We start from the raw sequence: 72089 nt of genomic DNA on the forward strand, positions 1-72089 counted from the left end.
TCCTACCTAAATGATGAACTTTACATTTAATGCTTTTGAAATTCATTTTAGCCCAATTTTCTAGCCTGTCAAGTTCATCTTGTATTCTGATTCTGGCTTCTGGTGTGTTTGCTACCCCTCCTAGTTTAGTGTTATCTGCAAATTTAATAAGGACCCCCTCTATTCCTTCATCCAAATGATTTATATTTCTTCATCCAAATGATTTATAAATACGTTGAACAACACAGGGACCAGGATATATCTTTGAGGCACTCTACTCTTCATTTCTCACCAAGAAGATGACAAACTCATTGGGTGTGATCTGTCAACCAGTTCTTGATCCACCTAACAAAAATAGGATCCATACCACATTTTACCAGCTTGTTAATAAGAATATCATGTGGAATTTTATCAAAAGCCTTACTGAAATCAAGGTAAAGTATGTCTACAGCATTCCCCTTATCTAGAAAGGTAGTAACTTTCTTTTAAAAAGAGAGGTTAGTCTGACATGATTTGTTCTTGATAAAGCCCTGCTGACTCTTAGTAATTACAGCCATTTACTATAGTTGTTCAAGGACCGACTGATTATTTGTTCTAAAATTTTGCCAGCTATAGATGTCAAGCTGATAGGTCCAATCTTCTGGCACTTCATCTTTCTCCAAGAATTATCAAAAATAATGCATAGAGGCTCAGAAATTATATCTGCAAGTTCTTTTAGTACATTTGGATGGATACAATTCCTCTGTCCTAGAGAGTCTGGTTCATTTAAATAAACTATGTGTTTATGGACTACCCCTACAATGATCCTAGGTCACAACTCTCATCCCTCATCACTTGAAATATTATTACATAGTAAAGTCAGGTGGTTTATTGTATTGCATTTTATTAAGAAAATTCCAGTATAATCAGCTGTGAGCTCCCCTAATGATGCTTACAGATGCCCACTGTGTATGCATATCAAGGATTATAGCCCCATTTTGGGGTTTTGCATCCTGCTGGGCATAGACTGCTTAGGTACCCACAAACTGGGTATAGACTGGGACGAAAAAATGTTATCTTTTGTACATAAAGCATGTGCCCCCCCCCATTTTTGGTTCTTCGAACCAGGGGTGGAGGTACAAACCACGGTGACAGTGATGACAGTGGGAGAGGGGAACCACAGTTAATTTCCTGGTTGTGGGCGATGGGACTACACATGGACAAGGAAACAGAGATCCCCTCCCCCTACCAGGGCTTGGCCGAAGCCTTTTAGGAGGAACAGTGCAACTACCCTCCCCCCCCCTGCCCAACGTGCCGTGGACTGTGCCATAGAATTGGTTCCAAGGGCATCCCTTCCCAAAGCTAAGCTGTATAACATGAGCTGTTTAGAGTTTGAGGAATTCTGGAATTTCCTAGATAAGAACCTGACCCACAGCTTCATCCTCCCTGCCACCTCATCAAAGACTTGCTGGGGAAGTGGGGAGGGGGTAGATTTTTACCAATCTCTACCTGTGTGACGCAGAACTGCAGAGGGAGATGAGTGGAAGACAAAGTTTAATACCACCACCACCACCACCACCCCCCCCCCGGGGACAGTTTGAATATCTCGTGATGCCGGAATATTCATGAATGTTATTAATGAAGTGTTGCATGACTCGTACTGGGGGGTTAACTTGATGACGTGTTGATTTACACTGCAAATAAGGAGCATATCCCCTTAGTCTGTGAGGTCCTAAAGAGACAGGGACCACAAACTATGCAATATCAAGTGTGGATTTCATCCAAGTATTGATTGCTTGGGGTATAGGGTTTCCAGATGGACCCAGCCAAGGTCAAGGATGTGTTGACGTGGCCTGCCGCTCGCAGACGGTGATAGTTAACAGTCATTCTTAGGATTTGCAAACTTCTGTAGAGATTTCTTACTTATGTACTCCTAGGTAGCCCTTTCCCTGACGGACCTGAAAACTAAGGGGAGAGGGGGAAACATTTAAAAAAACAGGCTCTGCCCTTCCCTGGAATGAGCATTGCACCCAAGCTTTCAATGAACTCAAGCAGTTGTTTACCACTGAGCCAGTACTTGCCCACGCAGACATGAAATTTATTGTGCAAGTAGATGCCTTGAACTCAGTGGTGGGCAGAGGGGAGAAAGACAGGAGTGGGGAAAACTGTGCCCATGTGCTTATCTATCCCGCAAGTTCACCCCAGGTGAGAGGAATTGGGTGATCTGGGAGAAAGAGGTGGCTACAGTGAAAACCACCCTCCTTGTTTGGCAGCGTTTCCTTGAGCAGGCCAAGGAACCCTTCCAGGTGTGGACTGATCACAAGAACCTGGAGATACTCCGAAAGCCCCACAAGCTAAACACGAAATAGATCCATTGGGTGGAATTCTTCCCATTCAATTTCACTCTCAGCCACATTCCAGGTTGCTCTAACTTTTTGGCAGACACGCTCTATAGACCAGTGATCCCCAACCTTTCTGAGGTTGGGGACCGGCAGGGCATCGGGGCACGGCCCGCGCAGGCCACGCCCACGCATCGGGCCGCACCCGCGGGCCACGCCCACGCATCAGCCGTGCCCACGCATTGGGCCGCGGGCCGCGCATCGGGCTGCGGGCCGCGCCCACGTATCGGTCGCGCCCACGGGCCGCGCCCACACAGGCGCGGCTCGGCCCTGATTCCCTCTCCCCCCCTCCCGCAGTAAGAAGCTTCCCGGGCCGCAAGCTTGCGGCCTGGGAAGTTTTTTACTGCGGGGGGGGCGGGGAGAGGGATCCGCGGCCCGGCGCCATGGCTTTCGTGGCCCGGCGCCGGGCTGTGGCCCGCAGGTTGGGGACCACTGCTATAGACTGCTGTGTGAAAAGGAGGAGAAAGTGGGTACAGTTTTTAACTCTTTACAACTAGGGCTTCTGGTACAGACCCAGAGCAAAACCAAGGCAGGGGGACAACCCCCCCCCTGCAGACCTGATGGGTATGACCCCCAATGATTTTTGTCAGGTGCTAGCCACTGGACCCCCAACTGGATTCTTTGAAGGGATTTTTGGAAGAGGCTATGTTACAAGAATGGCAAAGTGTGTGTGCCAGTCTCTATGTGGAGGGATGCTTGAGGCCTGCCATGATAGTAAAATCGCTGGGCATTTTGGTTTTACCAAGACCTATCTATTGGTGAAGCGGCAGTTCTGGTGGCTCAACCTCTGCTGGGACGTGGAGGAGTATGTGAAAGGGTACCCCATGACCAAGCGTGTGGTGAGCAAACACCCAGGTCTCCTGAAGCCCTTAGAAACACCTAGCTGACTCTAGGAAGTAATTTCGTTGGACTTCATCATTGACCTCCCACCCAGTAATGGTAAAACAGTGATCTAGGTGGTGGTGGACCTTTTTTCCAAACAACTGCATTTTGTGCCTTGCGACTTGCTACCCCGTGCACAGAAATTGCGAAGAGGATCTGATCCATATAAAGGTATCAGTTGCCTGGTTCGCCATACACCAAGCACCTCAATTTGCTTTTTAAGGTTTGGTTGAGCCTTTGTGGGTGGTATACCGTTGTGAAGAGCTGGCGTATGCCTAGAGTACGATACAACTGTCTCACACTGGGATGCAAAAGGGGAACCTTGGTCCGATAGAATCTCCTTTGGGATCCCCACCTGGGCGAAGAACGCATAAGCGTTCAGGCTATTCCTTCACTCCTCATGGACGTTAGGGGAGGGCCTTGGGATACCTTATGGCGTAGGCCACAATGACCATGAGGTACCATGCCCCTTGGGGAGTTATTGTCAGGGGGCCTATGAATTCCATAGCTATCTGGTCAGAAGGGAGGTCTATGATTGGGAGAGGTTGTAGAGGAGCCTGAGCTGAGGTGTGCCCTTCAGTTCGCTGATAGATCTCGCGTGACCGGCAGTGATCTATCACTTGCACCACCCTTGGCCAAAAGAACTGACATAAAATTCTCCCCAATGTAGCCTTGCTCCCCAAATGTCCCGCCCACTGGTGTTTGTGGGCAGTCTCTAAAACCTCCTTCCTATACCCTTGTGGTATCAAGAGCTGCCTTATGGGTTGGCTTTTATCTAACTGCACCCTGAACCATAGCCCTCCTTCTTTTATTACATGTGGCCACCTCCGACTCCTCCAGACATTTTCCATGTCTCCTGCACTAATTGCCAGCCTTCGATGAAGATCGTCCAGACTCTTATTGCTGGGCCAGGTCCGGGTCATTTTGCAAGTTGTTGTGTAATGTTTCATCTCCTGGGTTCTGGACTCCGACCCCTGCGGTGTTCTTGGAAGGGCACCCTTGCCCCATGCTGTAGAGCCTTGAAAGTGCCTTAGAAAGAGAGGGCGCCTCTCCTCAGTAGCACTGTATATGGTAATTTTGGGAGACAGGCTATTTCTAGCACTACCGCTTGACCCAGGTAAGTCACAGGGATGGCGAAGACTGGGAAGTGCTCTTGGTGCCCATGGCAGCAAGTGATGTACACCCATTGTCTGGTTTGATATTCTTTGTCCAACTGGTCTCGGCTAATCATGGACATGGAGCTTCCGCTGTCTATCAATGCCCTGAGCTCTTTGCCCTGGATCATCACTGGCAACAAGGGATCTGTCTGGGATCTCCCTCAGCAGTTCCTGTGAGAGTGACATCCCACCATATGCACTCCATTAAGAGGCATTCTCTCTTGAGGGGGCCCCCCTGACCATAGGTGAAGCAAGGACTTCAGTCTCCAGGGTCCTTCTTTCATGGTTCCCCTCTCCCTCCTGGAGCCATACTGGGACCGGCTGGGTCGGCTTCGGAGGAGGATTAATCGGACGTCTTACTGGTCCGCCATGACTTGAGCAGCCATGATGGACAGGGATCAATGGGGCAAATGGTTGCTCCCACTGACACCAACAGAAGAACCCTCTTCCTGGGACGGGGCAAGGTATACTGGGTCATCCGGGTTTTTGTCCTCCAAGCGTGTTTACAGGATGACGAGACTGGGACCCACTTCCTCTGGCCCCCGATGCCAGGGTTCTTGGCCATCCTTCCATTGGGGCATCCCAATGTGCCGCAGCCAAGTAGGCCTCAAAAAAATCTGTGGATTGTATCAGAGTTGACGTTTTCTGATAAGGCTCCCAATGCCTTACGCAACTTGGTAAGATTTGGAGTAGTTGTTCTAACACCACTTTTTCTACAATTTGCCTCTCTTCATCTGTGATAGGATTCAACCAGCAGTTGGCTGTGTCCTTTAGCCGATTTATCACCGACTGCAGTCGGCTTCCTGGCAGGAAAGTCACCGCTCTAAACTTTTGTTGATGTGCCTTTGGGGAGGCTTCATATCGGTCCAGGACAGTTTTTTAAGGCTTTGTAATTGGCTGATTCTTCCTTGGCCATATCCTTCAATGCAGCCTGAGCTTCCCCTGTCAAGTAAGGGCTGCTAATAAGACCTACTGGGTCTTAGGCCGTCCTGCTGCCTCTGCAGTATGCCCCAAGGCCTCTAGGAAAGCCTCCACATCATGTTCCGAGTTTTTTCAACAAGAACCAGAGTACCCGCCCCAAATGGGCTGTAGCTGGGGGGGTACTGCAGGTCAAGCAATGGTTTCATCAGAAGAGGACGCACCACTGCCAACTTTAGCCATTGAGGGAACTCTCCCAAAGGGAGAGGTTGACAATTTCCCTCAATCGTTCACCTATCCTCTGGCCATGACTTGAGCAGCCATGATGGACAGGGATCAATGGGGCAAATGGTTGCTCTCACTGACACCAGCAATTTGTTCACTTCAGATAGAGAGCCACTTGAAGCCATCAACCCCACGATTGCCACAGAGCTTCTAGTTCCTATTCTTTATCAGGGGTAGTCAACTTCTGGTTCTCAAGATGTCCATGGAATACAATTCCCATGAGCCCTGGTGGCTTTTGCTGGCAGGGGCACATGGGAATTGTAGTGCTGTTACCAGCCGGCTGGGCAGCGTGGGAGCCGGCTCTCTGAGTTGCCCGGCTGCCTGGGAATGTAAGCTGCCCAGGGGGGACAGGAGAAAGCAGTGCCCACCCGGCTGGGGACGGCTGGGAACAGCTGCAGCCCAGGGGAGAGTAGGAGAAAGCGCTGGGAACAGCTACAGCCCGGGGGGGGGGGGGCTGGCACCCGCTGTATTCTTTTTACAGCAAGCTTAATTTCTAGTGTGTAAACCGCTCCGTAGAGCGGTAAGAATAAAGCCCTAAGGCCTGTGTGGGTGGAGAAAGGGGCGGGGCCTGTCCGTGATAAAAACTCGGAGGGGCCAATCAGGAGCCGCAAAGCGGCTCCTGATTGGCTCCTCCGAGTGCAACTTGGGGGCCACTTGGCCCGCCCTGGACTGCCCGCACAGATTGGACTGCCCGCCACCGGGAAAGGAGCAGGGCTACAGCGTCTTCGATGCGCCGGCCCTGCTCCTTTCCCGGTGGCAAAGCAGGGACGTGCCTGGGGAGTGGGATACCAGGAAAGGATCAGGGCCCTGCTCCTTTCCGGCCACCGAGACAGGAGCCTCCCAAGGCCTCCCCACCAGCCTTCCCCCCAGGCTGCGATTGCGCCCTGGCCGCTGCTACCGCAGCCAGCCACCAGCCTCCTGGAGGCGCCAGGCCGTGGCGCTACCGCCTGGGGAGGGGCACCTTGCACCCCTGCCCAGCTCCCAAGTTGATGCCCAGAGTGTGAATTTTATGTTGGATATGCCGGTACCATTTAGAAACAAAGGGATCGCTTAGCACAGTGATTCCCAAAGTGGGCGCTACCGCCCCCTGGTGGGAGCAGCAGTGATCCAGGGGGTGGCGATGGGCCACAGGTGCATTTGGGGGCGATGAATAACTATTAAAATAAATTAAAAAAATTTCCAGGGCACTGAGTAATATTTTTTCTGGAAAGGGGGCGGTAGGCCAGATAAGTTTGGGAACCACTGGCTTAGCAGATCATACAAGAGACTATTAGGGGTGGAGTGATAATGCAATTTTATCCAAAATTTGATAGTGGATAACCATGCTTTAGATGATAACAGACCAAGACCCAGCTCATTACAGAGGGTGGCAAGACTAATCATATTTGGAAGACCCAAAATACGACGGAAGAAAATTGCAGCTATATGATCCACTTCATCATTCAAAGACTCAATTTAGATTGGTACCCGTATAAGAGTTGGTTAACAACCTTTGCCTGAAAAATCTGGATCGCTGCTGGCACAAACTGGTTCTCACTACGTTAGTGAAAACATAAGACTGCACTTAACTTTAATTTTAATTTTAACGTGGGTTTAATTTTAACGTGGTTTTAAAGATTTGCTGTCATTTTCAGAATTGTTTCCATTTCTTGTCCATTGAAATGGTCAGTCTGTAAGTCTTCAGACTTGTGACACCTGCAATATTTTTGCCGTTCACTGATCGTTCAGAGACAGAGACAGGATACAACAGAAAGTAAAGCTTTTTTATTCTATTGGGTAAAACCATTTATTGTCCTATTGGGGTAAAATTATTAAATGGCAGCATTTCACATGGTCAGTGAAAGAAGTTTTCCCAACCATTCACTCAGGAACATCTGTTGCAAGGAAAAATGTTCCTCCATTGGGTGCCCACCAAAGACATCAGGCACTAGTTTAATTGTTTTGGTCATGTGACAAGCAGGCATTTGCTGAATGAGGAAAACATCTTCCTACTAGCAGAAAACCCCTCGGTGAACTTGTTTCCCCCCTAACAGTGAGAATTGAAATCTGTTGCTTGTAATTTTGTGTTTTTCGTTTCACAAATTAGCATTATAAAGTGATCCATAATCTGACTCATGATCCCTGAATTGTAGTTATGTGTGTGTCCTAAATTCATTTGAGAATTGTGATGGCATTCCACAATTCAAGCCCCACAAAGTTTTTTGGTTGACTACAATGTCCTCTCTACTATTGTGGGATCATGTGTTGGGTTCCCGTTTTCTCATTTATCCCCATTTCCACAAAACACTGGCTTCAAATACTTGCAGAGTGACAATACATTTTGGTTCAACAATACAAAATGTATTCACCTGTTTCCAATAGAAGTCAAATCTTGGACTTTACCATGTTTTCCTGTCGAGCATGTTGGGTAGGGGCCCACAATTTCACCTCTAGGGTGGTCAACGTGTAATGACTTCATGACCTAGAAACAATAGGCATTTAGGCACTCATGACTGGCAATCCTTAAGGTCAATGTCTGGCCTGGGGTCCCGCCCCTTTTACTTCCTGCTCCTTCTGCTGTTGTGCTAAGGCGCGCTGGAATCCATTAGAGTCCAATGAATTGAAAGGTCAAAGTCCAGCGTCTTTGCAACCTCCGCTTATTTCGTGCTCCTCCACCACGTACAATTTCCTTGCCTTCCCCACCAATCGTTCGATGGTAGAATATCTGATTTCTGCCTGATTTAGCTTCCTGCTCAGAAACCAAATAGGTTGTTCAACACCGTCAATTTCCTAGGCCAACACAGCCCCTATCCCCGACCGAGGCGCATCTGTTTGAATGACGAAGGGTTTATCAAAATCTGGATTGTGGAGCACTATCCCATGTGATAAACTCCTTCGTAGGTCCTCAAAATTGCAATTCTTTTTCTCATCCCATTGAAGTTTGGTAGGTTGGGTTTTCACTAAGGTGTCAGTTAATGTGTTGGGGGATGAACCTTTGGTAATATCCAACAAATTTGAGGAATTGTCTTAATTGTTTTTTTGTATGTGGTTTCTGATACTCTTCCAATTTCACTGCCTTATCCGGGACTGGAGCGAACTGACCATGTCGTACTACGAAACCTAAATACTGTAACTTGCGAAAACCTAGTCTACTTTTCTTGGGATTAACTACCAATCTTGCTTCTTTCAGGGCCTGAAAAACTTTCTACAAATCAGGGCTGCATATGAAGATGTCATCAATATAGGCAAACGTGAACTCGGCGCAACTCTGGAGGGCTTTGTCAACTAGATGTTGGAATTTGGCAGCGGCCAGATGTAACCCGAAAGGCATGACCTTGAACTGATACAGTCCTCTAGGGGTGGCAAAAGTGGTCTTTTCCCGGTCTTCTTGCCGAAGGGGAATTTGTCAATACACTTTTGTTAGGTCTAACGCAGATATGAATTGAGCCTTGCCTAGCTGATTCACCAAATATTTGGCCCAAGGCATAGGGCCCAAGCATCAAACTTAGGTTTTTGGTTCACAGCCCTAAAATCAACGCAAAAACGTACCGACCCATCTGGCTTTGGCACCATGACAATGGGGCTTCACGAGCCATTGACAGACAGCTCAGTTAATCCTAACGAGATCATGTCCTTGACTCCTTTTTGAACTAGGGGCCACTTTTTGAATGGTAGCAGACTCTAGGTGACTTACCACCACCCCTGGTTCTGTCTGAACAGTATGCTGAATTAAATGAGTTTTCACTGGTATCTTTGAGAATAAGCCCAGAAATTTCTGAATCAACTGTTGGACATTGTCCTTCTGATCTTCCATTAAGTCCTCATCCAAAGGTGGTCCTTTGAGTGGGGCCATCTCATCTCTCCGCCAAGGAGGGCTGCCATCAGGTCAGTCGTCATTTCTAAGGCACATGCTGCATTTTATCTCTCGTGCCAAGGCTTACGCAAGTTGATATGGATTTGCTTGACCCGGTTCCACTCACAGGAGTAATTTCATATGTCACCGGACCTAGCACCCTTTTTATTCGGAAAGGTCCCCTCCACAGGTCTCCCTCTGTCTACATCCAGCCCGGTGCAGCAGTACCCGGTCATCTACTTTAAAAGTTCGACTCATAGCACCCCTATCATATCTCCTTTTCTGGTATTGCTGTGCTACTGCTAGCCATGGAGTGTGCAGTGCTGCCAAACCTTCCTTGTCAGTGGCCGTTGAAGTTGGCCGGGCAAGGCGGCGTGTGCAGGTGCAGCGTGTGGCAGTGGTGGCTCGTGGGGGCATTTTTCTCCATGGCTTCTCATGTGTCTGCTAAGTAACAGGAGTGCAGCTGCTCCATGAGCAACCATCACACAGTGAAATCATGACTGTGATTCTACTCACCCCACAAGTCTGCACAGGTTTTCCATGGTTGCCTGTCTGTCTCCTCCCACATCCTCGTTAGTAGCAGACAGTGTAGGGGGGATCCATGAGGCTACCATCCTCTCTTGCACGCATGTAATGAAGGTACGTTACATTTAATGCTAGAAACTTCTATCTACATTAATAGGCAGAAGTGCTCTCAGCATCCTCACAGCGTCAATGTTGGTAGTCTTACCGTTGTGCAACGCTATTTATTTATTGTTATGCACAATGTCGTACACAATTCGCAGCACTCCTGCAACACTGTCGCCAAAAGCGGTTCAATATAGCGATTTTCGGGTAATCGACAAAAGTGGATTCACCCTTGAAAAACCGCTTGACTGCTGCAAACAACCTGCAACACATCCGAAAAAGTAATGTGCATTCTCAATGTTGCGTTAGGAAGAAGGTTTTTCTCTCGCTCCACCCCCAAGCTTCCGGGAGACGGGGAAGGGTTTTTAAAAATTTAAACCTCCAGGAGTATTATTATTATTATTATTATTATTATTATTATTATTATTATTATTATTATTATTATTATTATTATTATCATCTTTCGATTTATTGCCCGCCACTCCCTTACGGCTCGTGGCGGGTTACAACATTTTAAAACCCCCAATAAAATCCATTAAAAACCCTCAGCAACAATTACAATATAACATTATCGGTTAGCAAGCTAACCTGGCAAGATAGGCTAATCAACCTCCCCCTCCTACTACAAGCAGGTGGAGAGGGGATACTGATGGTTCTAATCCCCAATCTCAATCCCAGGTCCCGGGTCCCCGGGGGGGGCATAGATGTTAGCCTCGTCCTCAACCATAAACCTGACGGAAGAGCTCCGTCTTGCAGGCCCTGCGGAATGATGGAAGATCTCGCAGGGCCCGCAGCTCTCCCGGGAGCTCATTCTACCAGGTAGGGGCCAGGACCGAAAAGGCCCTGGCCCTGGTCGAGGCCAGGCATGCTTCCCTGGGGCCGGGAACGACCAGCAGATTTTCTCCCGCAGAACGTAAGGCTCTGCGGGGGTCATAGGGCGATAGGCGGTCCCTCAGGTATGTGGGTCCCAACTCGCGTAAAGCCTTGAAGGTTAAAACCAAAACCTTGAACCGGATCCGGGCAGCAATTGGCAACCAGTGCAGCTGCCTCAGCACTGGCTGAATGTGGGCCCTCCAAGGTGTACCAGTGAGGACCCTGGCAGCTGCGTTTTGCACTAGCTGGTGTTTCCGGACCAAGGACAAGGGAAGGCCCGCGTAGAGCGAGTTACAGAAATCAATTCTGGAGGTGACTGTTGCATGGATTGCTGTGGCTAGGTGTTCGGGGGACAGGTAGGGCGCTAGTAGTCGGGCCTGGCGAAGCTGGAAAAATGCCTGGCCCGCTACTCTTTTGACCTGCGCCTCCAAGGTCAGGGAGGCGTCAATGATCATACCCAAATTCCTGGCCTGGGACGCGATGGTAAGGTGCGTCCCTCCCAGGGTGGGTAAACGCGCTTCCTGTTCCCACCCCCTATGTCCCAACCACAGGACCTCCGTCTTGGAGGGGTTGAGTTTCAGGCGACTCTGCTTGAACCATTCTGTCACCGCTTCCAAACATCTGGCAAATGGTTCCGGGGGAGAGTCCGGGCAGCCGTCCATGAGGAGATAGAGCTGGGTGTCATCAGTGTACTGGTGGCAACCCAGCCCAAAACTCCGCACCAGCTGGGCCAGAGGGCGCATAAAGACGTTGAACAATGTGGAAGAGAGGACCGCGCCCTGTGGGACTCCACAAGGAAGTCTGTAGGGCCCGAGAGCTCATCTCCCAGTGCTACCCTCTGAGTCCGGTCCTGGAGAAAGGAGCGTATCCAGCGTAAAGCTGTGCCCCGTATCCCCGTTTCGGCGAGGCGGTGGACCAGTAGTTCGTGGTCCACGGTGTCAAAAGCGGCCGACAGGTCCAGAAGAACCAGCACTGCCGACCCGCCTCTATCCAGCTGGCGACGGAGGTCATCCAACAGGGCGACCAACACCGTCTCCACCCCGTGGCCAGGTCGGAAGCCAGACTGGTATGGATCGAGTGCCGAAGTTTCTTCCAAGAATGCCAGGAGCTGGTCTGCCACGGCCCTTTCAACTACCTTGCCCAGGAATGCCAAATGCGACACCGGGCGGTAGCTGTCTGGGTCCCGCGGGTCCAGCGTGGATCTTTTCAGGAGAGGGTGAACCACTGCCCCCTTCAGCTGCCCAGGGAACTCCCCGGAATCCAGGGAGAAATTGATGATATCCCTGAGCTGGCCTCCTATCCTCTGGCCACCTCCCTTGAGGAGCCAGGATGGACAGGGATCAGGGGGGCAAGTGGTCGCCCTAACCGAACCTAGCAACTTGTCCACTTTGGGTAAAGAGAGCCGTCTGAAGCCATCGAACGTCACCTCCAAAGGCGGCCAATGGGTCTCCAGTTCATTTACTGTATTAACTGTGGCGGGAAGAGCGCAGCGGAGTAACGAGACTTTGTCCGCAAAATGGCTCGCTAAAGCCTCGCAGCCTAGTTCTAATTTACTACTATTTTGGCGCCCCTCAAGGGCGGTAAGAGATCTAACTGTCCTAAATAGTTGGGCCGGGCGAGAGCTTGCGGACGTGATTTCCGCAGCAAAATACTCCCGTTTTGCCACTTTCACCGCCATCTCATACGCCCTCATAAGCGTGCGATGAGATGTTCTTGTAGCTTCGTCGCGAGTCTTCCGCCACACTCGCTCCAGTCGTCTCACTTCCCTTTTCCTCTCCCGGAGCTCCCTGGTATACCAGGGAGCCCGTTTGAGTCGAGGGCAGAGAGGACGTTTAGGGGCAATCTTATCTATAGCAGCCGATAGGCGTGACTGCCAGTCTGCCACCAAGGCCGCTAGTGAGTCGCCAGGAGGCATCGGGTCCCGCAGAGCATTCTGGAATCCAATTGGATCCATGAGTCTCCGCGGGCGGGCTAAAATACGCCCACCGCCCAACTGGGGAGGGGGTGGCATCTTGAGCCGGGCCCGCAGGGTCTGACCACGGCACAGCTAATGCTGTATCCAGCTCCACTTCTATCCCAGCGCCGAAAATCAAGTCGAGTGTGTGGCTGGCGTGATGGGTGGGCCCAGCAACAAATTGCGAGAGTCCTAGTGTCGCCATGGATGTCACCAGGTCTCCGCCATGGACTGGAGAGGGCGCGTCCGCGTGAACGTTGAAGTCACCCAGGATCAGAAGCCCGGGGTACTGCAACGCCCAGGTGGCCGCCGCCTCCAGCAGGCGGGGCAGGACATCTGGCGGCGCGTTGGGCGGACGGTATACCAACCAGATAGCCACACTCTCGACCGAGTCCCAACCAATACCGACAAACTCCACCCCCTCGATTTCCGGCGCCGGGAAAGCCCTGTGGGTGAGGACCTCCCGGACCACAATAGCCACCCCCCCTCCCCTCTTGTGGGTCCGAGATTGGTGAAGGACCTGGTGGGGCCAGTTCTTTCAAGGCCGCTGTCTCGCCTTCCCTCACCCAGGTCTTGGTCACGCAAGCAAGGTCCGCCTTCGACTCTGCGATTAAATGTTGCAGAGTCGAGGCCTTGTTCTTAATCGACCTTGCATTGCACAAGACCAATGTTGGACCCTGTACCCTAGCCTCCACCCTCACATTCCTGGGGATCGGCCGGAGGTTAGAAGGGGATTGAGCACACCCAGGACGCCGGCCGTGTCTCCACGGCCGGGCCCTATACGGGGCACTAGTGCTCCCACCCCTTCTCTTGTCCAACCTCCTCCCCCGACCATAACGCCCCTGGCCCATGATCGTTTGAATCCCGGCCCCAGCACAAGCCCCCCCCCTGTTTGGGCCTCCCTCTCCATAGTCCTGCTCCCCAGAGAGAATAACCACTAATATCCTATCTACTCCCCCACCTGGCTGCACTAACCCACCCTAACCCTCCCTACCCTATTTAACTATCACCACCCAACCCTCCCTCCCCCCACCCTACTCTAACTCGCAGCTAGTGGGTACAGGCTATGCTGCAAGGGTGAGATCCCGCCTGTAAGGGGTTCTCCCAACCCTTACAGTTCGCTCCCCAGCACCGCTGAGTTTTTCCCTACTGTCTACTCCTCTCTGGGTATAATCCCTATCCCTATCTACTAGCCAATCCTGATACCAAGGAGGGCTAAGTCACAGAAAGAAAGAAAAGAAAAAGGAAGAATTGGTCAATATTCTCCACTTGGCCACCAGATGGAGCTAAGAGCGATTTTTCAAGCAAGTCCTTGTAGTTCGTCCGATCGCCACTGGGTGGTGTCCAAGGTCAGTTCTTCATTCAGAGCCCCGATCTTAAAGAGGAAGCACCGATGTCCTCGCTCTCCCGCCGCGGCTGGGAGTGCGGCGCCTGCCAGACGCTCCCTCGGCGTGCGTCCCGAGCGCGACTCCGCGCAGCCTTTAGTATTGTCCTTTCGTCTTGCATGCTGCTCTGTCAGTGGATGAGGCCTGTTTGGTCTGTAGTCTGCAGTTTTAAGCATAAACTTGCAGCCCAAGGTAGCAAATACTGGCAGCAGGAACAGAAAGAAGAAGCAATGACTCCTCCACAAATGGCCAAAGTAGGCTCAAATAAAACAGCGTCCTGTTGTTTTAACAAGCAGAGAAAGTCTTCTGTGTCGCAGACCGCAAAACGATAAGGCCGTAGCAGTTCGGTGATATAACCAGCAGCTGCAGATAACTGCAATTAGCAAAATTCACAGTGTGGCAACTGTCAAGGTCAAAAAGATATTTTGCTGCTTTCAAACGGCTGCAAAAAGGTTTTTTAGAGGCTTTGTAGAGACTTATCGGAGGAGCGTTAATTAGTTGCTCTCACTCCGCCGCCATCTTCTTCTCTCTCTGAGTAATTGAGTAACGAAGTAACTGAGTAACGAAGACGCGAGCACGCGGCTTCTTTAACAAAGGTTCCCAAACAAGTAATGGAGTGGCGGCAAACGATAAGCACCCACTTGGAAATTTATTAATGTATCCAATGTCACAAACCTTGTTTCAAAATGTATTATATACTGGCATGGTCCCGGGAGACGGGGAAGGTTTTTTTTTTTTTAATTTAAACCTCCAGGAGTAACGAAGACGCGAGCACGCAGCTTCTTTAACTAAGGTTACTGAACAAATAAAGGAGTTTAATCCACTTGCTGACAATGGCGTTGGAATGGGGATTATTGCTTCGTGCAACCAAGTCTCTTCATGGGTCTGTGTGAAAGACCTGTTACTGTTGACTACACCGCGCGTTCAGACACTACTGTTAGATGCATGTACACAGCCATTTTGTAGATGCGTGTTGCTTCGGCTTCGCAGTTTCCCCCACGTGGGATTTTCGAACAAATCATGTGACAAGAGAGGCTCCAATCAAGGCATCCCAGAGGGGCTACAAACCAATTAGGAGCCCACAATCCCGCCTTCTTTCCTTGGGCGGGAAGAAAAGATCTAGGCTTGGACACTCCTTTGCACCTCCATTTCTCTCCAGCAGCAGCCAAATCAAGATGGATTCTGCATTGCGATCCTCATACGTTCAGGGCAGCAGCAGAGGACCCACTTGGAGGGAGTCTGAGATCTGGGATCTCATGGCAGTTTTTTCGGAGGAAAGAATTCAGGACTCATTCAGATCTTCCCATCGGAACAGGGAAGTATTTGAGCAGGTGGCAATGAAGATGAGAGAACTTGGCTACCAGAGGACTGGTGCTGGTCAAAAACCCACAACAAGGAATCCATGGTGGGAAAAGTCACCTGCCCGTTTTATGAAGTGCAGCATGCACTGTACGGGGAGGGAGAGGGCGGGAGGCCGAAGCATGTATGGAGAAGCCTGCAGATGCTCAGGAAGCCTGCCCCCACATGAATCGAGCTTTCTCAGGAGGACGATCCAGAAGAGGCACCATCCACTGGGAGGATCCAGCAGCCAGCTCAGCAACAGCGAGGGGGAACAGAACTGGCAACGCTAGACGAGCTTGCAATCATCCAGGGAGAGGAGGAGAGTGTTTTTCCCTAGACGGCCCTTGGGTAAGCTTGCTTCTTTTGCTGCCGGGTTTCTCCCTTTCTTCAATATATATTGGCAGTTTAATAACAGTAATTGATTGCAACGATATCTCTAGTTATGTTTACCTTCGTCCTCAGCTTGTTCGGGATCATGCTTCCCCACGCACAGAGAAATGAGCCATGTATTCAAGGGTATGTGCTGGGATGAGGGGGGGGGTTCCCTTTCTGATTTTCCTTCCCCCCCCCCCTGTAATAAAAACACAGCTCAATGGCACACAGACTGTTTCCCCAGTGGAATCCAGCGACCTGGATCAGGACCCAGATAGTGACTCTGGGGCCTCCACACAATTAGGTGGGTATTGCCATTTATTTTCTTGGAAGGAAAACAATCTGGCTACTGTGATTTTCCTTTGTGCACTCACTGGAGGGTGGATGATCTTCATTAATGAGGAATTCAGTCTACTTTTCTTTTATTAAGAAACATCCTTCAAACCAACAGATTGTGTTCCTGGGACTCAGCCAACACAGTCAGGAGACTGCTTGCACAATTGGCAAGGGAGAGACCAGCAGGTAAGCGTGCCAGAAAAGCCTTTTGTCTGTTGATTAATATGGTATTCATACATCTTTTCATATTAAAAAAGGTTACACTGACTCATAGGTGTGCATGATGTCTGGGGTCTTAAAGGGGGCTGGTTGTTTTAATCGCTGATTTGCACTGTCTCTAGTTTTTTCAGAGCCACACTCTGAGGAGGACCCAGAAGAGGAGGGGGGGGGGTGGCCAGCCAAGAGACATGGTGCCAGACCCAAGGCACATAAGGGGGACTCTTCCAGCAGAAGAGAGACTGCAAAGAGAACGCAGGAGACAGCGGCACGTTTCCCTGCTGACAAATGTGGGCCAGAGGCTGCTGGAGCAAGGAGAATTGGACATGAGACACTCTCGTGCCTTTGAGCAGGCCGTGCTCCGCTTTGAGGAAGACCACTGCCAGATGGGAAGGGAGGAGGCCAGGCTGAGGAGGGAGGAGGAAGGCTACTTAGGGAGGTGTTTGTGACATGCAGCGATCCCCTCAGGGGTTCAGTTGATGCAATGAACAGACTTGCGGATATTGCGAAGAGAGTGGCTACAGTAACGGAGGCAAGAGAGGCGAGGGAGAGTGCTAATCCACCTCAGATTAATGTAAGCCTAACACCCCCCCCCCCACCACCACCACAAACCCCGCCTACCCCACCCACAGCATGGGAACCCAAACCAGGCGAAGACCAGCCCTGGGCAAGGGAAGAGTTAAGCCAAGGGAACCATATTCACCATCTTAGTTCCCTACACATGGACATGTCCACCCACAATGTTTTAACAAATACAGTCTGGTTTTGTTTTGGATGTTACCGCTTGTGTTCATCTTTTCAATCTTGTTTATGCGGCTGGGGGCATGGATTTTCTGTGTTGTCCAGTCTAAGTTTAATGGTGATGCCTGGAGTTATGGGTGGGGGGTTGGGACAAGGTCCAATGCAGTGGTGATCACATCTGTAACATTGTAGATCAATGCGGGGGGATTGATAGGGGAACCAAACAGATAGCAAGGAGATATTTGTGTGTAAAGAACATCAATTTGTGTTTATTCGAAGATAACAGGAACATCATTAGAGCACCCAAACTCCCATCCCACCCACAAACAACTTCCCTCCCATCCCCAACAAACCCCATCCCCTTCCATCCCCAACAGTATAACTCCCAAACAGCAACGAACAAACATTACAGTTAGTACAGTCATAGAGTACAGGTCCCCTCACTAGCATCTCCCTCCCCTTCAAGCCTTTTAACTTTGCCCCCCTTCCCCTTCCCCTTCCCAGCCTTTCTTTTGACAGGCTTCGCTTTAGGCTCTCCTTTGGCCACCTCCACCCCGTCAGGACTTTGAGCCGCCTGCTCATACGGTTTATCATTCCCACAGCCTTCTGCAGCCACGATGCCCTGGCCTCTTCCTTCTTTTTGTTTTCTTTTGCTGATGAAATAAAAAATAAAAAAGATCATAAAGTGCAGAGGAACAAGGACCAATCATTTAGGTTAGATAACTGTGGTTTATTGGCACATAGCAATGGTTGCAACCAGCTTACCTTCCCTGTCCAACCTCTCCCCTAGCTTTCCCAGGGCGGCATCCTGATCACTGGCCCTAGACTGCAGCATGTGTACTGGAGGGGGGAGGACAGAAAATAGAGGCTAGATCAGTTCAGGATTGTTTCTAGACAAAGCATACATGTCTTAAATGCTTCAAATCATTACAACAAGCTCACTTAAAGTTTCGCACAACTCCTTGTGCCCCTCACTCAAGCTCCTGGATCCACGACTGAAGAGTGTTAACTGGAAAGGGGGTAAACAGACGGGAATTAATTCAATTTTGGGGGTTTAGATTTTTCCATCACAATTTCCTATTCACAGCCCTCGTGGCTGAATGCTCACCCATGGTCTCCGACTGCTCCTTGTGTCTCTCCAGCTCCTGGATCCTGGCTTGTAGGGTTTCGTCTGTTGGTGGGGAGGGGTAAAAAAATCAAGAAACAGCATAGGATGTCCAGTATGCATGTTTGTTAACACTGATCTTAATTTAGACTCTCACATGTAGCATGGGCAGAGGTGGATGGCTGCCCTCTCTCACGGTTGGCCCAGCCACCATCTTCACTGGGGACATTGTTGCTGTGGAGGGGAACGGAAGGGGGTCAACGCTGGGAGTTATTAAAATGACAGTTCCCTCTATTTGGTCTCCAAAAATGCTAGGATGAGCACATGTTAAGTTGTGAGATGTTAAGCGGCTATCCCCTCACATTTTGAAAGTACTGTCACGTAGCAAATTTAGACTTTTCTTTAGTGTTATAACATTGCTTATTAACTTATGTGTTCTGGCCAAGGCAACAGGATGCCATCACAAAACCACAGCTAGTGCTATACACTGCCTTGGAAGCATACCAGTTATAACAGTAAGCCTCCAGTACTGATCAATGATTAGTGTACCTTAGTGGCATTGTTAAAGTTCCTTGATGTAGCCCTAACTTACAGCACACAAGCACTTACCCATGTGTCTTCTTATTTCAAGAGGGGGCTTGCCTGCTTTCTCCCAGATCCTCATCATCTGGGAGTGGAAGACAGTCCTGCTGCTCTTCCTAGGCTCCCCCCCCCCCACTGCTCTAAACTATTTAAAAAGTCAAGCTTTATTCTTTTACATTTTGTCCTCATTTGCTCCCAGGACCTGCTATACCCCCCGGCCTGCATTTTTCTTGAAATGGCTATGTAGGCCTCCTTGGTGTGGCCATGAGTGCTGGCTCTTAGATTCAAGAATTTCCACGCTCTTAGATTCAAGAACAATCTTGAGCATTGCCTCCGCCTCTGCCCGCTGCCCAAAGGCACCCTTCCTCCGTGGAGCCATGGCGCGGAGTGACGTTGGGCTAGTGAAGATGCATTAATGCTCCGCCCCTATCAAATTTTCAAAAGTGTGAAAACAGTGGTCCAATGGGATGAGGCCACGTAGTTGCATGCGACGTTGGGTGGTTAATATAGAGTGCAACACGGGGGAGCCATGCTATCCCGTGGACCAGGAGGTCAATCGACTTCCCAGCCCCACATTGTTTGCTTCTAAGGGAGTCTGTTAGCAGTGTGCGGTGAGAATAATTCCCCTGCCAAAATCCCCCCGCCTTAGAATTGTTGTCTCGAGATGCAAGAAGGAGGAGACGAGTCATTGGAAACAATAATAAAACTTTATTCAACAGTAACAAACGTTAGTCAACAGACTCAAAAGTGTTGCCTATGCCTGTAGAGATAGGTGGCAGCAGCATCCCTAACTCTGCAACCCTCTTTGCAAATGCTCTTTCTCCTTGGCTTGGAGAGAGAGACATCCTCCTGAAGCACAACAGGTTCAGGCCCCTCCAAGGGGAATGGAACTCGTTGACCCTTCTGCTCACAGATATTGTGGAGCATCATACAGGTTATGATCGGGGGTGACGTTATCAATGTGGACATGCAGCCTATTCATCAAACAACGGAACCTTCTCTTCATGTGCCCAAAGGCCACGACATTTCTTGCACTTGAGAGCCTCAAGTTGTTATAACTTTGAACATTCGTCCTGCGTCTTTTGAAAGGCGACATCAACCATTTACGCAGCGGGTACGCGCCATCCTCGAGGATCAGAGCAGGGACCTGTACACCCTCGATTGTCACTTTCATCCATAGGATGCCTGAGGTTGGACTCATGAAAGACAGGGGCATCATGCCTCCTTCCACTCCACCCAACCTCGGCATCAATAAACCTCCCTGTGTAGTCAGCTGTCCCCTGAAGGAGAACGGAGCAGAAGTCCTTTCTGTTCCTGTATTCCTTAATGCTGCCCTCCGGTGCTCTGATGGGGATGTGGGTGCCATCCACTGTGGCAAAACTGTGAGGGAATCCAAGCCTCCCAAATACATCCATGCTCTACAGGGAAAGATGGAAGAGGAAATTAATATGAAGAAGAGGGGACGTGGCGAATAAATATTGCTGCACTGTTAAACAAGGAAAAAACTATTTTACAGCCCAATTGACTTCCCGCAACCAAAAGGTTAGCTTTCTAAGGTACTAAATGCAGTGCTGGAAGAAAACATCACCCCCCTTAAAAATCTCAGAGCGACCTACCTCTCCAAGCCGGTCGCCAAGGCACACCACCTTGCTGTAGAGCTCTGCCTCCATGGCAAAGCAGAACTCCTTGCCGGTCTCGCCCACTGTTGAAATGCCCAAGCCAAACTGTTGGGCAACAGTCCTGAAGTAGTTCGGGGTGGCAAGGTACCACAGGGCAGCTGCAACATGCTTCTGTACAGAAACGGGGATCCTCATGCCGGTACGCTGACCCTCCATGCGGCCCCTGAGAACCTCCATGATTTCCGTAAAGGTAGACCTGGACATCCGAAAGTTCATCATTGGCCATCACTCCAGTGGCAAAAAACAAAATTGTCCCACCAGTCCGTTGATCTATCTACGACCCAGAACTGTTTTGGAAAACGCAGTTCTGAAAGAGCTTGCCACCTCATCCTGGCTGCCACGTGAGCTCACTGAGATTTCTTGTGCATTAAAGCCTTTCTGAATCTTGCAGTTCTCCTGATGGAGATCTCCTTTTGCTGCATACCAAGGTATGAGCCATCATCCTCAAAACAGTGGCACGAACACGTCCCACAAGGATGACCATACATACCAACAAGGAAATAGTCAAGTTTTCCATTGCAACGTTGCTCTGGCCACAAAAGGCAAAAAAAAAAAAAAAAAATTAAACAGGCAAAGGTTAACACAGCAGGAGGCGATCGCTAACAAAAAGAAATGGTGCTCAGGTGTGCGCGTGTCCGCCTATAAGCAGGTAATGTGTGGCTGTGTCCAGTGGGAGTCTGTGCTTTGGTCTGGTTTACCAAGGAAAATATTATTTTTCAAAGAAGCAACGATATACGGCTCTCTTTGGAGCAATGAGTAAGCACATATTCGTTACAACGTATATTTTTGTGTTTAAAAAAAATTAAAGGGAAAAGGGGTTGCACTTGCAGTTCAGTTTCATTGGCTGTTCTGCTTGACTGATGGCCGGGGGCGGGACGAAGCGCGGAAAAATATCGCCTCCTTTGTGGCGATTCCGGCGAGACCGGAAACTTGTACGTTGCAAAAATAGTGGTAATGGTAAAGGTAAAGGAGAACTTTTTAACACTAGAGACGGATGTGTGTGTAATCAAACTATGCCGTTTTTTCTCGTAGGGTTAATAAGTTTTGCTAACATTTGGCTACATTTGTAGCGTGTGCGAAATGGCCCTTAGAATTCCTGTCAGTCACAACTGCGTTAAATCCCTAACCTGCCATTTTCACAGATATAAGGTGATGATCTGCATGCTTTTAATTGGAAAAAGTAAACCCACCAAATTCAAAAACCTTTAATGGCATATAAAACATCATAAGAACAAGGGTAATTCATAATTATAATTAATTGATAAAAATTACATAGTCTAGATAAACAATAAAAGAAAAGAAAATAAGCAGTAACCAACAGTAGCTTCCTCCAGAATGCCCAGCAATCAGTAATTTCCACCAACTGTAGGTGCCCCTGGTCTAGGCCTGATTCTTGCCTAGCCGACTGTCCTTTTGTATCACAGTAGCCAAGAATTCGGCCACCAGTTCCGTTATTTCTGGGGACCTATCAGCTAACAAGTGTCTGGTTATTCTGTCCATAGGGCCAGAAAGGTCCATCGTGATAGCTCCCGCCCACTCTCCTCCCACTTAGCCCTTAGCCTTTTATTTAATACCGTGGAGCGGTTTACAGATAGTGATCTTCTGATTTAGTACTTTTTGGTGTTCAGCTGTGAAGTTATTCAGCGAGATCTGAATACAATGGAAAAATGGGCAAATGAGAACAAGATGCAATTTAATAAAGATAAGTGTAAAGTTCTGCATCTGGGTCAGAAAAATGAAAAGCATGCCTACTGGATGGGGGATATGCTTCTAGGTAACACTGTGTGTGAACGAGACCTTGGGGTACTTGTGGATTGTAAACTAATTCAGTTTGGTGTAGTGGTTAGGAGTGAGGACTTCTAATCTGGCATGCCGGGTTCAATTCTGCACTCCCCCACATGCAACCAGCTGGGTGACCTTGGGCTCGCCACGGCACTGATAAAACTTCTGACCGAGCAGTGATATCAGGGCTCTCTCAGCCTCACCCACCCCACAGGGTGTCTGTTGTGGGGAGAGGAATGGGAAGGCGACTGTAAGCCGCTTTGAGCCTCCTTCGGGTAGGGAAAAGCGGCATATAAGAACCAACTCTTCTTATTCTTATTCTTCTAAACATGAACAGGCAGTGTGATGCAGCGGTAAAAAAGGCAAATGCCATTTGGGGCTGTATCAACAGGGGCATCACATCAAAATCACAAGATGTCATAGTCCCATTGTATACGGCACTGGTCAGTCCACACCTGGAGTACTGTGTGCAGTTCTGGAGGCCTCACTTCAAGAAGGACGTCGATAAAATTGAAAGGGTACTTAGGAGAGCGACGAAGATGATCTGGGGCCAAGGGACCAAGCCCTATGAAGATAGGTTGAGGGACTTGGGAATGTTCAGCCTGGAGAAAAGGAGGTTGAGAGGGGACATGATAGCCCTCTTTAAGTATTTGAAAGGTTGTCACTTGGAGGAGGGCAGGATGCTGTTTCTGCTGGCTGCAGAGGAAAGGACACGCAGTAATGGGTTTAAACTTCAAGTACAACGATATAGGCTAGATATCAGGAAATAATTTTTCACAGAGCAGTTCAGCAGTGGAATAGGCTGCCTAAGGAGGTGGTGAGCTCCCCCTCACTGGCAGTCTTCAAGCAAAGGCTGGATACACACATTTCTTGGATGCTTTAGGATGCTCTGGGCTGATCCTGCGTTGAGCAGGGGGTTGGACTAGATGGCCTGTATAGCCCCTTCCAACTCTATGATTCTATGAATGTATTGATTGGTACATCTTGTAGGAATTTATCTAGATTCACATTTTTTTGTTCTAAAAATAGCCTTAGGGGTCATAATAATTAAGAGAGGAGCTCATAGAGAGATGACTGTTTTTTTGCAGCGCCGAAAGCGGATGCAATTCAGTATGGATTATTGCAGAATTCTATAAACTTGCATTTTGTGATGAAAGCAGTACTCTCTCTCCCCCATCAGTCAACATTTTTCTGCCATTTATATCCTCGGCAACGGCCTTTTAAGTCCATGTAGAGGTCTGTTCCAATCTCTTTGGGGAAATCTGCAAACGTATACCAAGAATCTGCTCTTAGGCCAACAGTCATCTAAAGCAGTGGTCCCCAACCCCTGGTCCGGGGACCGGTCCCGGGTCATAGATGAGGCAGTACCGGGCCGCGGCTCCTCCTCGTCCTCCTCCCCAGCTGCTGCCTCTGGGGCTGCCCTGCCATTCTGCTGCCGGCTCACCTTTGGTGCTCTCCAGCAGCCGCCACGGCTGGGGTTCCCCCTCGGCGTGGCATTGTGCAGCTGCTGCTGGCAGGGCCCCCCGTGGGAGGCGGGAAGTCAGGGGTGCCGGCAGGAAAGCAAGCGGAGCAGGGGTTCAGGCAGTGGCACCGTCCCTTGGCAAAAGACTACCCCCCCCCGGGCCTCAGTAAAATTGTCAAGCGTTGGCCGGTCCCCGGTGATAAAAAGGTTGGGGACCACTGATCTAAAGCATTGTTTAGAATTATATCCCTGAGTGTAAATTTGGGTATGAGTGGGAAATATACCCCCAAAATTCCTTGGGTATATTTCACCTTCCCAAATGTACTTGCTTGGTTTATTTATTTATTTATTTATTTTGGGGGGAGGGACTGAAAAAATCCTGGCTGTATTGAGGAATTACTAGAAGAACTGAAAACAGTGGAGAGACAGGAGCAGATCACTCCTGCCTCTCAGCTTTTAGTCCAGTTTCTTCTGAAGTCCCCTTAAAGTTTAAATGGACTGCAAAAGAAGCCAGCCCAAGAAGTTGTTATTCCACAGGGAACAATCTGCTAGTTGTGGTGCAGCAGATTCTGGGGCCAGCTTCTTCTGCGGCATGGTTTAAACAGCACTGCAGGAGAAGCCTTCCCAGCCAGGATCCGCATGCTGTGGGGAGCCACCTCCCTGCACCCAGCTGATCCTGGAGCCAGCTTGTCCTCAACTAAGGCTGCAGGGAAAACTCCCCTTGCATGATTGGCTGCTGGGAGCTCTTTTTGGCAGTCAGATTTAAATCTATGTCCTGATAGGCTGTATGATTTGAAGACGAAGCCTGTGGTGTCTAATCCGCCTTCCCTCGCTTCAAGGGTAGGTATTTACAGGGCCAGTTTATCCATGTAGCATGTGCTATGGCCCTGCGCTTCCAGGGGCCCTGCACAGCGTCTTCCTCCCCATTGATCAGGGCTGTAGCCTCACTCCTCCCGCCTTTGCTCTCATTAAGGACATACGGAATGATGCCCCTCTCCACTGTAGGGGTCCCCCCCCCCCGTGTGGCTGTTCCCATTGATATTGTAATCTGCTAGGGCCCCGCAAATCCCCAAACCACTCTGGGGTAGTTGCATGTCGTAGGGGCCGAGGGCTGGAGCCAGTGTGTTTTCCATTTTGTATGTCACCTAATTATCCACTCTGAATCTTTTGAGAAAGGGTAGAATAAAAGTCAAAATATAGATAACTAGTAAGCAAGCCCGCTGCAGGGGAATGCAGCGGACGCTAGGTGCTTACTTGAGTCGTCGTCGTCGGCTGCAGCGGCGGCAGGCTGGTCAGCGGCAGGCTGGTCGGCAGCGGCAGGCTGGTCGGCGGGGGCGATCTTCCGGTGGCGGCGGGCTGACGCGGCGAGAGGCGGCCTGGGTCGGCGGCCTGATGCGGCGAGAGGCACGGAGCGCCTCTTGCCGCGTCAGGCCGGGGGGAACTGCGAGCTGCGCTTTGCGCGGCTCGCAGTTGCTGGAGCTGGGAATCGGAGGGACCAATCGGCAGGCGCTTCGCGCCTGCCAATTGGTACCTCCGATTGTCGTGAGGAAGGGTCCAATCCGGACCCTTCCTCATCACGGACAAAGCCCACCTCAAGGGGGCTTAACGAATTATATAGTCCGTGGCGCCCGTGGCGCCACGGGCGGTTTAAAGATAATTATAATTCATTTTTGCCATCAAGTGACAGCTGACTTACGGCAAGAGATGTTCGAAGGGCCTGCCTCTGTGTAGCGACTCTGAGCTTGTCAGATCTTGGCAATTCAGCAAGGTCAGCCCTGGAGGGGAGATCATCAGGGCAGGCCCCTAATCCTTATACCTTGTATACCAGGGGTAGTCAAACTGCGGCCCTCCAGATGTCCACGGACTATAATGTCCATGAGCCCCCGCCAGGGGCTTATGGGAATTGTAGTCCGTGGACATCTGGAGGGCCTCAGTTTGACTACCCCTGCCTTATACCTTCCCCTAAACTTAACAGATTTTGTTGGGGGTATATTCACTACTCCATGCCAATTCTAATTTATCAGGGCAGAAAACGCTGTTACAAAAAACTAATGCCAATATGCTCAACAAAATCTAGACCCTGTTTAAAAAGATTTTCTTTTATATACAGGCAACAATAAAACTACCACAGATCTTACTTTCTTCCTCCAGACAATCCACCTATTCCTTCCTTGAGTGGGTATTGAACTCACCTATAGGCCCACCAGCCACTCACCCCTGTCATGTCACCTGCTGTTGGCTAGCGTATGTAGCTGAGCTCCTTGCTCTTCATTTGAACGGAAGACGTTTGCTTTCAAATGCAGGAGACTTCTGAACTGGTTCACAGCCTCAGCGATGTGTGCTGTGAGCACCAGCACTGCCCATCTCCCTCTGAGGCCAACTGTCAGGTGAAGCCGCCTTTAGGCACCTGCGTTGCCACAACAACAGAACTTTGGCATTGTGACCTCAGCAGCCCAGGTCTGAGCAGCAGGGCAGCACCAGAGGCTGCAGGTTGGGTAGGATTGCCTCCTTCCGGATGGTCCAAATCAGTGGTCCCCAACCTGCGGGCCATGGCCCACTGCCGGGCCGCGAAGGCCATGGCACCGGGCCGCAGCTCCCTCTCCCCGCCCCCCCCCCCGCAGTAAAAAACTTCCCAGGCCGCAAGCCTGCAGCCTGGGAAGCTTCTTACTGCGGGAGGGCGGGGAGAGGGAATCAGGGCCGGGCCGCACGGGCGTGGCCTGCATGTGCGCGGCCCACGGGCGCGGCCCGATGCGCGGACGTGGCCCGCGGGCGTGGCTCTATGCGCGGGCGTGGCCCGCAGGCGTGGTCCGCGTGGACGCGGCCCCGGTCCCCAGCCTCAGAAAGGTTGGGGACCACTGGTCCAAATGACACACAGGGGAATCACGCAGGATGAGGCCGTAATCACAGAGGGAAACCAAGTGGCTCAACAATAATCTATATATCTATATCTGTATATTCCAGTAAAGTTGACCTCAACTTCACTAAATGTCAGTCCTTAATCTTGAAGAAAGGGTGCATCTTTGCATCATAAAGCAGAGTAAAGAAGAAAAAGAAGTGCCAGAAGGAGACTTATAATTGCCTTCCTTTCCTCTCCCCACAACAGACACCCTGTGAGGTAAGTGGGGGTTAAGAGAGTCCTGAGAGTGACTGCTCTATAAGAACAGCACTATTAGGACTGTGACTAGCCCTAGGTCACCCAGCTGGATGCCTCTGGAGGAGTATGGAATCAAACCCGGCTTGCTGGATTAGAAGTTGCCACTCCTAATATTACACCAAGTAAGATTTTCACTTTAACATCATAGAACAGAGTAAGAGAACTAGTACCCTGGATATGAGACAGTTTTGCAAGTTTCCCTCAGCTCATAAGTTATTACGAAGTACAAAAATTAAATAAAATCACACCGTGACAAAAATGGAGTTTAAGAACCGATTTACAAAACAAATTGTTCCTCACCACATGACCACACAAAGTCAAAGTGAACACGTGGTTTCTCAGACAGCAAAAACGGATCATTGGGAAGCAACATCAAGGCAAAAAATGAACAACTAGTAATTAGTTGCAGGTGCATCAATGCACACATCTCTTAAAGTGACAGTTTGTCAGAATGCTGTGCTGCTGTCATTTGTTTTGATTCTGTTTGATGTTAGTTTGATGTGTAAATGCTGAGAGTTTATTGCACCTTGATTCCTTCCCTTCCTTCTCCCTTTCACACCTCTCCCTCCCCCCCCCATCTTCCCTGTCTCTGGAATGCAGAGCTGCAGCTAGGGTTGAGCACTTCGGCACCTGAAGCGGCTGATCTCTCCTGGCGCAGCTAGCGCTGTGCTGCGGGATGGAGGGGACGCCTCTGAGCAACTGGAGAAACCTGGCACAGTACTCAGACTTTACAACTAGTTCCATGTAGTCACAGTAAACACACTAGATGGCGCTGTAGTGTCAACACCAAAGAGGAAGAAAATTTAGTCAAACAAGCGCAAGGAACAAACACTGGAAAAATACATAATTCAGTACATCCATTGAAATATGCCCAAATGCGTAGATGGATACATAGAATAAACTCTTTAGATGCAGAATATTGTCATTCCAAGTATGCTAATTTTCAAAATTAGGATCAAACTAGTAAAAGAGCCCATTGTAACGAAAATACAATGGGCGCTAGAAACTGGGGGATAGGGAGGGACAGGGCAGCGGGGGGAAGGAAGCTCACCTTGGAGAAGGCGGGCGGCGGCGGCGGGGCATCCTCGGGCGCTCTGTGGGCCGTTGGCGTCCATCTTGGAATTCGTCGGGGTGTTGTGAAGGCGCCAAAGCTCGGGGTTTTCCAGTGATGTTTGCAGGGGAGTCCCTGCTAGCGGCGCGCAGGCCGCGTCAGAGCGCCGGGCAGGGAGCCCCCGCCAGCCGGCCTGCGCGCCGCTAGCAGGGACTCCCTTGGGCGGCGGCTTGACGGGCGGCGACTTGAAGGGTAGGGAGCTCCCGGCAGCCGCGCTCCGCGCGACTGCCGGGGGCTCCCTCGCGGCTGCCGGGGGCTCCCTGCCCGGCGGCCTGACGTTTGCAGGGGAGCCTGATGTTTGCAGGGGAGGGGGATGTTTGCAGGGGATGTTTGCGGGGGCTCCCTCGGGCAGCGGCTTGACGGGCGGCGTCTTGAAGGGCAGGGAGCTCCCGGCAGCCGCGCTCCGCGCGACTGCCGGGTGCTCCGTCGTGGGGCGGCCTGACGCGGCAAGAGGCGCTTTGCGCCTCTTGCCGCGTCAGGCCGCCGGGCAGGGAGCCCCCGGCAGCCGCGCACTGCGCGACTGCCAGGGGTTCCCTCGGGCGGCGGCCTGACGCGGCGAGAGGCGCGAAGCGCCTCTCGCCGAGTCAGGCCGGGAGCAACTGCGAGCCGCGCTGCGCGCGGCTCACAGTTGCTGCGCCTGGGAATCGGAGGGACCAATCGGCAGGCGCTTCGCACCTGCCGATTGGTGCCTCCGATTGTCTGTCATGAGGAAGGGTCCAATCCGGACCCTTCCTCATCCCGGACACAGCCCGCCCCAGGAGGGCTTACTGTTTTATTTAGTCCGTGGCGCCCGCGGCGCCACGGGCGGTGTACAGATCATTGCTAACAACAAGACTAAGTTAGTATTCTCTTGTCCAGAAGAAATGTCGTTTTGGGCTCCTGGGTCTGGTATCAGCGTTTTTAGCTGGCTGCTCCACAGGACGACTGTACCCCATATGGCCTCCACTGCACTGCTGTCCTCGGAATGTCCCCGCCTTTACATCTCTCGCCACCAGTGTCTTTGGGGCATCCAAGTTTGTGCGTGGTTCTTTAGTCTCTTTAACTTTTACATTTTCCTAGATACTCTGGATCAGGGGTAGTCAAATTGCAGCCCTCCAGATGTCCATGGACTACAATTCTCATGAGCCCCAGCCAGCAAACGCTGGCAGGGGCTCATGGGAATTGTAGTCCATGGAAATCTGGAAGGCCACAGTTTGACTACCCCTGCTCTGGATGGTGGCGAGTTGTAATTAAGCTGAACCCATGGGGGTTTTAGGGAGCAGTTAGTAGCACTCCTAATCAGTTACCACCACCTTTTGGGGGGGGCACACGCATTAACAGGTACACTAACTTTAATTTGTCAATGAGCTTGAGGTTCCTACCTTTGTTCCTACCTCTTACAATGGGATTTACATGATGTTGTCTTATCAGAGGAACGAGACGTGCCTCAACCTTACCTTTCTGCCAAAGCCTATCCTTGTCTAGGGAATCACCAGTAGGTCTGCAAAGGCCACATAAAGCCCTCTCGTGGGGCCTTTCTTAGCCAATTAAGTAATACAAGGTCTGAAAACGCTCCGTCGTTGAATGCCCTTTTTTGAAGGCTAATTGGCAAAGATACAATACATTATTTTCTATGCATTCCTGTAATTTAAGTTTCAGAAACTGCAGCGGAAAGGACGCGCAGTAATGGGTTTAAACTACAAGTACAATGATATAGGCTAGATATCAGGGGGGGGGGGAAATTCACAGTCAGAGTAGTTCAGCAGTGGAATAGGCTGCCTAAGGAGGTGGTGAGCTCCCCCTCACTGGCAGTCTTCAAGCAAAGGTTGGATACACACTTTTCTTGGATGCTTTAGGATGCTTTGGGCTGATCCTGCGTTGAGCAGGGGGTTGGACTAGATGACCTGCATGGCCCATTCCAACTCTATGATTCTATGATACAGCCCAAAATGGCATTTGCCTTTTTTACCACTGCATCATACTGCCTGCTCATGTTTAGTTTAGAAGAAGAAGAAGAGTTGGTTCTTATATGCCACTTTTCCCTACCCGAAGGAGGCTCAAAGCGGCTTACAGTCGCCTTCCCATTCCTCCCCCCACAACAGACACCCTGTGGGGTGGGTTGGGGTGGGTGAGGCTGAGAGAGCCCTGATATCACTGCCCGTTCAGAACAGTTTTATCAGTGCCGTGGCGAGCCCAAGGTCACCCAGCTGGCTGCATGTGGGGGAGCGCAGAATCGAACCAGGCTTGCCAGATTAGAAGTCTGCACTCCTAACCACTACAGCAAACTGGCTCTCAGTTTACAATTCACAAGTACTCCAAGGTCTCGTTCACTCACAGGGCCATTCCTCACCAGGATCTATGTAGCAAATTGGTTGCGGAACGAAAAAACGCCATTTTAAATAGTGGAATTCATCGTTATGCATACCTGCCTTTGTAGTGGAATCCAGTTGCGTTTCTATCGTTTCCCACAGGTTTCCGGCCTCGGCAAAAATCGCTAGCCAGGAAGCGATATTGCCGAGCTTTGTCCCGCCCCTGGCCATCAAGCAGCCAATTGGCGGCCGTTATTATGCTCCCCAAAAGCCCCTTTCCCTTTAAGGAAGGTTTAAAAAAAACACATTGCAACGAATCTGCGTTAATTCGTTGCAACGGAGAGACCCATCTAGCTAGCAGGTGGTGTTTGAGCTGCCGTTTCATCGTTGCCACACTCCCCCCAAGTGAAAAATAAATACCCCCGCACGGGCACGATTTTCGGCCAAAACTGGAGTGAAAAATAAAGGGAATATAAACCAGCAAACGGGGCTGTGTGTTGCTTGGTGCTTGGTGACTTAAAACAGCTCTGGGGAGGGACTGCAGACGGGGAAGCCTCGCTGGGTAAACGGAGGCTCGCCGGTGCATTGATCTCCGTTCGCTCTGAGAAAAAAAAATGGTGATCGCTTCGCCGGAAGATCAGAGGAGAGCCAGGGGGAGGGTCTTTGCAGAAACCGCAACAATGGTAACGCACAGAACTTTCCCGCTAGTGTTGCAGATTGGTTGCAAGAGTGTAGCGCTTTCCGGAGGGTGAATCCACTTTTTGGGATTTCCCTGAAAGCGCTACAACGAAGCGCTTTTTGCAGATCGGTTTCAGGAGTGTTGCAGATTGTCAACGACGTTGTGTATAACAGCAAAACAGTAGCGATTTCAATTTGCAACCATTGTGCAATTTTGAACGAGTGTGAAATGGCCCACAGTGTTACCTAGAAGCATATCCCCCATCCAGTAGGCATGCTTTTCATTTTTCTGTCTCAGATGTAGAACTTTACTATGAAATTAGGCTGTTACTAGCAAGTATTTTTAAGACATAGCATATGAGTAAAGATAAACAAAGAGTTCCCCAGTTAGAAAAGAAAAAGTGGAGAAAGTCAGAATAATAACTTTATTAATGTAACAATAGACCGCACAGTATCCAGCTTATACTAATAGACTCTTCCAATCATCCGAAGCTGCCCAGAAAGTGATTTCTCCAAGCTCCTGTATTCCAGAGAGATGTTAAGCACCTTCTAAAAAATACTTTGCAAAGTCTTCTGCTTTTCCAGGGCAGTTAATCCTGCCCCCGTCCGATGACTGTGCCTGCCCTCTTTATAATTTAGGCAGTCTTTATACATCTTCATGGGCCTTTCCCTTGGGTCCTTCAAGTAAGTAGTCACACGAAGCAGATTTCAATTACAGATGATGTCAGCAAAAGGGCATCTGCTTCTATTACACAGCTCCAGTACTCTCGTGATGTTTCTGTCAGCCATCAGCAGCAAGATCTTCAACAAATATCAGCACTGCTTTCAAAGCCATGGAATGTGGTAGGAATCTTGCCCCCAATAAATCCAATTAACCTGCTGGCTTCTTCTCCTCCCCCCCCCCAGGACTCAGATGACTATAACTTGGTCACCGGACAGTGAGGCTGAACTGACAGCTGCCATATCCTTCCCTCTGCCATTGCCCCTGGCACTGACTCCACTATTGGTCACAACAACCACACCCTCTGCAGCAACAACCCCTGCACCAGCAGCCCCAGAATGAAACACAAACAAGCACCTAGAGGACTTTGTGTAGAACCTGGTGGGTGCTTACCTTAGGGGGGAGGGGTGTTATGTATGTGGACATTCTGCAAAGTATGCAAATGATGGGTTGAAGGCCAACCAATCTCAATCTGACAGCCCCCGGGGGCCCTGTTAAGGGCCAATCATGCTCCTCCGATAAGGGCCAATAGGGTTCACGGCAGGCTGCCTGAAATGTATATAAGTTGTGTGGTTTATCTGTTTGGTGTTGGAGTTGGTGTTAATTGAATAAAGAGCTCTTGTTTTTCAAAGAACTTGGAGTCTGTCTTGCCGAACCCAAAGACTTATTTAGTTTTCCAATAAGCAGTTCTCACCGATTTTTCTTGTGGATACTGAACAATGGTTTCATTCTTGAAGGTTATAACATGATTTCAACCTGGATCTCTTCTCCAATAAGATAAATGAAATAATCTAAGCGTGAAAGAATGTCATTGGGGGCTGCTTCCTGGCTGCAGGCCACCATCCCAGGGAGTCCAAAATCCATCTGAGGAACTTCCAGCACATGTCTGGTTTGGCCCTGAAAATACCACATAGCTTTTCTTCCAAGAAAGAACATGGTATGTAATGATTCTGAGGTCCAGCAGATGGCTGTCTGTGCTTATTTATAGCATTCATGCTCCCTGTTGGTAGTGTAGAAGGAAGGAAAGTTTTTTAGCCAAAACATTGTTGCCCAGTTCAGTAACATAAGTTAAACTGAAGACACATTTCAGTGCTTTTACTCTGAGGAGGCCTGTGCTGCACTTTGAGTGGCACAGCTGTTGTTCTACACATGCTTAACTAGGAGCCAAGTCCCTCCCACTGCTGAGTAAACAGGCTTGGGGATGGATCATTACGTGCATGTCGCTCTCTCCATTGAGACTTGGTTACACTGGAGTTGTTAAAGAAAAGCGAGTTTGTTTAGCTGCAGCCTCTCCCTGAGTAAAAGCAAGGAACTATCCCAGCAAACTTGCACATTCTGCTCTAGAGGGATTGAGAATTCTGCTGGTATGGAGAAGCCAGGAAGGCAAAGAAGATGTCCTCTCCACGGGCAACCTGAGCTACTGCAGCCAGTCCCGCTGTGGCAGCTGGGAAGCCAAGGGAGGTTGCCTGGGCTCTGCCCCAAGAGGGCAGCTGTGAGGGTAGAACAACATGCCTGTAAAGTGCTTCTTGACTCTCTCAGCCTCCCCTCCCTCACAGGGTGTCTGTTGTGGGGAGAGGAAGGGGAAGGCTATTGTCAGCCGCTTTGAGACTCCTTCGGGTAGAGAAAAGCAGCATATAAGAACCAACTCTTCTTCAGTAATCTCAGGGCTCTCTCAGCCTCTCCTCCCTCACAGGGAGAGGGAAAGGAAGGTGACTATCAGCCGCTTTGAGACTAATTCGGGGAGAGAAAAGCGGCATATAAGAACCAACTCTTCTTCAGTAGTCTAATCTGGAAGTGACAGTCACATCGATCACAGTGGCAAGATCAGCGTGGGACAGTTATCAGGCTCAGCATAGGCAGTGTTGGGTCCAGATTGCTTGGAAAGGAACGGGATGGGGGAGTCTACAAGACTGGGGCAATGTTGAGAAGAAATCAGCCAAAGATAACAGCCCCTCTGGTCCCCACTTGCTGTGCTCAGATGGTGAATCTGCAGGTATGCATCAATTCACTGGAAAAAGGAGGGCAAAACAGAAAGGACAAATAGCTCTCCTGGCTGTCCTAATTTCAAATTATGTTTCCTGGTCCCTGAGCAAGGCAAATATAGTGCAAATTAATGAAGCTGCATGACCAAGGAGCCTAAGGAAGCCAAGGTGGCTCCATAAGCAGTTGTCAAAAGATTTGAGGAATAAAAAAGAGTCATTTAGGAAATGAAAGGAAGGCCTTATTACCAAGAATGGGTATAAACAAAATCAATTGTAGGAGGAGTGTTAGAAAAGCTAAATCTCAATATGAGCTTCGGCTAGCAAGAAATGCTAAACATAACAAAAAAGTCTTCTTTAGTTATATTTCAAGCAAGAAAAAGAATAGGGACACCATAGGACCACTGCGAGGACAAAAAAGTGAATTTTGGTTCCTTGCCGCCAGACTGACAATCGGAGGAAAGGGGCCTATCAGCACCCTTCCTCATCCCGGACAGGGCCCGTCCTTGGGGCCCTTACGGTTTTATTTAATCCGCTCCGCTGGGAGCGGTTAAAGATGATGAAGAGAGGGCCGAACTGCTTAACTATTTCTCCTCGGTCTTGTGAGGGAAATAGTGATCAATGTGGCAAAAACGTAACACAACCCGGGGGACGGGAATGGTGGCCTAGGATCACTGTTGGAGCAGTCCACAAACACCTAGTTTCTTTGAATGAAACAAAGTCTTCTGGGCCAGATGAACTGCATTCAAAGGTACTAAGAGAACTTGCAGATGTCATCTCTGAACCTGTCCATTATTTTTGACATTTCTTGGAGAACGGGTGAGGTGCCAGACGATTGGAGGCAGCCAAATGTTGTCTCCATCTTCAAGAAAGGGAAAAAAGAGGATCCTGGTAATTATCGACCGGTCAGCTTGAAATCTCTAGCTGGCAAAATTCTGTAACAAATAATCAAACACGCGGTCCTTGAGCAGCTGGAACTGAGAGCTGTGATTTCTGAGACTCAGCATGGTTTTCACAAGAACAAGTCATGTCAGACCAACCTTATCTCTTTTTTCGAGAAAGTGACACGGGGGAAAGTGGATCAGGGGAATGCTGTGGACATAGTTTATCTGGATTTCAGTACTTGTTAATGGTTCAGCATCTTCTTGGAAAAGAGTGACAAGTGGAGTACCCAAGGATCTGTCCTGGGGCCTGTGTTGTTCAACATATTTATAAATGATTTGGATGAGGGATTAGAGGGGATACTTATTAAATTTGCAGACGATACTAAACTGGGAGGGGTAGCAAACACAACTGAAGACAGCAACAGAATACAGGATGATCTTGATAGGCTCGAGAAGTGGGCTAAAGTGAATAAAATGAAGTTCAATTGTAAAGTTCTGCTAAATTGTAAAGTTCTACTCAAAGGGAGTATCGTGTCCAGATCACGGAAGGTGATGGTACCGCTTTACTCTGCTCTGGTTCGGCCTCACTTGGAGTACAGATTTGGACACCAATTGAAGAGGGATGTTGACAAACTGGAACGTGTCCAGAGGAGGACAACAAGGATGGTGAGGGGTTTGGAGATCAAGACATGAAGAAAGGTTGGGGGAGCTTGGTCTGTTTAGCCTAAAGAGGAGATGACTGAGAGGGGATCTGATAACTATCTTCAAGTATTTAAAAGGGTGCCATATGGAGGATGGAGCAGAGTTGTTCTCTCTTGCCCCAGAGGATGAAATTAATTCAAAAGAAATTCCATCTAAACATCCAGAAAAAGTTCCTGACAGTTAGAGCGGTTTCTCAGTGGAACAGGCTTCCTCGGGAGGTGGTGGGCTCTCCATCTTTGGAAATTTTTAAACAGAGGCTAGATAGCCATCTGACGGAGAGGCTGATTCTCTGAAGGTTCAAGAGGGTGGCAGGTTACAGTAGATGAGCGATTGGGATGTGAGTGTCCTGCATAGTGCAGGGGGTTGGACTAGATGACCCATGAGGTCCCTTCCAACTCTATGATTCTATGACCACTAAATGAAGAGTTCAGAAACGCTAAACAGAGAGCCTTCTTAGTGGCTTTCCAAAGAGAGCCAGGTGCTGTAGAGCACTAACAATGAAGAATTTTACTAAGGATGAAGAAAGCTACAAGTGCTATTTTTATACCAAAGACACAAAAGATTAGACGAAATCAAAGCCAGCAGTATCAGGGAAATGGTTTTTCCTCTGTTGGTGGCACAAATCCTGCGCTGTTAGGCTGGTGACAATACCGTCATTCAGGCCTGACAATTAGGCCTGTCTCCACTTCAGCCTAATCTTCCAAGTTGAGGTACCTGCAATGAATCTAGGCAGGCTTATTTGCAAGGATGAAGGTAATTTAAAAAACTCCAAAGGTGAGATTGTATGTGTTGGGGGGGGGAGGGGGGAGCCTGATCAGATTTGTTCAGACACTAAGTGTTTTGTCATCTTGTAATAAGTGGACATATTTTACTTCCCATCTCCTGTCCATTTCCAAATGCATTCTGAAAATTACACTATTTTAATGGACATATTGAAGGGACACTATATTAGATTTCTTTTCACCAAACCATTACATTAGTGTTTTAAAATTCCTGACAGTGGCCTTGTCACATTAGAAAGTAAATGGACCCAACCAACTGTTATGGATCCTGGCCAGGGGCTCCATAGGTCCTTAAAAGCTCTCAAAGAAATGATATACTGAGAGATCTGGGTTTATTTGCAAGGAGACCTTTAATAACGTATCAAAGTTATTAAAGAAGATGCAGGCTAGGCTTCTGCTAGTTGGCCTTCAGCATGCCCATACACAGCAAAACTTAGACAAACCTGGGGACCAAGGCATCAATAAAACTAGACATTTTATGCCCTAAATCAGTGGTCTCCAACCTCTGGTCCGGAGCCCGGACCGGAACGTAGATCAGTCGGTACCGGGCCACGGCTCCTCTTCGTCCTCCTCCCCAGCTGCTGCCTCGGGGGCTGCCCTGCCACTCTGCCACTGACTCACCTGCTGGCAGCGCCCCACAGTTGGCAACGGGAAATCAGGGGCGCCGGCAGGAAAGCAAGCGGAGCAGGGGCTCAGGCGGCAGCGACATCCCTCAGCAAAAGACTACCCCCCTCAGTAAAATTGTCAAGCGTTGACCGGTCCCCAGTGATAAAAAGGTTGGGCACCACTGCCCTAAATGTTGGCCTGAAGGAATAGAAATCAGCACTGACCTGCAGCTTTCAAAGAATGGCTAATTACACTATTGCTGGTGGGGCAGGCGGTGGGAAGCAAGTGTAGCTGCAGTGGGTTGTCAGAGGTTGTCGCGAAGGAGCGCCTGAGCCCGGCAGAAGCCTCGCCCGCCCTACGCCGCCCTTTCCAGGCTTCTGCCGGGCCCAGGCACTGCCTCGCGGCCGCAAGGGTACACCTGGCCCCGGAACAAGCCACCAACCTTCTTAGGCTTCTGCCGGGCCCCGGGTTCCCCTGGGCCTGGCAGAACTCCACCCAACACACACACACACTGCTCTTCCCCCTGCCCAACCCACCCCGCCTCTCCCTTAACCCTCCCTTCCGGACCCACACAAACACACACACACACACACACACCTTTTACCCACACAAACGCGCGCACACACACACGCACACACACACACTGCCATCTCCCTCCCACTTCCCCCCTGCCAACCCGCCCCTTCACATATACCCCTCTCCCATCCCATTCTATCTACCTCCCTGCCTGCCTTCTTCCCTTCCTCCCTTCTTTCCTTCCTCCCTTTCTCCATCTCCTTCTTCTCTCTCTGTCTCTCCCTCTCACTTACTTCCTCTCTTAATTCCTTGATCCCTTCCTGTTCTTCTCCCTTCTATCCGTCCCTGCAAAATCCTCTTCCCCTCCTTTCTCCCTCCCACTCCTCCTCCCCTCTTCTACCTTCCTTCGCAACATTCTTCCTCCCCACGCACTAGCGCCCGCTGTATTTCCCTTCACAGCGGGCTTATTAAGTAGAAATTAAGTAGAAATAAATATGTTAAAAAGTACCGGGCCGAGCACCGAGCCCTGAGGTACCCCACTACTCACCTCCCTCCAGTCTGATGAAACTCGTCCTTCCCCGAGGTTGCCCTGGGGCACCAGCAGCCGGCCCAGCCTACATGCCGCCCGACCCATGGGCTCACGCCACAGTGGCCCTCCGGCCTCTGAGAACCCACGCTGCTACACTTGCTTCCCACCACCTGCCCCACTAGCAAGGTGCTCACCCCGCCTCGACACCACACACTGGCTGGGTGCCGATTCTGCTGCTCCCTCTGCTCCCTGTGGGACCCGACACTAGGGCCGGCCATCAGCAGCCTACATGGCTTGCGCACAGCCCCAGCCGCCACCCCATGCGCCACCATACCTCCATGCAAATCTTGCCCACGGTGCCTCAAACCGCCAGCCAGGAACAACCCTTCACCAACCGGCACCAAGCCCCTCGCCAGACACACCTGGCTGCCTGCAGGCTCCAACACGCTGCCACCCCTCCAGGCGCGCCTCAGCACTGAGCCCACCCCATCCGCCACACAGCCCCATGTCTCCCTGCTGCCATCGCCCCGCATCCTGCCCCGCCACCTCCACGCCTGTCCCACCGCCGCGATGCCCTGAACGCTGCCTGGCCCCCCAAACTCACACTCTCTGCTCTTTCTCACATGGCTCACTAGTGCCCATTGCATTCCTGGATGCCATGGGCTTTTCTGCTAGTAGCATTCGTAAAGGAAATCATTTAGCATGCCACGATAAAGGTCATTAACTTTATGCCATTGATTTGCTTTTCAGAATAGTGGTTCTTAGCCTCTCTAATTTCTGACTGTGAGCTCTATATTCTCTGAGAATGGAATTATTATACATACTAGAGCTAAAGCCCATTTTAATCTGAAATAAAATGGGCGCTAGATGGGCGCGGCCTCCTGCCCCCGACTCCCAAAGGCTTCCGCAGCTGTGGGGCCGCAGAAGTCTTTATCCTCCTCCCCCCTCCGGACGGCATAAGGGTTCAGTGGGGCCGGGGCTGCGGGGAAGTGGCCTACCTGTATTGATGGGCGGCAGCAGGGCAGTCACGGCGGTAGCGGCTCGGCTGGCGGCGGCGGCTCGCTGGCGGCGGCGGCGGCCATTTTGGACGGTTGGCGATTTCTGGCGGCGGCTGGCTCGCTGGCAGCGGCAGCGGCTGGCTGGCAGGCTGCGGCAGCGTCCATTTTTGGCGGTGGCTGGGTGGCAGGCGGCGGCGGCTGGCTGGCAGCGGCTGCGGCTGCCATTTTCGGCGGCGGCTGGCTGGCGGTGGCGGTGGCTGGCTGGCGGCGGCGGCTGCTAGCTGTCGGCGGCGGCCATTTTCGGCCATTTTCGGCGGCGGCTGGCTGGCGGCGGCGGCCATTTTGCGAGGTCCGTCGGAAGAACGGACGGGTGCTCCCTTGCCAGTGAAGCAGGGAATGGGGAGCCGCGCTTTGCGCGGCTCCCCATTACCTGCTTGGGCCGGGATGGACACTTGGAGGGGCCAATCAGGAGCCGCTTTGCGGCTCCTGATTCGCCCCTCCGAATTTTTATCCCGGACAGGGCCCGCCCTAACTCCTCCCACAGTGCCCTTACTCCTTTATACAGTCCGTGGCGCTCTGCGCCACGGGGCTGTTTAAAGATATGTAACTACCATTCCTTACTCCTAGTCTTTACAAAAGTGTCTCTTCAACAAATCCAGTACAATTTACATTTCTTACAAAATATTTTTAAATCTATTTCAGGACTCATACACTACCTGCAGGGCCTTAATTATATATTGCATATGTTGAAAGAGTTTGATCTTGTACTAGATGGCCTGTATAGCCCCTTCCAACTCTATATGTGTATTATTTTATTTGACCACTGAAGAAAAAGACTTGGTTGAAATGTGTTTAGTCACAGCATGTGTTAATGTTATGCTTCCAAACTGTATTGGCAACATTTTAGAGGTTGCTATAAATGTGGATTTAAGTTTGTAGTTTTAAAATCCTATTTAACGTTATTTATGTGCATTATAGAGCCTCTTGTGGCGCAGAGTGATAAGGCAGCAGACATGCAGTCTGAAGCTCTGCCCAAGAGGCTGGGAGTTCAATCCCAGCAGCCAGCTCAAGGTTGACTCAGCCTTCCATCCTTCCGAGGCCGGTAAAATGAGTACCCAGCTTGCTGGGGGGTAAACGGTAATGACTGGGGAAGGCACTGGCAAACCACCCCCTATTGAGTCTGCCATGAAAACGCTAGAGGGCGTCACCCCAAGGGTCAGACATGACTCGGTGCTTGCACAGGGGATACCTTTATGTGCATTATACAATAAATAATTATATTTTACTCTAATTTTTAGTTTTCTCTACCTTCAGGGTTCCTACTTTGATCTTTCAGGTAGGGTTTTTATTTCCTCTTGGTCTTTCTAAAGTATCCAGTTGGGTTATTAACATTGTTCCAGAAAATTAGCTTTTTAAAAATGTCTGCGTTCATGTTTACGAATGAACCTGAACCGAGTGCTGTGATATGATTATAACTGTACTGCATTTGCTTAGTCTTACAGAACTCTTTTTATGCAAGATTAGAGCTAAGAATGGTGCAGAAGCATTTTTATTTCATGCATCTTTTTCTAAACTAGACAGGGCTTCTGAAAAGGAAAAAAAGAAAATTCTGCCCAAGGCGTGTTTTTTATTCAATTGCTTATTATATTTTAGTAGACAAACCCTGTTTTCACAGAGGGAAGTATAAAAATAGCAGTAGACGTGCTAGAAAACAACACCTGTTAATTAGCTTTACAGGGAATATTTTAGTCCATCATACTTCAGATCACCTTGAATATCTAATGTTCACATCTAGGGAAACAGAAGAGTGATATCATCGTATATGGAAATATTGCTGTTCCAGGTCAAAGCTGTTATGTATAATGGAAATCCTCATTGCTGGACTGGCACACAGTGCCCAACTACCTGTGGTCACCACTACCAGTCTAGGCTTATGCCAGAGCCAGACTCCAGGGCCTCTTTTGCATGATGGAAAAGCTGAAGAAAACTCACAAAAAAAATCATGTTTTTACTGATCTCTGCATCGGAGAGTGAATTTACTCTGCAAAACTGATTTTGCTTTGCGTGGTCAGCCGTGTCTTTAATGCTTACAGCGTCTTTTCGTTTCTGAAAGAGGCTAAAAGCCAATTTATTTCTTTCCTGCCTGCCCCGGCTGCTCTATTAGTCATGCAGAGCTTCAGACATGTTATTCGACTCCTCCCATGTCTCGACGCACACCAATAGGCGGTGTGCCCCCCCACTCCATTCCCTGCCAATGAGAAAAAAGGGTAGCTGCTTTTCGCTCTATATGCACACTTTTGATTCTTTCAAACAAGAAAACAGCCTCAGGGACTGAATTGAATGACTACCCTTGGTGGAACAGCATGATTGAAGCCTGATCCTGTGCTCTGTCGAACCTTTGATTTTTAAAATGTTTTCAATGTTTTCCCTTCACCAATCTCACTGGCAAACTCCATTGTCACTGCTGTGCTGCAGGGGAGCTCCTTGGTTATGCAGAATAGTGACTGCATTAGCGAACAAAGCATGTCACTGAGTTTCTAATAGAGTCAAGCAAGTGGAGTTGGCAAATCTACAGTGGGCAGGACTATGAATAGTTCCATGCAGAAAGCATTGCAGCGTAGTTTTTCAACAGAATATATTCAAAGAAGAATAATGATTGTAGTATAATAAAGCAGTCTAAACTGGTTGTTTTTTAAACTGTTTTATTTGGCTCCGTGCAGAATACCTCCAGGTTCTCTAGTCAGCCAGGAGTCAAGTCTGGTCATTATCAGCCTGACAGAAGTCTGACCTGACAGCTGCAACATTCATGCTCTGCATTCATTCCTCCCCCACTCCATTGTGTTGCTAATTCAGTGGCCAGCAAAGTCCTGAGGGCTGTTGCCCAACCTCTTTGTCTTCACACAACCTAATCCACTCTGCCAGGAGGGACTTTCTCTCCCTCCCTCCAGCTAGCTAGTCTCTTGAGACACCTGCAATGGTCCCTTTGTACTATGATAGTTTCCTTTCTTCAGAGCCATCAAGCCCCACCTGCACCCATCTCCTGAGCCATTAGCACCCATTTTCCCCATTGCCTCAATGCAAGACAGCCTACCTGGTATACGTGCAATCTCTAGCACACACCACCCTCCAGCAGGGTATAATAAAATCAGAGTCCGGTGGCACCTTTAAGACCAACAAAGATGTATTCAAGGCGTGAGCTTTCGAGTGCAAGCACCCTTCGCTTGCACTCGAAAGCTCACAACTCGAATAAATCTTTGTTGGTCTTAAAGGTGCTACTGGACTCTGATTTTATTGTGCTACTTCAGACCAACCCGGCTACTCATTTGAATCTATCCAACAGGGTATATAAGTCTCTGCTTTGGCAAAACACTTTGCCAACTCTGGAACCTTGGATCCATCTAGAGAGCCCAACACGCTGCTGGACTCCGTGACGTCTCTGTCTCCACCTCTTCAGGAACTGGTAATTATCCTTCCATTGACCCTCTATCCCAGACTCTTTTCCTTTCAGTCCTTTGTTCTCCATCTGCTTGATGTGTGCTTGTTATATGTTTGTCTATGTCTATTTACTTTATTTTCTATTAAATAAAGACTGCTTATTTTATCCCTATGTATGTTGTCTGCCTTGAGTACCTAGGGTTTATACCTAGGCATTTTGATCTGTTAAAGTTACTTGGCCTCTCAAAAGCCATTCTCCAGACTTGGGATGTGACTCCTGACACAACCAATTTCAGGTAACAAAGCCTCCTGTGCTCTCTGATGCATGCATAAAGCTCCTATGGATTCCGGTTTTTACTATGGCATCAGTGTATAGGGCAGCTCCACTTTCCCATGAAACACATGCCCATTTCTTATGGAAATGAATAGGTGTGAGAAACTTCGATTTCTAAATAAGTAACCTCATCGAATGAGAGTCCCTTTATTTAAGAACAGTGAAAGCATCTACAACAAAAGCATAGTCAGGACTGAGATACAAAGCATAGAACAAGCAAAATAGGGGTTCGCTTCCTCCTTCCCTGGGAATTTGAGCCAGGCACAGTTCAAAGGAGGAAAAACATCGAGAATAAGCTGGTGATGGGAACAGCAGGTCTGGGAAACTATGGGGCACTATGGAGAGCCAGTTTGGTGTCGTGGTTAGGAGTGCGGACTTCTGGCATGCTGGGTTCGATTCTGAGCTCCCCCACATGCAGACAGCTGGGTGACCTTGGGCTCGCCACGGCACTGATAAAACTGTTCTGACCGGGCAGTGATATCAGGGCTCTCTCAGCCTCACCCACCCCACAGGGTGTCTGTTGTGGGGAGAGGAAAGGGAAGGCGAATGGAAGCCGCTTTGAGCCTCCTTCTGGTAGGGAAAAGCGGCATATAAGAACCAACTCTTCTTCTTCTTCTACTAACAAAAGGGAGGGGGAGGAATGTCGTAAACATAGCGGCAGGAAACGACCTTGGGGTGTCAAACCAAAGCATCTGTATTCCATCAGGGCAAGACAGGTCAAAGCAATCTTCTAGCAAGCAATAGAATGAAATAATGGAAACTGAATAAAACAGAAAACAATCATGGCAGAAAACCTGGGGAATCTGACAATAGGGACTCCTGTACATACCTGGAAACCCCCTCCTCTATATTATCCTCGCCTGTGAGACATCATTTAAGGTAGCCACAGGTTGATAAGTAAGTGTCATAGTACGTGGGGATTTGAACTTGCATCCTCCCAGTCCGTTCTCAATGGTGGCTGCTCTACAACACTGCCTCTTAGGGCACTTCCTCTCTGTCTCATTTTGAGAAACTGGGCCAAATCTGTACTAGTTTTGAACAGTACAAACATGACTTATATAGAACATTCCCATTGTTGACAGGGCTCGCTCTGTGTGATAGTAGATGTTGTTAAAATACTGGGAGGCAGTTCTACATGATTTACATGTTCAACTGAATCTACAAAGGAAACTGTCAGCCTGAATCAACTGAAAATATTGTACGCACAGAGGCAGTGAGTGTAAGACATGTGAACAGACATAGTAGCTGATCTTGTACGGAAGAGCCCAGAAGGAGAGGCCATGTGGCACATCCTAAGGAAATGGTGCACCAGGCTCTCACTGGCTCTCAGGGGACAAGTGGTCAGACATGGTCATCAAATCTGTTGGAAGCCAAATATTTGAGCATCCAGCAAATAGCAGCAGCCTATCTGACACATGTTGTTTTGCAGGGGAAGAGGGGGCAGCCAGTTTGTTTCCCCTCCAAGTGGTACCCCAAGCAGAGAGAAAAGAGACATGGATCTGCTATAAGAGGAAGGAAAGTGATGCCTTCCATGTGAATGTGTGAATTCACCCTCCGGAGAAACTAAATGGCATGTCACAGCGTCATGAGCATGGATTTAGACAACTACATTTTGCAGACAGATTGAGCGCATAGCTGCCCTGAACCCTTGTCTTTCTGCTGAAAATCAAGCAGGAAGGCATCATTCTTTTTGAAATGCTATCTGCATTCAATGAAGACTTCAGAGATAAAAAGAAAAGCGCTGGTAACAGAAGGTTAGCATTTCCATGCTGATAAAGGTTGCATTTCCCCCTTGGCAAGCAGATACTTCATATCTTTCTGTATATGAAATCGGATGCTGGTGTTTGATTTGTTAAAGCACTATTTTTATCTCTATAATGTTAATTCTTTACGGGTCACTGTAACTTAAGGATTCACCACGTGGGTTGTCAAGTCTATTGCCAGTAGAATATAAGAGTCATTGTAGCCGAGATTATGACCTGAAACACCCCAGGTTCAAATCTTTCCTCATCTGCAAGCTCAAAATGTCTCTCACACCCAGTTCCCCGTCAATGTGAAAGTCATTATCATCATCATCATCATCATCATCATAGTAGAGCTGTGTACAAGTAGGTGATCTCTCTGTGTGTGAGAGAGGAGTGTCTTCTATATTTAGCAGTTGTATTATCAGATTAGGATCTGGAGGAGACAAGTTCAATTCCCCACACTGTTATTAACAGGTGACTGGCTCAGTTGTCACTCTCAATATAACGTACTTCCCAGGGTTGTAAGATGGGGAAGAAGAGAATGACACAAGCCACCTTGTGCTACATTGGTAGTGTAATTGTAGGCACCCCTGGACCATCCCCTGATGTACCAGGTGGGGGGTTCGTAGAGGTGGGGTTTTATTGTTGCTGCCAGGCTATTGTCATTTTTTATCTTTGATGTGGGTTTTCAAGTTTTCCTGGTTATAACCCACCACAAGATGGTCCTCTGATAGCAGTGCAAAACAATTCTAAATAAATAAATAAAATGATTGGTGACTTCAGTGCAGTCCCAGATCCATTGATGGAAAATTGAATAAGATAAAAGCCACTAAGATGCCAAAGACTGCATTATTAAACTTTAAGCAATCAGCCCTAGTAGATGTTTGGAGAGAAATGAATCCTAATAAATGTAAAAAGACCTTATTTTCAGAGTGACATAATTCTTAGTCAAGCATTGACCAGTTTTGGCTCTCTGAAAGCCTCCTACCTTTGGTCATGAGTGCAAAAATATTACCTAGCACATATGCAGACCCCAGATCCCTTGAAGTTGAGTTGTGACATGGTACAGCAAGTCAAGGAAGGTAGCAAATGAATGATTTCATTTTGGATGATAAACACAGACTGGAAAAATGTCAAGCAGATCTGCAGGACTTTTTCCACTAAACTGCACTGTAGATATGAAGAAATCAGTGATCTGAGAAGCAAGTAAAGCCATTTGTAAGTGAGAAAATTGGTTACAATTCTGTGTCAAAGAAAAAGAGGGAAGAATTTTGTTTACTATTGAAGCAATTACAAAATTTGGAAGAGCAACATAAAAAATACAGACTAAGCAAATTTGGAGACAAATTAAGTCTTTATGATTAAAAAGGGATGTTTTGGAGACGAGTGAAAAATTGGATTTTTTGAAGCAAAAAACCCTCTGAATCAGCTTATAAACCAGGAAAATCATTGGCCTACAGACTACAAAAAGAAATCCAGAAAAAAATTATCTCCAAGATGAAAATAGGGAATATTGATTATTGAACTGACAAATAGATTCAGACATGTTTTCAAGACTTTTTTCCAAAAGTTGTATCAATCAGAAGATAAAGAATTTATTTCTCCATTGGATGTCTCTTTGAAGAAATTTTTGGCAGAACATCTATGTATTTTTAACCAGAAAGTATCCATGCAAGAAGAACATAGATAGATAGATACATTTATTTGTATATAGCCATAGGCCTTTACAAAATATAAAATACAAATTTACAAATAGTAAAATAGAATAAAAGAAACTGTGTAAAAATATAAAATTTAAGACCAAAAAAACCCTGAAACAGCATACATGACCACAAAATGCAAGAGTGTTAAGAGCTGCCATAGCAGTTGTAACGTTGGCCCTTATTTTCCTTGCAGCCAAGGCAAATAGGGCGGTTTTATATGTTACATTATCAACCTGGTCAGATAAAAGATAGATTGTCTTTTCAGCAACGGAGGGAAGGTTAGAACTCCGTAAGGTCTCATTGAGGAATTTGGCCCTGGGTTGAGCATAAAGTAAGCAGTCTAAGATGTAGTGGGGTAAATCCTCCAGAGCTTGTGCACCACAAATACAAAAACTTCTGAGGGCATTGTTTCATATCGAAGTGATGGAAAAGGTGCTCTGAGATTATGGCTAGTGATCTTAATTAGATAAGAGGATCTACGGTGGTCATATTTAAACTGCTTAAACCATGTTGCTGACTTGTCTACCTGGGCATCACTTTTGAAGATCTAGTCTCTAAGGTGAGAGGCAAGAAAAACATGATGAAACATTGGCAGCGAAAACAAGAAAAGCACCAGGATCAGATGGACTTACTACAGAATTCTATAAGAAAATGATACATATAATCTCACCTTCGCCTCCTTCCAGGCGCTAATAAATGAAATTGCGGATAGACCAGGCAGAGCATTACCCGAAACATGGGAGCAAGCCTTTTTATCGTTGATTCATAAAGAAGGATCAAATCCACTAATTCCACAGTTTTATAGACCCATTCCTTTTTTGAATGTGGATTACAAAATTTTGGAGAGAAATACATACCATATTGGAAAAGATATTTAAAATTAAGTTTGCTTTATATTCTAAATATATGCTATTAAGCTTTTCCTCTGAAAGTGAGTGCTAGGGAGTGCTAAGATGTGTCAAGATTGCTAATTGTCCAGAACTGGAATCAACAAGATCGATCCACAGTGACTGATTGGCTGGACAAAAATGATGAATTTAGTAATATGGCTAAATTAATCAATTTGGTAAACAAGACCTCTGGAAGAATCTCAGGAGCATTGGTACTTTTATTTGGACTATGTGAACAGGCAGATGTATAACTGCAGTAATGTACTGCTAAGATAGTAAATCTTGTGGATTGTAAAAAAGGCGAATGCTATTTTGGGCTGTATCAACAGGGGCATCACATCAAAATCACAAGATGTCATAGTCCCATTGTATACGGCACTGGTCAGACCACACCTGGAGTACTGTGTGCAGTTCTGGAGGCCTCACTTCAAGAAGGTCATAGATAATATTGAAAGGGTACAAAGGAGAGCGACGAAGATGATCTGGGGCCAAGGGACCAAGCCCTATGAAGATAGGTTGAAGTACATGGGAATGTTCAGCCTGGAGAAAAGGAGGCTGAGAGGGGACATGATAGCCCTCTTTAAGTATTTGAAAGGTTGTCACTTGGAGGAGGGCAGGATGCTGTTTCCGTTGGCTGCAGAGGAGAGGACACGCAGTAATGGGTTTAAACTTCAAGTACAACGATATAGGCTAGATATCAGGAAAAAAATTTCACAGTCAGAGTAGTTCAGCAGTGGAATAGGCTGCCTAAGGAGGTGGTGAGCTCCCCCTCACTGGCAGTCTTCAAGCAAAGGTTGGATACACACTTTTCTTGGATGCTTTAGGATGCTTTGGGCTGATCCTGCGTTGAGCAGGGGGTTGGACTAGATGGCCTGTATGGCCCCTTCCAACTCTATGATTCTATGATGGAAATTGTAATATCTTAATGTTTAAGCATATTTCATACCTGTATTTTCCCTGCTTTGTCTTTTGTATCATAAATTAAAATCTAATTAAATATACATTAAAAACATTAGAATTTTAATTATTTGGAGCAAACACAAGTTAGTCCCAGATTTCCACTTCCATATCTTGCCCCTCACCATCAGTAATGACCAATATTGGTTTCAAAAGTGGATCAACATACATGACAACTCCATTCTTTTTTTCCTTACTTGATGAGATAAATTCTTCTAATATTCTCTGAATTATGATTCATATCTGTTTTCCTAATATGAGTCTCTTGGATGCATATTATCTCCAGGTTTAACTTCTTGGTATAATGGAATTCACCTCCCTTTTGAAGCATATTAAGTGCATTTACATTCCATGATAAACAATTGTAATCCATCTTTAGGTTTCTGATATATAAAAGCCCTTATTATTAAATTGTGTATCTTCTTGGGCAAGGAGTGTTGCGGCTTTCTGTTTCCTTCTAATTTGCTCTATATCTTTTTTAAAAATGTCTCTTGCTTTTATTACTGAATTCATTCTGAATCTTTGTTCTTTGTAGGTGAAAATCACCCCTTCTAATTTGTCCCAGCAGAATGTAATATTTTTCTGCATCAGTTTGTATACAAGAAAGGCACCAATTAGCATTTATACAGAAGCTGGCAGTTCCAGGTGTAACCAATTAGTTAAAGGGGCCAGATACATTAAAAAATAACCCAAAGTAATTTTTACAAGAAACAGCTATAATCAGTGTTGACATTAAGACCCAGCGGCATAACAGTGTCCAGATGATGAATAAAAAAACTTCCCAGTTGTTGAAGGCGTTTTTCAATGTTCACTGAAGAGTGAAGCTGTTCCAATCCCAAAAATGTAAATTCTTCCAAACTGTGACTGTGATCCGACCACTGTTGGACAAAAGGAGCATCTTTAATGTTATTTTTCAAGTGACTTGTGCTCAGAAATCCGAACTTTTAAGCAGTCTAGTATGCATTCCCACATAATTTTATTTATTCATTTATTCATTCATTTATTTATTTTTCATTTATTCATTCATTCATTCACTCACTCACTCACTCACTCACTTACTTACTTACTTACTTACTTACTTACTTACTTACTTACTTACTTACTAGGGGGAAAGCCCATTTATAAAAATGGGCCAGAGCAGGGGCCTGTCGAAGGATGTGTGGCCTCCTCTGCCGATGTGCGTGTGCGGGAGATTTTGGGAGAAGGCGGGGTTGGCAGCAGCCACGCAGGTGGCCCTGGGCCGGTTTTTGGCACAGGTGCCCACCTCCCCAGGCAGCGGGCCATCACAGGGGGGTGTGGAAGGATGGGTGCAGCTCCCGAAGGAGCGGCGGCCGCGCAACGGGCTGGCAAAAGGTTGTGGCGGGTGCGCAGGCGGCCATTCCCCCTTGAGCGGCAAAGGTAGGCACGTTCCTGGGCAGCGGTGTGCACGCAGCTGAGTTCTGGGGGGTGGGGGCGGAAGATGGTGGGGGCTCGTTGGGTGGATCGGCAGAGGGGGGTAGGTGTGCAGGGAGAAGGGTGCATTGGGTAGGAGGCTTCGTGGGCGGGTGGGGTTTAGGGTGGAGGGAAGGAGGGGCGGAGTGGCAGCGGGGTGGCGGGTCACTGGGGGAGGGTAGAGCACTGCGGGTGGGTGGGTTTGGGTGGGTCGCAGCGGGCAGGCGCTTACCTGGGGCATTCCGGTATGGAGTTCGGCTCGGGAGGGGCACAAGGTGCCATCGGCTGCCACTTGCAGCAGACCCCAGGCAAGTTGGGCGCCTCGGCAGGAGGCTTCTTTCCCCCCGGCGAAGCCTTTGATGGAGCGGGAGCACAGAGGTGAGGACGTACACCTTGCTGGAGCACAGATCCAAGAACGGGCTACCCATTGGCCACTTGGCCTCCGAGTGACACTCAGAGGGACGATTCAGGAGCCACTTTGCGGCTCCTGGTTTGCCCCTCCGAGTTTTTATCATGGACGGCACCCGCCCCTTTCTCCTCCCAACTTGCCCTTAGTGTTTTATTAATACTTCAAGCAAAGGTTGGATACACACTTTTCTTGGATGCTTTAGGATGCTTTGGGCTGATCCTGCGTTGAGCAGGGGGTTGGACTAGATGGCCTGTATGGCCTCTTCCAACTCTATGGTTCTATGATTCTGTGGTTACAGATTATTATATTTATATATCGCCTCCCTGAGGGCTCAGGGCGGTTTACAGGAAACGGGAAAAGATATAGATAACATATAGTAACAGGTGATAACAGTAATAACATGATCATAACAATAACATTAGAATATAGAAATTGCAAGAAAATTATATTTGCACATGGTCATATATATACATATTATTAGATTAACAATTAATAAACTGTTAATTTGAATTTTGAAACTATTAGAGTGTTGATACTCCTTAGTTTCCAGCATATATTTGCACACCATACACTGGCCACAGCGTTAACTGCCCAATGGTGAAGTATCATTAGAGCATTTTTAAGGCATAATAATGTCCTGAATATTTCTGCCTGTCAAACGTGAAGAGAACTCACAACAGGCTTCTTAATTAAAGAAAGCTTTATTGAAAAGTCCTACACGCTCTAGGACTGCAAAGTCAAATCTGACCTGAGTACAGATTTGCTTCTGCTTATCAATACAATTCTCCCGCTCAAAACTTGAAAGTTCCCAAGGGAGGGGAGAAGGAGAGAAGAGGCACATTATTATTATTATTATTATTATTATTATTATTATTATTATTATTATTAGATTTATAGCCCGCCACTCCCTTGCAATTAAAACAGTGATACATTCTCATGGCCTTGACTGGGTGATAGCGAAACCAGACCCAGCCGAGAGGCCTCAACAGGTGATAAGAGTTACAACAACATAATTCACTTATAATTGTTAGCAAGAATATAGGACCTGTGGCAACCAGGCGCCAAGCAATAAAACTGTCATGGAAGAACTCAGGCTAATTTATGACAGAGATTCTACAATCCTGACACTGCCCTGACACCAGGCAATGAGTGATTTCTCACTGCAACCCTTAATATGGCCAACCAGTTGCTTGTGTCTGTATATGATCTTTTGCAATTCCTGCGAATAATTTGAAAATTCAAAAGATGAAGTTAACCTGTTGGATTTGGATCTAGGTTTGTATTGTAAATGTTCCTTATGATCTGTTCTATCAGCACGAGACTTAGCTGCATTAATGGTCAACAATGGCTAGCCTCGGGCAGAAAGACCAAATTATTCCTTTTGGTGCTCAAAAATTGTCCTGCTGGTAAATTGGTAAATTGCCACGGATTGAAAATGGAGTAGCGTGTTCCTATCTGTGATATGAACAAACAGTTAAATGATCATTAACATTCCACACCATAATATCTAAGAAAGGGATTTGTGTAGTGCTGGTCTGCACACTAAATTAAATAGTGGAATGTATATTGTTCATCCAGCTTGCAAATTGATCTATAACCTCCTTATTAGTGAAAATGATAAAAATGTCATCCAGGAACCAAGCATAAAAATTAATATATTGGTGATACGGATTGCAATCCTCATTACAAATTAAAGTCTCCTCCAAATTTAACATGAACATGTTGGCAATCACTGAGCCGAAGAGAAAAGGGGGCTGGGGAAAGGAGGCTTCTGGCGGGGCGGAGAGCCCGTCCTTGGCAGAAGCTGAAGAGAAAAGGGGGCTGGGGAAAGGAGGGTCCCGCCCCCCCACCCTCCCGAAAGGCTCTGACGCCGTTCTGTCGGCCCCGGGAGCGGGCTCGCCGGGCGAGGCCGCTGCCGGGGCCGACAGAAGGCCGGCTCCCGCCCCCCCACCCTCCCCAAAGGGTGGGACAGAAGAGCGGCAAGGGGAGCTTACCGGTGGGTGAGGGTCGAGGGCGGCCATCTCGATGGCAAGGCAATGGCGGGCAAGGAGGCATTGCCTCCTTGGTCCAGGATTGACACTCAGAGGAGCGAATCCGGAGCCGCTTTGCGGCTCCTGATTTGCTCCTCCGAGTTTTTATCCCTTACAGAGCCCGCCCTAACTCCTCCCCCCAAGGCCTTAGTGCTTTATTTAGTCCGTGGCGCCCGCGGCGCCACGGGCGGTTTTAAGATATGTTGAACAACACAGGCCCCAGGACAGATCCTTGGGTACTCCACTTGTCACTACCTTATACCAAAAGCCTACTGACTGACAAACGTACCTGCATGCCTCCAGCTACCATCCTGAACATACCAAACAATCCATTGTATACAGCCAGGCCCTACTTTACAATCGCATCTGCTCCAATCCCATGGACAGAGATTCCCATCTAAATGATCTACAACAAACCTTTTTGGAACTAAAATACCCAGCCAGTGAGGTCAAGGAGCAGATTAACAAAGGCAGAAGGATACCAAGAGAAAACCTGTTAGAAGACAGTCCCAAAAGAGAAAACAACAGAACACCACTAGTGGTTACTGTACATATAGCTCTCAGCTCAAGACAATACAACGCATCATGAGTGACTTACAACCCCTACTGGATAATGACAGTTCTCTTTCCCAAGCACTGGGGGGGGTGGGTTAAACCTTTTCTTTCACACAGACAGCTCTCCAATCTCAAATAACTCCTCATTGGGATAGGGATTTGAGTGTCATGCATAGTGCAGTGGGTTGGACTAGATGACCCATGAGGTCCCTTCCAACTCTATGGGGCTTTTCGCACACCTTCAAAATTGCACAATGGTTGCCAATTGAAAACGCTATTGATTTGCCGTTATGCACAACGTCGTTGACAATCTGCCACACACCTGAAACCGATCCGCAAAAAGCGCTTCGTTGTCGCGCTTTCAGGGAAATCCCCAAAAGTGGATTCACCCTCCGGAAAGCGATACACTCCTGCAACCAATCTGCAACACTAGCGAAAAAGACCTGTGCGTTAACATTGTTGCGGTTTCTACAAAGTCCCTCCCCCTGGCTCTCTCCTCTGATCTTCCGGTGAAGCGATCGCCATTTTTTTTTCTCCGAGTGAGCGGGGATAAACGCACCAGCGAGCCTCTTTCTGTTTAGAGGCTTCCCCGGCTTCAGTCCCTCCCCAGAGTCACTAAGCACAAACACAGAGAAGCCCGTTTGCTGATGTATTTTCCCTTTATTTTTTACACTTTTTTCGGCCGAAAATCGGGCCTGTGAGAGGGGGGGATTTTTTTTTTCACTCGGAGGGAGCGTGGCAACGATGAAACGACAGCTCAAACACACCAGGCAGCTGGATGTGTCTCTCCGTTGCAACGAATCAACACAGATTCGTTGCAATGGGTGTGTGTTTTTTTTTTTTAACTTTCTTAAAGGGAAAGGGGCTGTTTGGGAGCATGCTAACGGCTGCCCATTGGCTGCTTGACGGCCAGGGGCGGGACAAGCTTGGCAATAGCGCTTCCTTTCTAGCGATTTCTGCCGAGACCGGAAGCCTGTGGGAAACGCTAAAAAACGCAACTGGATTCCACTACAAAGGCAGGTATGCATAACGACGAATTCCACTATTTTAAATGGCGATTTTTCATTCAGCAACCAATTTGCTACAAAGATCCCGGTGCGGAAAGCCCCTATGATTCTATGATTCCAAGAAGATGCTGAACCATTAACAAGTACCCTCTGGGTATGATTTGTCAACCAGTTATTGATCCACCTGACAGAATTAGGATCCATAACACATTGTACGTTTCTTGAAGATGGGGACAACATTTCCCTGCCTCCAATCAACTGGTACCTCACCTGTTCTCCAAGAAGTGGACTGAGGTTCCGAGATTACATCTGCAAGTTCTTTTTGTACACTTGCATACAATTCATCTGGCCCAGAAGACTTTGTTTCATTTAAAGAAACTAGGTGTTTGTGAACTGCCCCAACAGCGATCCTAGGCCACCATTCCCGTCCCCCGTGTTGTGTTCCATTTTTGCCACACTGAGCGTTATTTCCTTCACAAGAGAAGACCGAGGAGAAATAGGAGTTAAGCAGTTCAACCCTCTCTTCATCATCTGTTATAATTTCACTTTCTTGTCCTCGCAGCGGTCCTACCATGTCTCTACTGTTTTTCTCACTTGAAATATGACTAAAGAAGCCTTTTTTCTATATTTAGCACTTTTTGTTAGCCTAAGCTCATATTGAGCTTTAGCTTTTCTAACACTGTCCCTACAATTATTGGTTATTTGTTTATACTCATTGTTGGTAATAAGGCCTTCCTTCCACTTCCTAAATCACTCTTCTTTATTCCTCAAACCATTTGACAACTGCTTATGGAGCCACCTTGTCTTCCTTAGGCTCCTTCTGTCTTTTCTTCTCAAGGGAATTGTTTGTGATCGAGCCTTCAGTATTTCACTTTTAAGAAACTCCCAGCCCTCTTGGACTCCCATCTCTTTAAGTCTTTCTGACCACGGGACTCTATGCAACACACCTTTAAGTCTGTGAAAATCAGCTTTCCTGAAGTCCAGTCTATACGTACGGGTACGTAAAGGTTTCCTCTTTCCCACAATTGAAAATTGCAAAAGCACATGGTCACTGCTACCAAGTGTGCCCACTACTTCCACCTCATCTTCCAGTTCTTCCCTACTGATGAGAATCAAGTCTAAAATAGCAGAGCCCCTGGTTCCCCTCTCTACTTTCTGGGAAATGAAGCAAGACAAGTCAAGAATTTAATGGAGTTTATGTTTTTAGCAGAGTTGGTCCTGCAACAGATATCTGAATAATTGAAGTCACCCATGACCACTGTTCCCCCCCCCCTTTTGAAAATTGTGGAATTTGGTCTAGCAGCGTCTCATTCAAGTCCTCTGACTGGCTTGGTGATTTATAGCAGACCCCCACAATAATACCACTTTCATTTCCTACTCCTTTTAAATTTACCCAAATACACTCCACTGAACTTTAATGGTCAGGTACCGGTATTTCTTCACAAGTATAAAGATTCTTATCATATATTGCTACATCTCCCCTTTTATTTTCTTGTCTATCCCTTTTGAATAGATTGTACCCCTCGATTCTAGTATTCTAATTAAAAGCTGCTACCTGGCACACTTTTGAAGTCTTCATCTATTTGAGTAATTTCAACAAATGACTTCAGGTTACAAAACTGATCAAAATATTTTATATCATCCACCGTTACATCTCTGTCTTTGAAGTGTTTTACGGTATGCTGAACATAATCAAATAAAAGGGCATCAGTTGAAGTAATCTAACAAAAACAGCTAGACCCTTTCGAAAGTAACTGTCCATTTCTGAAAATATTTCAAATAGGAAACTTCTCTGTCAAGAGATCCAGCCCTTCTTTATTTCCTAGGATCTGTTTTGTTTTCAGCAAAAGAAAGGCTTCTTCAATTCTATGTTGCAGCATTTGACAAACTTGGCTGAATTCCTCTTATTTCCTAGGCTGAAATTCGCAACATGCTTTCTGCCCTGATGGAGGCAGCCTCCCATCATGCTTTGCTCTCTTTCCCTTTTCAAAAAATGTGCCTTTTGCAAAATGGAGACTGCTGGCACCTTTGCTTTCATTCCACCCCTTAATACCACCATTCTGCACCCTTGATAACCTCCCCGCCTTCCCCTCAAAGTTTCCTGAATGTAAGTTAAAAAAAAAAGACCCTGGGCTATAAATGTATAACATTATAGCACTGCTATGCAAGACTGCTTAAAAAAACACTTAAAAACAGTGTAATGTTGTTGTTTTTTTGTTCAGGAGGGAGGGAGGAGGGAGGACAGGGGTGAGGAAAAAGGCTTTCCCAAACAACTCAAAATGGCGGGTGCAGGGAAAAATCTGATTGCACACATTTCTGTATTGGGCAACCACAAATTAGACCCCATTAGACCCCCACTTTAAAAGATAAAATCCATACAACCAATAACAACTCTCATTAATTCATGCTTTATTTATTTATTAGGGGCAAAGCTCAGTGTATTGAGGAACACAGTGGGTGCTAGAGCTTGGCAGTAGTCAGAGTAAGGGAAGAGGTCTTCCAGTCTGTGAGGGCATGGGGTTGAATTTCCCTTCCGCTCCCCACAATAGACAACCTGTGAGGGATGCGGGGTTGAGAGAGCTCTGAGAGAACTGAGAATGGCCCACAATCTCCCAGCAGGCCTCAGGTGTCTCAGAATAAGTTACAGTCGCCTTCCCCATGACATAATTCCTGTGAGGGAGGTGTGGCTGAAAGAGCTCCAACAAAACAGGGACGGCCCCAAGGTCACCCAGCAGGTCTCAGGTGTCCCAACGCAGCTTACAATTCCCTTCCTCTCCCCATAACAGACACCCTGTGAAGGGAGCTGTGTTGAGAGAGCTCTAAGAGAACTTGGACTGTCCTAAGGTCACCTGGCCAGCTGCCTGTGGGGAATCACACTCAGTTCTCCAGGTTAGAGGCCCCCCTTCGTTAACTCAGTGGTCCCCAACCCCCAGGCTGCGGCCTGGTGACGGGCCGCAGTTCCCTTTTCCAGCCCCCCCCCCACTGCGAGAAGCTCCCCAGGCCGCAAGCAAATCAGCTGCCGAAGCGGCCGATTAACTTAGAATCATAGAATCATAGAATCATAGAGTTGGAAGGGGCCATACAGGCCATCTAGTCCAACCCCCTGCTCAATGCAGGATCAGCCCTAAGCATCCTAAAGCATCCAAGAAAAGTGTGTATCCAACCTTTGCTTGAAGACTTCCAGTGAGGGGGAGCTCACCACCTCCTTAGGCAGCCTATTCCACTGCTGAACTACTCTGACTGTGAAAAACTTTTTCCTGATATCTAGCCTATATCGTTGTACTTGAAGTTTAAACCCATTACTGCGTGTCCTCTCCTCTGCAGCCAGCAGAAACAGCATCCTGCCCTCCTCCAAGTGACAACCTTTCAAATACTTAAAGAGGGCTATCATGTCCCCTCTCAACCTCCTTTTCTCCAGGCTGAACATTCCCAAGTCCCTCAACCTATCTTCATAGGGCTTGGTCCCTTGGCCCCAGATCATCCTCGTCGCTCTCCTCTGTACCCTTTCAATTTTATCGATGTCCTTCTTGAAGTGAGGCCTCCAGAACTGCACACAGTACTCCAGGTGTGGTCTGACCAGTGCCGTATACAATGGGACTATGACAGCTTGTGATTTTGATGTGATGCCCCTGTTGATACAGCCCAAAATGGCATTTGCCTTTTTTACCGCTGCATCACACTGCCTGCTCATGTTTAGTTTACAATCCATAAGTACCCCAAGGTCTCGTTCACACACAGTGCTACCTAGAAGCGTATCCCCCATCCAGTAGGCATGCTTTTCATTTTTCTGACTCAGATGCAGAACTATTGAATTGCATCTTGTTCTCATTTGCCCGTTTTTCCATTGTGTTCAGATCTCGTTGAACTCTGTCTCTATCTTCCGGAGTATTTGCCAGTCCTCCCAATTTGGTGTCATCTGCAAACTTGATGAGTAGTCCCTCCACCCCCTCATCTAGATCATTAATAAATATGTTAAAAAGTACCGGGCCGAGCACCGAGCCCTGAGGTACCCCGCTACGCACCTCTCAACTTGCAGCCCGGCAAGCTTCTTGCTTCAGGAGGGGGCGGGGGAGAAGCCGCGGCCACCGGCATGGCGGCAGCGCAAACATGCACATGCGTACTGCCACGCATGTGCGTTTGTTTCCGGCAGGACCGCAAACAGCTGCTGCGTGGGCGTGTTTGCACCCCCGCTGGACACAAACGTGCACACGTGGCAAGTCCGCGCATGCGCGTTTGCACTGGGGCTGCCGCACGTGCGCGGGGCCCCACGCTGCCTTCTCCCCCCACTCCAGCACAGCAATCCGCGGCAGCCGGAAGGTCGCGGACCGCTGCTTTAACTGTTACCTCACAATAGAGACCAACACTAGAGGTGCTCTTCTCCCCCCCCCTGCTGTTTTGTCCTGCCAAAATAGGCCCAACATTAAACTCTTTGGCAAGGAGCCTTCCAGTCACCCCCCAAAAAGGGGGGGGGGTATTTCTCCTCAGAATTCCCACAGCCCGTGGAGGCCGGGCCTTAGAGGGCTCTCCCTCCGATTGGCTGACTCTCCTTTCCCCACATTCTCATTGGCCCTGGTTATCGGGAGCCTCCCTGAGACCAGCTTCCAGGGCTTTAAAGGCCCCACGTTGAGGACCGACCATTTTTATTCTGTAGAGGCCGCTTCTTTGGGTGGCTCCCTGCTGGGCAGACCTTCCGTGTAGGAGACATGAAGAAAGCGGACGCCAGCCAGTTCAAGGGGACGTGAAGGGCCAGAAGTGCAGAGGGTGGGGATTATCAAAAGTCCATATTTTATCAGGGAATACTTGTTAGCACAGCTTTGAATCCCTAATGGCCCCTCAGACCCGGTTTGTGCTTGCAGAACTGAGGTGGGAGAGCCCTGAGAGACCAGCCCAACCCGAAGGGCCCCCATGCAACCCTGGCAGCTCACTCCCCAGGCTCCTGCCAGCACAGTCAGCGCTCTGAGGCAAAGGGAGTGAAGTTGTTGGACATGACAGTCTGCATCTCCCGCCAGATGCAGCCTGATTGGGTGGCTGGCCATTGGGCAGCCAGCCACTCAGGCAGCAGGACGATACAGGCAGGAGCATTCATTGACCCTTTGTGAGGCCCAAAGGGTCATTTGGCCTTTTATTATAGTTACAGATACAGATGTTTATTTTTATATCCTGGAATTCCTACATAGTGGCTTGTGGCAGGTCACAATCTAAAAATTATGTTACATCTTACAACCCCACCCCCATAAAAGCCTAAAATCCGAACCCCTATTAAGACCTGATTAAATCCACTTCAGGTGGTGACCGACCAGTGGTCTTATCTGTGAGGGGTCCTTCTCCCCAGAGGTTAAGGAAGACATCTTTGGTTGTTTATCATTCCTCAGTTCAGGGAGGCAGGCTCACTTTTTCCCCTACCTGCTTCCTATGTGGGCGAGCCACTTTGCTCCAGTTCGAGACTTCCAATGCTGTACCAGGCAAAACACCCAGCCATGGTAAAAAATTGAAACCCGCTAAAGACAACATTAACTAGCGCAGGAAAGGAATACAACAAAAAGTAGAAGCTAACAGACTAACAGATAGGTAAGAAAACTTGCAATTTCTAGGGCGGGGGGGTTGAAGATGTCTTCCTTAATCTCTGGGGAGAAGGACCCCTCACAGGTAAGACCTCAGGTTGTTCTCCCCCAGAGGCAGAGGACATCTTTACGACCTTCCTGAGTAGTGTCCCCGGGGTGGGAGTTGCTATTAAGAAATAACCTCCTGAAGCACCGGCCTATCGAAGGCTGCATCAGCAGAACTAAACAAATCTATCTTGTAATGTTTCGTAATGGTAGAAACTAGGGTTGTGCACAGCGGCGTCTGAATGGGCCTTCCAGGCCAACGCGGCCAGCACTGCACCGCAGATGGGGGAGGGGAGGCGCAGGCACCGGTGCGTAACTCGGCGCGCACACACAGGCGTGGAGCTCCTGCTTGTGTGCGCCGAGTTAAGCCCTAGTAACGCCACGCCTCCCATGCCTCTCCCTCCTCACGGTGTGGCGCTGGTTGCATCAGCCTGGAACAGCCGATTCGGATGTCGCCGTGCAGAACCCTAGTAGAAACCGATGACCAGATAGCAGCCTTGCATATTTCCTCTATTGATCCCTGGTTAAGATAAGCTGCTGTAGTGGCTGTGTGCCATAATTCCATCTGGAACCTGGACCCCTGAAGCTTTGTAGGCTTCAACAATACAGCCCTTCAAACATCTACTTATAGATGATTTGAACGTCTTGCATCCTTTATTTGGTGCAACAATAGAAACAAAAATAGACTCAGTTTTCCTGAACTCTGATGTTCTTATCGAAAAGGCCTTCAAGGCCCTGCGAACATCCAAGGTTTGCCAAAGTTTCTCCAGTCAATGCTTTGGCTCTGGATACTATGTAGGCAAACAAATTTCCTGAACCCTGTGAAAAGTAGTGTTAATCTTTGGAATAAAGGAAGGGTCGAGACGAAGCACCACTTTGTCCTTGTGGAAGATAGATGACTTAGGGTTGTAAAATGCGCCGAGTTCACCAAATCTTCTCGTGGAAGTAACCACCACCAAAAATAAGGTCTTCATCCTTAAAAACTTTAATTCTATTACTGCAATTGGTTCAAAGGTGTCTTAGTCAGGGAATTAAGAACTAAATTTAATTTCCACGTCAGGAACCAGTGCCTAATCGAAGGACCCAAAATTAATGCACCTCTCAGGAACTGCAAAATATGTGGATGTTTGCCTTTTGCCTTGGATCGTAGGGAAGATTGTGGCAATAGCCGCCACTTGTCGCCATAGAGTGGCCACCTTCAGACCTTGGTCCAGGCCATCCTGAAGGAAGGCCAATATATCTCCTGTTTTAGGTGAAGAAAGAAAAACCTTCTTCCTCTTACACCATCTCCTAAACACCCTCCACGGGTATTCATAAATCTGATTTGTGTAAGGCCTCTTGGCCGCTAGCATGGTGGATGCCACCTTAAGACAGTACCCTTTTGTCACAAGGTCCTCCCTTTCAGCCTCCAGGTGGCTAGGTGGAACCACTCCGGGTCTGGATGCCAAACCGGACATTGATGAAGTAAGTCCGGAACCATGGAAAGATGAAGAGGCTTATCTATGGCCATTTGCAGAATTGCAGAGAACTACCACCTTCGTGGCCAGAATGGAGCCACCAAAATTCCCTCTGTATTGAGAACCCTTATCCTTCTTAAGGGTCTTGGTAGGACGGGAACCAGTGGGAAGGTGTAAAGTAGCCCTTTCGGCCAAGGAGTTAAGAGTGCATCTGTTGCCTCTGCCTGGTTGTCTAGACATCTGGAGAAGAACCTCAGAACCTGATGATTCAGGTCTACCACAGGAATTCCAAACTGGCATGTTATTTCCTGAAAGATGGACACCTTAAGGGACTGTGGGGGTTGGACTTGCCCCTAGTTTAGCCCCGACCCCTTCTGCCATGGTGTCCGACCTTCCCAGGAACCAGTAAACGAACGTTGGAATTGCTTGCAGCTCCGTTTAATCACAGCTTGCCCGTTACATGCGTTCTCCACCATCTCGAGCGTTTCACCTCCTCACAGCTCCTCCACCCTTTCCCCAGCAGCCCCTTTTTATCTCCCCGTGTTCCTACTTATCCTCCCTCTAGGCTCCTCCCCCGTTACATAAGCCCTTCCTCCTTCCTGCTTCGCCTCTCTGACATTCTTTCCCGTCATCTGCACGCTTCCCTTCCAGGTGCCATTGCCTGCGTTCCCTCTCTCTGGCCCTTCCCTGGGATGAGTGGTTTAGGGTGGTCTTCTGCTGCTTCCCCCATATCCCGCAGATGTTGCAGCTTCAGGCAGAGTCTTCTCCTTTGTCTCCTGCCCTTGCCATTCGCCTTTGGAGCTTAGCACCCGGCGGCTCCAGGAGGTGGGGCCGTTGGCCGGGGCTTCCTTTGTCCCCTTTTCCCTCCCTCTGACGTCGCCCCGCCAAGAGCCACTCTCACCTGGACAAACCCCCTCCCTTAAAAAGTCCCATCAGGGATGTTCTGGCTCGAATAGATGCGAGAGGAAATCTGCGTTAGTTCCTAAGTGACCCAGCCGATGGACAACCCGAAACGAGAAAGGGGACAGGGACAGGGACAGGGACAGGGACAGGGACAGGGACAGGGACAGGGACAGGGACACATGCCACCGCAATATTCGGCCGTTACTACCCTTTGCCTTGTTCATCCACCGTAGCGGTTCATGGTCGGTTTCACCAGTGTGAAAGGAATGTCCATCGGGTAGAACTTCAAAGCTCCTACTGCCCACACCATGGCTAAGGCTTCTCTTCGACAGTGGAATAACGGGCTTCAGCAGGTGTTAATTTTCGACTAAGGAACCAGATAGGCTTTTCCACTCCATCAATTTCTTGCACTAGCATGGCTCCTATGCTCGAGCCCGAAGCATCGGTTTGCACTATAAAAGGCTGGTCAAAATCGGGATTATGTAGTACCGCTCCATGTGAAAGACAGGCCCGTAAGTCTCTGAACGCTTTGTCCCTTTCTATCATCCACTGTACTTTATTGGGACTGTCCTTTGTAAGAGCTCCTGTGAGAGGGGCAGCCCGTTCTGACAAATGTGGTACAAAATGTTGATAGTATCCCACGAAACCAAGGAACTGTCTCATCTGTCGCTTGGTTTGGGGCCTCTCGTACTGCTCCAACCTGTTTGCCGGTACAGGCCATAGTTGACTATTGCCCATGATGAATCCCAAGTACTTTAGACTGTGGAAGCCTAGCTGGCTTTTCTTTGGGTTTACTACCAACCTGGCCTTCTCAAGGGCGTTGAAGACTGTGGCTAAGTGGCGCACATGTCAGGGCTTCACACCCTTGGCGAACATGGCAATGGCCCCACAAAGTCCACCCCTGTCCTCTCAAACGGAGTGTTAATAATCAGGAGAGGCTGTAGAGGGGCTCTCGGAGGGGTCCACAGTTCTTGAGATTCTTCAACTAATTTTCTGTTGACTATAGATGTAGCCTTGTTGCAGTGATTGCATAGAAAATTAGGTTTTTAACAAATCAAAGAGCCTTCCTGACAGATATTCAACACCATATTTCCAGGTTTGAATTAGATACTTAACATTGAACATTTCTTGTAGAACAATATGCACTTTGGCCCCGTAACTAGACACTAATAAAAAAGAGAGGGGACCTCCCCCCAAGTTTATCATGACATTTCCAGCACTTACAATTATATTGCCTTAAAATCTTTTTGATTACCTTCGATGTTATATATCATTTATGTTAAAGTGTACAGAAAAAGAATAAAGAAAAGATTTCAAACACCTTGTTCCCCCTTCCCTTTGCTTTTCTTTCCCTTCCCCAATCTTCTTAAGGGGGTCTCATATCAAGGCTTACTGCACCATAGACTTATATTCTGTCCAATTAGACTTTGGCATAGAAAATGCAGTTGTACTCTTTTCCACAAAATAGTCACCGATAAATCTTGAGGCAGTTGCGCCTCCTGATCTCCAATGCAGTACGATTTTTTTCCTGAGAAGCTCCTTTAAATTGATTACTTTCAAAACAGATCCATGTATCTTTTGGTTGATTCTTGTGTACTCTTGCTTTGAAATAGCTGTATGCCTTTTTTTTAAGGGTGTCCTTTTCTGGGGAATCATGTTTTCTGAGGGGCTCTGACACCCGCTTTTCAAACTCCAAAATTTCAGATTTCTCTTCTGCTGTTGATTTCCAACCTTGGCAGAGTCTGCACTTACTTTGTTTATTCCATTGTCAATCCTGTTGAATTCAGATCGCTTTGAACTCAGATCTTCCTCTCCCCCCCTCCCCATTGAAACAGGAAAGTCTTCTGCATGTGGTTAGGGTAGTTCGGGGGGGGGGGGAGCCCAGCCTCTTTCTTTCTTTTCTTGGAGGGGGTGGGGGAGAGGATCGTAAAAGGCAGAGGAGGGAGGAAAAATCCAGGACCAACAGAAGTTGAGAGAAATTAGGGGCTTCTCCTTTAAGGTAAGCGTGTCACATGACCAGGTGTAGCTTATCAGAGATTCTCTACCATGGAGCTTTGTATCCCAAATGGATATTCAGGCTTAAAATCGCACAATAAAGGTAGGGTCACTCCGGATCAATCCTTCTTGCTGCAGAAGGAAAATTTAAATCGCCCCAAATCCAAACGGAAATTGCATTCTGTGTAGAGGGCAGGGACTGAATCGATCTGGGGTTGGAATAAAAGCTCCGTGCAGTTTACACCCTTGTTTAGTGCTATCATCAACCTCTGTTTTTGTTCCATCAATCCTGTTAAAAACATCTTCCTTGTTGTCTTGGATCTCCTTGAAAATATTCTTAAGCAAACCTTCTGTAAAAACTTTAAAATCTTGACTTTGTTTTTCTAATAGATGGACCATTCTTTTTAACATAGACATATTTTAGGCTTATAAGTCACCAGCCAAGCTCAGACAATATTGCAAATAGCCAGGAGAGGTCCTCCCTCAAAGGGTTTTAATGACGTTGCTTAGAAAGTCACAGAGCTTCAGGAAAGGTATCACGCGAATACCTTATCAAGGAAACAATCTCCATGAAATAATAAACAGACTGGTTAAATGCTTTCTTGGTTTTCAGTATTATTAGTATATCTCACCTCCCCCCTGAAGTTAAAAGATGAAAAGAAGAACTGGCAGGAAAGGCTTTGTAAGAGGTAACTTCACTGCCACTGCCTGATAACAGAGCAGGGGAAGGTGTGCAAAAACAATTTAAAGTTACTGGAGAATTACTCACTCTTAGGCGTTTGTAGTCAGAGATTAAGCTCTGTGAAATTCTGAAGACTCTTCAAAGATGGCAAACAGCTTCTTTGTGGCCCGGAACACAAACAGCTTGATATCCAGGAAGATAGAATCATAGAATCATCTTTAACCACTCCTGCAGAGCGGAAAGAATAAAAGAGTAAGGGCCCCGAGGGCGGGCCCTGTCTGGGATGAGGAAGGGTGCCTATTGGCCCCTTCCCCCAGACTGACAATTGGAGGGCCCAATCGGCAGGCGCAAAACGGCAAGGGACCAATCGCGGCAAGGGACCAATCGCGAGCCACGCTCCACCCCCCTCCAATGTCGGGTGCATTGGCCCAACCGCTGCCATTTCCTACTTGCTGCCAAGCAGAGAGGTAGGCAGTGGCCAGGCCAAGGACAAAAGAGGGGCAGGGGGGGAGAAAAAGCCTCCCCAGGGCTCGGCGAGGCCGCGATCGGGCTGCCCGGGCCCTGGGGAGGCTTTTCCTGTGGCGGGGGGGGGAGAAAAAGCCTCCCCAGGGCTTTTTCCATGGTGGGGGGGTGGTTTGGGGGGACCCAGCCCTTCCCACCCACCTGGGCAGCACTGTCCGGGCGGTTGGGAATGGCTAGCGCCCGCTGTATTTTTTTTACAGCGGGCTTAATTACTAGTAGAATAATAGAGATGGAACGAACCTCATGGGTCATCTAGTCCAACCCCCTGCACTATGCAGGACACTCACATCCCAATCGCTCATCCACTGTCACCTGCCACCCCCTTGAACCTTCACAGAATCAGCCTCTCCGTCAGATGGCTCTCCAGCCTCTGTTTAAAAATCTCCAAAGATGGAGAACCCACCACCTCCCGAGGAAGCCTGTTCCACTTAGAAACTGCTCTAATTGTCAGGAACTTATTCCGGATGTTTAGATGGAATTTCTTTTGAATTAATTTCATCCCATTCAATTGGGGTGACCAAAACTGAACACAGGACTCCAAGTGAGGCTGAACCAGAGCAGAGTAAAGCTGTACCATCACCTCCCGTGATCTGGACATGATACTCCCTTTCCCTTTTTAGCCACTGAATCACACTGCTGACTCATGTTCAATGTATGGTCTACTAAGACTCCTAGATCCTTTTCGCACATGCTACTGCCAAGTCTGAGTTTTTGCCACCAATAGACCATTCACTTCGAATTTTTCCTTTACTACCCAGCCTTAGATCTCCCTAAGGATCAGTATTGGCCCCACCAGTTCCCAAGAACTTCCTGAGTAGAAAAGTGGGGAGGTTTGTGCACCTCGCCCCTTTCTGCCGATTGCAGCTGCAAATTGACCCCTGTCTGGTTCCAGAGTTCATAGGAGTGAACTGCTCAAGAAGCCATATTTCTCTGCCCTCCCATTCTTTTTTAATTTGACGCTCAAAATAGTCAGAAAAAATCTGCTCAGAGACTTGTTCACACACCTCTGGGGGCAGGGAAGGGCCCGGATCCTCCTTGCCCTGGCCTCAACCAAAGACCTGGCAGAAGAGCTCCATTTTGCAGGCCCTACAGAGCTCAAGGCATGGGAGACATTTTTGCTTCTGGAATCATAGAATCATAGAATCATAGAGCTGGAAGGGGTTATACAGGCCTTCTAGTCCAACCCCCTGCTCAACGCAGGATTAGCCCTAAGCATCCTAAAGCATCCAAGAAAAGTGTGTATCCAACCTTTGCTTGAAGACTGCCAGTGAGGGGGAGCTCACCACCTCCTTAGGCAGCCTATTCCACTGCTGAACTTCTCTGACTGTTAAAATTTTTTTCCTGATATCTAGCCTATATCGTTGTACTTGAAGTTTAAACCCATTACTGCGTGTCATCTCCTCTGCAGCCAGCAGAAACAGCATCCTGCCCTCCTCCAAGTGACAACCTTTCAAATACTTAAAGAGGGCTATCATGTCCCCTCTCAACCTCCTTTTCTCCAGGCTGAACATTCCCAAGTCCCTCAACCTATCTTCATAGGGCTTGGTCCCTTGGCCCCAGATCATCTTCGTCGCTGTCCTCTGTACCCTTTCAATTTTATCGATGTCCTTCTTGAAGTGAGGCCTCCAAAACTGCACACAGTACTCCAGGTGTGGTCTGACCAGTGCCGTATACAATGGGACTATGACATCTTGTGATTTTGATGTGATGCCTCTGTTGATACAGCCCAAAATGGCATTTGCCTTTTTTACCGCTGCATCACACTGCCTGCTCATGTTTAGTTTACAATCCACAAGTACCCCAAGGTCTCGTTCACACACAGTGCTACCTAGAAGCGTATCCCCCATCCAGTAGGCATGCTTTTCATTTTTTTGACCCAGATGCAGAACTTTACACTTATCTTTATTAAATTGCATCTTGTTCTCATTTGCCCATTTTTCCATTGTGTTCAGATCTCGTTGAACTCTGTCTCTATCTTCCGGAGTATTTGCCAGTCCTCCCAATTTGGTGTCATCTGCAAACTTGATGAGTAGTCCCTCCACCCCCTCATCTAGATCATTAATAAATATGTTAAAAAGTACCGGGCCGAGCACCGAACCCTGAGGTACCCCGCTACTCACCTCTCTCCAGTCTGATGAAACACCATTGACAACAACTCTGAGTGCGGTTCTCTAACCAATTCCCTATCCACCTAACGATCTGAAAATCCAGATTGCAGTCCTTCAACTTATCCATCAGAACATCATGGGGAACCTTGTCAAAAGCTTTACTAAAATCCAAGTAAATGACATCAACCGAATTTCCCCGATCCAGCAAACCTGTTACTTGGTCAAAAAAGGAAACTAGGTTGGTCTGGCAGGACCTGTTGGAGACAAATCCATGCTGACTTCCTTGGATCACCAAATTGTCCTCCAGATGTTTGCAGATCGCTCCCTTTAATATCTGCTCCATTATCTTCCCCACAACAGAGGTCAGACTCACTGGTCTGTAGTTTCCCGGGTCATCCTTCCTCCCTTTTTTGAAGATTGGAATAACGTTTGCTCTTTTCCAGTCCTCCAGGACATCTCCAGTCCTTAAAGAGGTTCCGAAGATGATGGACAAGGGCTGTGCAAGTTCTCTGGAAAGTTCTTTGAGTACTCTCGGTTGCATTTCATCTGGACCAGGGGATTTGAACTCATCCAGTGCAGCTAAATGCCTCTCGACAACCTCTCTATCCATGTTAACCTGCCACCCAGACACTGTCCTTTGGCTACAGCCATCTCTAGACGTGCCTAAACACTTTGACCTGTGGGAAATAACAGATGTAAAATAGGCACTAAGCCTTTCTGCTTTCTCTGCATCTTTCGTTAGAGTTTGTCCATCCGCACCCAACAGCGTGCCTATTGCCTCCTTTACTTTACGTTTGCTCCTCACGTAACTGAAAAATCTTTTCTTGTTACAGTGGACTTCCCTGGCCAATCTTAGCTCACTCTCAGCTTTGGCCTTTCTGATGATTGATCTACAGTGCCTAGTAACCTGTAGGTACTCTTCTTTAGAGCTCTGTCCTTCCCTCCATTTCCTGAACATTTTCCTTTTCTTTCTTAGTTCCTCTTGAAGTTCTCTGTTCATCCAAATAGGCTTCTTAGAGCTCCTGCAGTGTTTTCGTATTTCTGGAATAGTCATTGATTGAGCATGCAATAGCTCTTGTTTGAGTAGCGCCCACCCTTCACATGCTCCCTTCCCTTCCAGCATTCTCGTCCATGGTATGACACTCATCATGTCTCTGAGTTTATTAAAGTTTGCCCTACGAAAATCCAACATCCGCGTCTGGCTACAAGCTTCCTTGGCTCCCCATCTCAAAAGGAATTCTATGAGGACATGGTCACTTCCCCCTAGGGTCCCCACCTCCTTCACCTCATCCACCAACTCTCATCCACCAAATAATTGATTCCTCCAAAATTAGTGTTCATGTTGTCACCACAAATGCACCACACTTCACAGGGAGGCCATGGCCTTTTAATACAGTCTACTATCATTTGTGATTTTTCATTTGGCGTGCAATTCAGTTGTATCAATTTTGATCTAATACCGTGAACTTTATGGGAAATACTAGTAGCAAAACCCATTTTAAAAATGGGCTATGAAAAGGATAGGGGAAGGCCCCTCCTGGCTGCGAGCCCCTCCTCTGCGTGCTGGCAAACAGGGCTTTGTATCAGCAGCATCTCTGCAGCCCAGCCTCCTGTTTAGCGGCAAAGCCCTGTCTGGAGGTAGCCCTGCCGCTGCTAGCAGGCAAGGCGGGAGGGCGGGAGCTGTAGAGGGAGGGCCAATCAGGGTGGACCTGGATGGACAGTCTCCTTCCAGGAGGCTGTTTCCCAAATATAGGGGAGGAAACTAGTGTTAAGGATTGTATCACAACTGCGAGAGTGCAGCTGACTGCTCCCAATAAGCAGACTTTGTTGAAGACAATCTCTTAAGATACAGTGATGCTAACATCTCTAAACCTTTGCTAAGGCTAAAGTGCCCAGGGACCAGTGCCCCTTCTTAACCTCCAGTCCCCCAGCTCTCCCCACACACCCATTCTGGCATGAAGCACTCCAGATGTCACCCCCCATAGCCAAGCCAGAAAAACACAATTGGCACCTCTGACCGCAGGCCCCTGGAGGGATAGCCACACTTTCCCACACATCAAACAGCTTTACTACCCGGAATCCTGAGTCTCTGCCCTGGCCTCAACCATACGCCTGGCGGAAGAGCTCAGTCTTGTAGGTCCTGCAGAAAGCTGGTAATTCCAGCAGGGCCCTCAGCTGTTCTGGGAGCTCATTCCACCAGGTTGGGGCCAGGATGGAAAAGGCCAGGCGAATGTCCTGGGGGCCCGGGACAACCAGTAGATTCACACCCACAGAGTGAAGAGCTCTGCAAGGGGCATAAGCAACCAAGCAATCCCGCAGTCCTGCAGGTAGGCAGGACCATATATGGCCTTAAAGGTGAATACCAATACCTTAAACTTGATCTGGAAACAGACTGGTAACCAATGCAGATGATGAAGCACCGGCTGAATATGGGCCCTCCAAGATGTCCTAGTGAGGACCCTGGCAGCCGCTTTTTGTCCCAGCTGTAACTTCTGGATCAAAGTCAAGGGCAGGCCAGCGTAGAGTGAGTTACAGAAGTCTAGACTGGAAGTGACCGTTGCATGGATCACAGTGGCCAGGTGTTCTGAGGACAGGTAGGGCGCTAATAGCCGGGCTTGACGAAGATGGAAAAAAGCCGTCCAGGCTACTTTCGTGACTTGAGCCTCCGTAGAAAGAAAGGCATTGAAGGTAACTCCCAAGTTCCTGGCAATTGGTGCAGGTGTTAATTGTATACCATCCAGGCATGGGAGACACGCTTCCTGGTCCTGCCCTCTTCTGCCCAGCCACAGGACCTCCGTCTTGGAGGGGTTGAGTTTCAGGCGACTCTGCCTGAGCCATCCAGCCACTGCTTCTAAACATCTGGCAAATGTATCCCAGGGTGAGTCCAGTCGCCCGTCCTTTAGGAAGTACAGCTGGGTGTCATCCTCATATTGGTGACATCCCAGACCGTAACCCCAGGCCAGCTGGGCTAGAGGGCACATGTAGGTGTTAAAAAGTGTGGAGGAGAGTATCGCCCCATGCGGAACAACGGAGCTCACAGGGATCAGACAACTCGTCCCCCACTGCAACCCTCTGTGTCCAGTTCCAGCCATAGCAGCGCAGTCTCCCTAATCCCGGTCCTGGAGAGGTGGTGAACCAACAGCTCATGGTCGACCACATCAAAAACGCATTTGCTGGCAGGGGCTCATGGGAATTGTAGTCCATGGACATCTGGAGGGACGCAGTTTGACTACCCTTGGTATAAAGCATTATGTTTTTTTCTGGGTAACTAAGTATAATCACAATGTTTAAAGTTTGTTGATTCATATTTTGACATTCTTTCCTTAGAATTAAAAAAATTATGTACAGTTGACAAAACAATACATAAGTATTCTTTCTATTCCTTACAATTGTCGTTCTCACAGCAGCGATGGTTGTTTCCCATTTGTGATAAAGACTATTGTTACTGTGAATTGACAGAGAAGGGCCCCCTAATCTCCCACACAATGTTTGTCTTCAGATGCCTTTTGAAGACCTGCACACATTTTCTGTCAGTACACCTTTTAAAACAGCAAAAAGGATTACAATGTCAGTGTTTGTATTTTCTTTTGAAAAGCCTGTCTGAAGGAAAACAGAACGACTGACAATCCTTTTATGTGCTAAACAATTGGCAGGCAAAAGGCTTATATTATTTCCATTAACATTAGTGAAACAACAAAACAATAGTGCACAAGGCTGTCAAAGTGTGGGAAGCCAGCACTCGAGAGCCAGGTAACGCATGAGGGCTGCTTATATGCGAACTCCGTGGTCCCTGCAGGCCTTCTTCCACCAATGTCTCAGCCAGGAGACTGCAGGGCTAGCTGACCCTCTGCTTGTCCCACCTGCTTAGCAAGGGCAAAAGTGGGGTGTGGCATCATCATGGCCTCATGGCCTCATACCAGCTGCTCCTGGATTGTTAAATACCTGGAGATTTTGGGCCTTGAGCCTGGGGAAGGCAGGGTGTGGGGAGAGGAGAGACTTCACTGGAATAGAATGCCACAGAACCCACCCATCACACCAGCCATTTTCTCCAGGAGAACTGATCTGTGTCACCTGGGGAACAAAGATGTGGGGGAACTCCAGACAGCAGCTGGAGGCTGGCAACCCTCTCTCAGCAAGAGTCCTCTGCTGCCCCTTCTAATATCCTGGCCTGGGCCTCTGGATCTGCTGGCTCTACCCAAGCCAGTCTTTGCCCTGCCTTCTCCAACTCAGCAACTATCTTTCCCACCATCCTTGGGACTTGGCAGGCCCAGCATCTGTCCTGGCCATTTGGCTACCATAGTGCTTTCGCACCCAAACCATTGGGTGGTGGGTAGATGAGGGGGCTCAAGAGACAGGATCTTTAGCCTTAGCAAGGAATCCATGATGATCAGTTCACTATCCTTAACACTTTTTTGCTCCCTTTTATATTTTGGAAACAGCCTCCTGGGAGAAGACTGTCCGGGGCCCTGTCCGTCCAATGTCCGTCTAGTACATCCCTCCTGACTGGACAGAGACCATATGGCCCATCCCCCACAAAGCCCGCAAGGCCAATAGCTGCCATTTGGCCACTGGACATCGCCAGAGACAGAGGTCAGAGTGAGGGGCACTGGTCTGGAGAGTGGGGACTGAGGGTCCTGCCTGCTGCTGCCCTCACTGCCAGAAAAGCTCTGCTGCTTGGGAGTGGGCACTGAGGCATGACTGCGGCTCTGGGTCGGGGGCCGAGGGACTGCTGGCTGCCCCTCACAGCTCTCAGCCCCACTTCTCTGTCTGTTATGGGGAGAGGGAGAAAAGGCGATTTTAAACTGCTTAAACACCTGAGGCCTGCTGGGTGACTGTGTGCCATTCCCAGTTCTCACAAAGCTCTCAGCCCCATTTCACTCACAGGTGACAGGGGAGAGGAAGGGAAGGCAATTTTAAATTGCTTAGAGACATCTGAGGCCTGTTGGATGACTCATGGTCGTTCCAAGTTCTCTCAGAGCTCTCACAGCCCCACATCCCTCACAGGTTGTCTATTATGGAGAGTTGAAGGAAAAATGTTTGTTAACAGCATTGTGATTCCTTTTGGTAGTAAACAGCAATGTACAAAAATCCATCTTCTAAGGGGCAACAGTGAAAGAAGCATGTGGGCACATAACTTTATATCAACAGTAACAAAATGGAGACAGAAGGAGTAGGGCCACAGGAGGAATTGGTTGCATGTAATCTTCCCCTAAGAAGAGTCTCCAGTCTGATTTTCCCTTCACATATCTGAAGACACGGCTCTTGAAATCTCATCTGTAACCACTATGCCACAGTTCCCAAAGGTCAGCCCTCTCCCACACTCAACGAACATTCCACACCACAGGTTCTTGACACCCATATCTCCACACCCACACCCTCATTTGCCACCACGCCACCACAACATCCCACGAAACACACACATTCAACCCCATGTCCTTACAGACTGGACAACCCCTCCCCTTCCTCTTCCCACTGCCAAGCTCTCT

General features: G+C 48.3%; 2 long non-coding RNA genes across 2 annotated transcripts; one reads left to right on the forward strand and one right to left on the reverse strand.

Annotated features, from left to right (window-relative positions):
* The first annotated feature begins 13896 nt into the window (after positions 1-13896).
* Positions 13897-17401, forward strand: LOC143819722 (uncharacterized). Its single transcript, XR_013225062.1, has 4 exons — positions 13897-15959; positions 16074-16287; positions 16435-16505; positions 16661-17401. It is a non-coding gene; the product is annotated as an uncharacterized LOC143819722 (long non-coding RNA).
* A 318-nt stretch (positions 17402-17719) lies between these two features.
* LOC143819661 (uncharacterized) lies at positions 17720-26245 on the reverse strand. Its single transcript, XR_013225033.1, has 5 exons — positions 26102-26245; positions 18385-18447; positions 18219-18285; positions 18042-18116; positions 17720-17929 (listed from the first exon to the last, which is right to left on the reverse strand). It is a non-coding gene; the product is annotated as an uncharacterized LOC143819661 (long non-coding RNA).
* Positions 26246-72089: the final 45844 nt, after the last annotated feature.

Source organism: Paroedura picta, chromosome 10 (assembly GCF_049243985.1).
Source record: "Paroedura picta isolate Pp20150507F chromosome 10, Ppicta_v3.0, whole genome shotgun sequence".
NCBI classification, from domain to species: Eukaryota; Metazoa; Chordata; class Lepidosauria; order Squamata; family Gekkonidae; genus Paroedura; species Paroedura picta.